This window comes from Cibotium barometz, chromosome 57 (assembly GCF_041138505.1).
Source record: "Cibotium barometz isolate CiBa-2024 chromosome 57, ASM4113850v1, whole genome shotgun sequence".
NCBI lineage: Eukaryota > Viridiplantae > Streptophyta > Polypodiopsida > Cyatheales > Cibotiaceae > Cibotium > Cibotium barometz.
The window spans coordinates 33,218,991-33,291,079 of record NC_141102.1 but is presented as its reverse complement, the minus strand read 5'-3'; the positions used below and the strand labels follow the sequence as shown (position 1 = coordinate 33,291,079).

At 41.9% G+C, this 72,089-nt stretch overlaps 2 protein-coding genes across 3 annotated transcripts; one reads left to right on the top strand and one right to left on the bottom strand.

The window, feature by feature from the left end:
• Positions 1-11,801: 11,801 nt before the first annotated feature.
• Positions 11,802-25,032, top strand: LOC147606668 (mediator of RNA polymerase II transcription subunit 10a-like). 2 transcript variants are annotated; one of them, XR_015264951.1, is made up of 6 exons: positions 11,802-12,133; positions 12,258-12,338; positions 13,222-13,324; positions 17,716-17,805; positions 24,328-24,466; positions 24,590-24,724. XR_015264951.1 is itself a non-coding variant. In XM_086791830.1 (6 exons), the coding sequence occupies exons 1-5, from the start codon at positions 11,868-11,870 to the stop codon at positions 24,397-24,399; spliced, it is 612 nt and encodes a 203-aa protein (XP_086647956.1). In that variant the 5' UTR covers positions 11,805-11,867; the 3' UTR covers positions 24,400-24,419; positions 24,590-25,032. The 2 variants fall into 2 exon arrangements, 1 of the variants encoding a protein (XP_086647956.1); XM_086791830.1 differs by having other exon boundaries at positions 11,805-12,133; positions 24,328-24,419; positions 24,590-25,032.
• A 4,361-nt stretch (positions 25,033-29,393) lies between these two features.
• Positions 29,394-31,522, bottom strand: LOC147606667 (7-deoxyloganetin glucosyltransferase-like). The gene is made up of 2 exons (XM_086791913.1): positions 30,740-31,522; positions 29,394-30,642 (listed from the first exon to the last, which is right to left on the bottom strand). The coding sequence occupies exons 1-2, from the start codon at positions 31,464-31,466 to the stop codon at positions 29,675-29,677; spliced, it is 1,695 nt and encodes a 564-aa protein (XP_086648039.1). The 5' UTR covers positions 31,467-31,522; the 3' UTR covers positions 29,394-29,674.
• Between the last annotated feature and the right edge of the window lie 40,567 nt (positions 31,523-72,089).

The window sequence follows — 72,089 nt, the reverse complement described above, 5'->3', positions numbered from 1 at the left end:
ATCTAAGGAGAATCGGGTGGAGGGAAATGATATATATATATATATATATATATATATATATATATATATATATATATATAAAAGAGAAATTTGGCCCTAGCGCTGAAGAGGAGGAGAAAAAAAAATCCCAAAGGCAATTTTGAAAAACAATTTCTCTGAACAATCCTCATCCGTCTATGATGGAATTCTTGAGGTTACAGTAGTTTAACAATTTGATTATGGCTCTCAATGCTCCCCTCCTTTTGCTGATTCAATCCGTATGAACAGATTATGAAGAGGATTAGTGTTGAGGAAGGTGGTTTTGTGGTTTTAGGAAACCCACTAATGGTTTTCCACCTAGTTTTATCCTTTGGGTAATAAATTGATGGAGATTGGTTATCCAATGGTTAAAATCAAGCCTTATTTTAACCATACATAAACATAAATCCATAAACCTAAACATAAATCCATAAACCTAAAAATAAATCCATAAACCTGTTCTTCTACCATTTAAATTAAAAAAATTTACCAAAATCACCTCTCTTTTTGTCTCTTTCACCTCTTTGTCCACAAGTTTTTGACCTCCTTCAAGAAGATTAAATTAAACCAAAGCTCTGATACCACACTGACACGATACCCTTTGATCTTTTTGAAGAAATAATTAAATACTCACAAAATACATCAATTATTAAAACAGAGACTTGAAATTAAATTAAAATCAAATAACATAACATATCAATAAACAAAGGAAATAAAATAACATCAAATAAAATAGCATCATCATCATCAAAAGATAAGATAGAGAGTACCACACAATGGAAACACATTGGGTGCAATCTCCCCCCCCCCCCGGGGCCCCATGCCATGTAACTCCACTTCCACGACATGAGTATTTAGAGAATTTTATTTCATAAAAATAGCCCAAGGAGCTAAGAATAGGTGAGCATACAAATTGGGCTTCCTTTTCCCACTTTTGGGGTATTGCTTTACACATTTTTAACCATATGAAGTCTCCTAAGGTTTATACATATAAAAAACCTTTGCCCAAATAAAATATGTTATGTTACATAAAATGACTATGTGTACGTTTACACCTATACATTAATCTCGTGCCCACTTGGATATTCCATTAAATTGAATCCTGTACAAATTAAATTAGACATATTTTTGTAAGATTATTAATTCATTAAAAAATATGAATAAATATATACTTGTAACACTCTCACTCTTCCATACATATATGCATAGAAAAGGAACATGTCCTAGAGTACACTCTCACTCTCTCTCTATCTCATAAGACAGGCAAGAGCTCTCATAACACAAAGGGGGATTATGTCTTTCCATTATGAGAAAATGCCTTATATACAATTGGCCCTTATTCACACTTGGCCCAATTCTTCTAAGTTTGTGGGATGTCACCATTTTAATATGGCTTCAACTTTCGCTGGATCCATATGAATGTCATCTTCCGAGATTATGTGGCCTAAGTATTGGATTTCTTTTACGAAGGATTCACATTTACTCTCTTTGGCATATAATGAATGCTTCCTAAGTAACTCAAATACTTACCGTGAGTGTTCAAGATGTTCTTTCTTGGTACAACTATAGATCAGGATATCGTCTAAGAAAACCACGAAATTTTTCCCTAAATAGGGTTTCAAGACACTATCCATGAGTGTCATGAATATGGCCAGAGCATTAGTCAAACCAAAGGGCATAACTAAAAACTCATAGTGGCCAAACTTAGTTCGAAAAGCATCTTCATGCTTCAGAAAATTTTGTGGTACTTTAGACTTCTTAGATTAGTCATTCTTTTGGTTAGGTCCCTTTCTTTTATTTTGACCTCGATGCTTGGAACCCTCAGACACAGTAGATGTCTGTTGTGCATTCTACGCACGCTTTTTCTTTCCGACAATGTCGTCGAAAAGCTGAGCAAACTTAATTGCTTCTTCTAAAGTTTTTAGCTCATTTTGTTTAACTTGATTCTTATAGTTCGAATCTAATCCATGAATTTTTTGAAAGTCATCCTCCATACCAATCAACTTGAGAATGATTTCTTTATAATTGGAGATATATTGAGTCAATGTGAGATTTCTCATCTCACAACCAATTATCCCATGCTTCCCAATTACGATCCATCTCATTCTCAGGAATAAATTCTTTCATGAATGCACTTTCAAATTCAGCCCATGTAGTAGGCCGATTTTCGGACTCCAAGCTCATCCACCACTTATATGCTTTACCTCCTAGAGTTAGCCCGCCTTCAAGCATGCGTATCTCTTCTGGAGTTTGACACAATCAATGCAAATCCTGCCACTTTTTTAAAAAAGTGTTAACCATATCCTTATTGCGTTCCTTCTCCTCTCCATTAAAAGTAGGAGGTTTCAGATCTTTTAGAATAGCAACAGCATCTCTAGAGTGAGATGTACCGACATTCATGTTGCTCCCTTTAGAAGGGAGCCATTGGGATCCCTTCCATTAAAGCACTTATGATGGTAGAAGCTTACATATTATGCTTTAACTCCTGAAGAAAGAGGAGTATCTTATCTTACTTGGCCTCAATGTCCAAAGTACGGGACTTTAGAGCCTTAAACTGTTTAGTGCTGATCAAATTATCATCAAGAAGGTCATCGTCGGTCATCGTGACATCAAGATCGGCCACTGCCTTTTCTGTGTCCGACAAACGACTAGGATCTCCACTTACAGACTCATTTTAGGATTATTAGATTCCATATGGACCCTCGAAATGCGATGCAAGAGAATAAAAACAAGCACCTACCTCAAGTCCAAGCTCTTGGAAATCAACCAGATTGTTAGCTTGAAGTGAAATTGTCGGTGCGAAATAAAATACTGATAGTTATCGGCGGTGAAGCACCTCTCAATCTTCGTAAAAAGACTCAAAATTCCACTTGAGTAATTCACCATGGGAGCAACCTCTTGGGTATAAAGGTTTAAACCTTTGTAAGGTATAAACCTTTGATTTATTTTATTTTTTCTATAAATCTCTGAAATTTGGTGAAGCTCTAGCGCTACCCTGCAGGCGGCATCTCTGAGGGGACGTTTTTTTGTCTTCCCAAAGCCAGCGATGAGTGATCGTTTGTTCAGCCGAAGGCCATGATGTGGTGTCCACCGGACTGTTGTGCCGGCTTGCTATGTACACTGCGTTGGTTAGTGTGCCAGCGTGTTGTGTACACTGTAGACAGGTGAACTTATATCACCAAGTAAGAGATGGACAGACATACAAACTCTCCTCCCCTCCACGTCTTCATGCCAGAGAGACAAACTGTCCTTCCCTCCATGTCTTCACACCTTCAACGCTTTCGAGCTTCTTCCTAGCCTTCAACGCTTTCGAGTTTCTCCCCCCCCCCCTATCTGCAGCGTTCAGTGCTTGAGGATGTTGCAGCGTTCAATGATTGAGGATGTCAGCTCTCATACCAATATGAAGGCACCCAGCAACTAGGCGACCATCTTTTCTAATCAAAGAGTGTTGAGAGCCCTTCGTTTCACCTCCCAAACCACAGCCAAAATAAACACACGACCATTATACAAGGACTCCACTCTTTTATTAGCTAGTAAGCTCTTCACATGTGCCCAACCACTCTCACTAGTGTCCGGCCACTCTTGAGTTCTATCGGTCATTTTAGCTCCCCTAAACCCCGCCCGTGACTTATCCAGATGATCGAGCTCTCTAGGTTCCAAATAATTTCATTGTCTTGACACCTATATCAAGAAGCTATTGGATGCCTTATCTTCTTATGTAACACTAAGATTGACATTCAGTATATGGTCTCAATATTGAGTAGACTTATGTATAGCCCAGGCACAAAGCATTGGTAGTCTGTCAAAGGGGTGTTTTGTTACCTACGGCGATAAATCATAGCTACATACATTTTTAACTCAGACTAGGGTGGATGTTATGACACACGAGTGGTTTTTGCTTTTGCCTTGGTGATTCATGTATATCATAGCCTAGAAGGAAGCAACTCACTATGGCCACTTCTAGCTATAAAACTGAGTACAGGGCAACGTTTATAGCTATAATTAAGTGTGTTTGGCTCAGACGCCTTATTGCTGATTTGGGTATAGGCGAGTCCTTAGCCACTATCATCTTTACAAACAGTCAGAGCGCTATGGCAAAGTTGCATGAGGAATCCAGCTTGCTTTTCATGCTTGCACAAAGCACATTGAGATGCATTATCATTATGTGAGGGAGAGATGCTCCGCAAGGGAAATCAGGTTGGCTTATGTGCCAACACAGGACAACATGACATATTTATTCACAAAGGCTCTCTCACAAGAGAAGTTTGAAGCTTTTCGCAAAGCTTTGAACTTACTTCCCTTTGGGGATTAGTTGGGGCTCTCTCCCATAGTCCAAAGAGCCTAGCACATCTCTGTACTTTTAGTGCCAGCTCACCTCTTATTCACATCATCACTCCCATGGGGGATTTATAGCCATATTTGGTAGTGATGTGTGTGAACACACTAGGACGAGCAGGAGGTTTTTCTCCCCATGCTACTATACACCCATCTTGGAGTATACTTATCATCTTTGTACAACGCACCTTCATTATTTATCTATTATCTCATTGCGTGCTCCCTTGAGCTTCTCCACTATGTGTGTGTGTATGTGTGTGTGTGTGCACGTGCACATTCTTACAACCCTGTTTCCAACCCAATTATCTATTATCTATTGCGTGCTCCCTTGAGCTTCTCCACTATGTGTGTGTGTGTGTGTGTGTGTGTGTGTGTGTGTGTGTGTGTGTGCACATTCTTACAACCCTGTTTCCAACCCAATAATCTATAAATACCAATGTGTGGGAGAAGACCACACACATTGGGGGGAAGATTTATTTTATCTCCATTAGTTTATGTTAAATATTTTGAGTAATAGGTTTTATTGATGTGTGTGTATTTTTAGTTTACGTAAATTTATCTTCCTCGTAAATAGATCCTCCCATGTCACTAACACAGAGAAGAGGGTCTTTAAATAGTCAAGTGAGCTGAATTGTCAAGGTCCTACTTGACTACCTACACCATGCAATGGCTTTTTTTTTGCTTGTAGAGGGTGGCATAGGCTAGCCCTAAAGGTGCCTTGCCTAGACACCCTTTTAAGGGTGCCCATGGACTAAATTTTGCTCCCTAGGCCATGCTCCCTTTTAACCACACTCCATTTTCCTTTTCTAACACATTGCTAGTACCTAAAATTGTAGACTTTCATGTATGTGGACATTAAATGACAAAATTGGACCAAAACTGGCTTTGACCATTCTCTGTGCGCCCAGACCCCTCTGCGACCCCCAAGTAGAGGCCTAGTAAGTAAGTGTCTACACAACAATTATCTGTCTTACAAGTGGGTTACAATTGACATATTTGGGAATTGCACATAGGACTTGAGACCCTAGACCTAGATGGTGCCTGGCGATATGTCCCTAGAAAACAACTCACAAAAAATGCATAATGCCCATCCCAAAACGAGTCCTAAGTTCTTGAGTTGCGAGAATGTCTATATCGCACCCTACATACCCCCACCTTAACTTGTTGACAAGGCTTACATTGCTTTCAGGCAAGCTGTCAACAATGTTGGATCTTTTTTGTAAATCCTCTCGTCAATCAACTCTTGGAGGGTCCTCACAATAGTAGGATTTGGATATTACCTTCTTGACTTTGTGGTGATAGGTGATGAAAGCCTTCTTCTCTTTTTCCAATTTGGTGGTGGTGTGGACAAAGTTATCTCGGATTTATGTCTAGTATTTGTTCTAGCTCGTCTTTGTGCTCTTTTCCTCATTTCATGCTATAGACTTTAATATACTCTAAGAAAACTTTTCAAGCTCATCAAGATCGATCATATCAAACATAGTATGCAATTATCTTTTTACATTATTAATGTCGACATCATTTCCTATGATAATGAGGTCATTCGCATGCAAGAGTATGATGACCAAGAATAAGAATATATATATATATATATATATATATATATATATATATATATATATATATATATATAGGTGATAATTGTAAGGTTTGGACGGGTGGTGGCAATGCAGTAGAGATAAACACATTGAAAGAGATAAAACATGTGTGTGTGTGTGTGTGTGTGTGTGTGTGTGAGAGAGAGAGAGAGAGAGAGAGAGAGAGAGAGCTCTTTGCATAAAAACAAAACTTAAAAAATGTTTCATATGTTTCTCGTCTTTTCTTTTTCTTATTCTCTCTTCACTTCTTGTCTTTGCCTCTTTCTCTTTCCTAACTTTTAGCCGTATCTTTTTTCTTGCTTTAAAAATAAATAAATTAAACCCCCCCCCTTCTTTTCCATTTTCATATTTTGTTTAAAAAACATTTCCCTCCTTTTTGCTTCAATTTGAGTCTGATATATCTATATCTCTCTTCCACTTATCTCTCTCTCTCTCTCTCTCTCTCTCTCTCTCTCTCTCTCTCTAAATGAATTCGAGGGAGGAAGAGCAAAAGAGATGGAGATGGAGAATAAGATAGAGAAGGAGAGAACCAAGAAAGCATACAATTCCATGCACACACCATAATCCACAAGCATGCAATCAACAAGAGAGAAGAGAGTGAGCATGCACAATGTTGCTATGAGAGCTTAAGAGCTTGCTCAAATGTCATATACAATTTGAGCTCAAGCTCAAATTATGATAATGGGATTGTGCCCTTTCTCATTAGTGAAAATGTCGTATATATCTGGCCTCATATTTACATGTGTCTGACCACCCATGATATGTCTAGGGGGCCCAAAAGCTAGTTAAGCTAATATCTAGGCTATGTGTGTGCAAATTCCATCGTAGCAATACATGTTGTAGGCTCAATTGGATCCCATAATCAATAATCATTACAATGATCATTAAGTGCATGGTGTGGTTACAGTAAATGGCGATATAGAAGTGGCAAGTCAAAAGTAATGTTAGCTATAACTCTTTTGCCTTGCATGTGGGAATGTGAATGTAAATGCAAGGGTCTATGCCAAGGGTTTGGTAGATAGCAAGCAACTCAAGCCCTTAATGTGAGGAAGTTAGGAGCTTCAACCTTGCCACTAGCAGTATCACTCTAGTGCTTCCTTGGAAGATTAAGGGAAAAAGAGGTAAGGACCTCTAACTCAACGCCTATGTGCATGCAAAGAGAGTGAGAGAGATGGAGTTGTAGAAGAAGAAGGAGAGTGAGAGAAGCAAGCAATCATATGCGACTTCATGCACAAGCATGAAATCAACAAAAGAGAGAAGAGGCCAAGCTATTACCACAAGAGTGTTGAGAGATGTAATCGTGGTGTTGTGTGTATGTGGGAAAGCACCCTAAAGGTGCAAGATATTGTGGCAAGATAAAAATGCCACATGTAATATTGTAGTGTGTGAGTGTTGACCAAAAGAGTGGAAAAGGAGTTGCCACATGGAGGATGATGTGTAAAGTGGGATAAGGCTAGAAAGCCAGTATCATTATATGGTTCATTGTTTGTGAATGCAATAGTGCAATAGAATTGAGTGTTGAGTGTGCAATCTCTCTCTCTCTCTCTCTCTCTCTCTCTCTCTCTCTCTCTTATGGAGTTCTTAGTGTGGTTTAATCCACCTTAATTATGTTGCTTAATCTATGTCTATCACCATGATCAATCCCATTTTAGGATTGTTAACATGGTATCAGAGCTTGGGTGGGCTCTTGGTCATGGGTGATTATTTATGTATAGATTTCTTGGTTATGTGTTCATTTGATTAAGCATTATTTTCAGTTTATTATGAAAAAAATTTTATGCACACTCATATTATCATTTATATTTGCATTTGTGAGGATTTGAGAGAGATTTTCATTAGAAGATGGAAACTAGAAGATGTGAAGATGGAAACTAGAAGCTGTGAATTGAAGATTGCATCAAGGGAGATGCAACAGAGCCACCATCATCAAGATTAAAGTGAAGATTTGCACCATGGGGGATGCAAAATTGACTTTTCATCGTCAAGGAGAGGCTGCCAAGGAGATTTATGAAGGTATTTTGGTGTTTTTACCTCTAATTTGGTGTTTGAGCATGGAAGAATGCTCGTATTTGAGAAGGGTTGCTATTTTGGGATGTGTGAATCCCTTGGTACCTTGCAACTTGGCAAGGATGTGAGGTGCATGCTTGTTCATGTGAAAACAAGCAATTGTGAGGGCTGGTTAGGGCCCAAGTGGAGCTGATTGTGCTCACTGATTTGCTCATGAAATATGAGCTGGTTGTGGGTGCTATTGGAGCATTCATTTTCTGGTTTTATGCACCTATGGTTTCATTTGAGAGACCATGTGAAAAAGAACCCTTTAAGTTTTGTATGCAAGAAAAAGCATGGAGAGTTGCAAGTTCATTTGGGAGCTTGCAAAGCCATGTTAATGGCCTGTTACAGATTTGAAGCTCAAAATGGAGCTCATCATAGCCATGTTAATGGGTGTTAAAACCTATGATAGAAGGTTTGAGGAGGCAAAGTAAACTGTAACCCCCCGCAAAGCAAAGAAAGAGTCCGCCCAACAGACCAAAAGCTTGGAGGAAAGACAAATGGAGATGTACTGAAGATGAGGGCCTTAGTGCCGATGATGAAAATGCAAAGGGTATAACTATAGTAGTTGAGCAACTCGCACGAAGCAACCTTCAGAGTTGATAATAGGTAGCGGCGGTAGAGAGAAAGAAATGAGCAACTAGCTGCAAAGCTCTCAATGAGCAGCACTACAAAAAAAGGTAAATGAAAGACAGGTGCAACTGGTAGTCTCCATTGCCAGCCAAGCAAGCAACGAAAAACAAAGCAAGCAAAGTGAGCTATGCGGCGAGAAATGATGGTATCAGGCGGGGCTGATGAAGACTACGAGGGATGGTAGAGTGAGAAGCGGAAACATTTGAAGAGAAACAGACCTGCTCACAGATATCGTGAGCAGCGGCGGCAGCAACATTGCAGGGACACTCAGAAAAGGGTGCTAAAGCAAACAACACAGCAACGTACATGGCAGTTTTTCTAACTGCAAGAAGATGGACTGGCTGGAGGAAGAGAAGAACGTAGCTCTTGACAAGTTCATGAAGCTCATAGCTCAAGCGCAGATTTACGATGACAAACTTGATATCACAATGCCAGGAAGAGGATGATCATGTGCATGGGTCCCAGCAGCTAGTTGTAAAGTTTGGTGAGCAACAGAAAAAAATTGGGAGTGTGGGTCAGTTTTGGTAGCAATGCATTCAATGCATGGCTGTGTGCAATAGGAGTGGCAGATTCAGCGTCTGTATAGGGCGTTGAAGAAAGACAAAGCTTTAAATTTTAAATCTTAAAGAGATGAAATATTCGTTTTTTCCCCCCTTAAAGTGTTCATTTGAACCCTTAATCAAGCATTCACACACAACCAAATTTTCAGAGTTTTTCAAGAAGATATTCATACACAACCAAATTTTCAGAGTTTTTCAAGAAGATATTCACACACTTGGGTTCACTACCCAGCTTCGACCAAAACGTGTTGTATTTTTTTGTTTCACCCATTGATATGAGGGTTGCCCTACCCGAGCTCACCGAGAAGCTTGAAATGGTTGTTGTAGTGTGTGTATGAGCGATGCATGGGTGAGGTGCATACGCATGGGTTGGTTCCCAGCCGAACTTCTATATTCAAATCGGACTTAGTGGTTCCACTGCTGTGAGCGAGTCGACTCAAAATTGGCTAATTGTCTAAGATGTTAGACACGCGCACACATGTTCATTTGATGGACACTCCAATGTATCATTAAGGGGGAGTGTTGAGAGGTAGCGGTTGTGCAATACTACATTGATATGGGTGAGTGAGAACACCTCGATTAATAGGGGGTGTTGAGAGATGTAATCGTGGTGTTGTGTGTATGTGGGAAAGCACCTTAAAGGTGCAAGATATTGTGGCAAGATAAGAATGCCACATGTAATATTGTATGGTGTGTGAGTGTTGACCAAAAGAGTGGAAAAGGAGTTGCCACATGGAGGATGATGTGTAAAGTGGGATAAGGCTAGAAAGCCTATATCATTGTATGGTTCATTGTGAATGCAATAGTGCAATAGAATTGAGTGTTGAGTGTGCAATCTCTCTCTCTCTCTTATGGAGTTCTTAGTGTGGTTTAATCCACCTTAATTATGTTGCTTAATCTATGTCTATCACCATGATAAATCCCATTTTAGGATTGTTAACAAAGAGCTCAAACTATTACCATCAAAGAGCCCAAACTATTACCATCAGAGAGAAGATGGAGAGGAAGAGAAGTAAACACCTTCATGCATACAACATAATCCACAAGCATGCAAACAACAAAAGAGAGAAGAGGGCAAGTTATTTACCACACGAGAGCTCAAGCTCAAATTATAATAATGGGGGATTGTATCCTTTGTCAAAGAAAAGAGCAAGCACACAAGCTATTAGCCACCAAGAACTTAGGATCTCAAGCTCAAATTATGATAACAACGAGATTATGTCCTTTCTCATTATTAAAAATGGCCTGCCTCGGATTTATAGGTGCCCTTTATCATTATTCAAAATATCTTATATACATGGTCTCAAATTTCAAAGTTATTGACCACCCATGATATATGTATAGGGCCCCAAAACCTAGTTAAGCTAATACTAAGCTATGTAGAATACAAATTCCATCGTAGTCAATAATACAGATGTCTTGGCTAGATTTTATAATCCCTAATCATTAAGCACATGGTTCGGTTACAAATGGTGGTATAGATATGGCGTGATTACATGTTGAAAGTAATGTTAACCAAATGTGGCTAATAGTCTAATTTCTTTTGTAAAGAAAAGTGCCTTGGAAAAATACACAATCTCAATAGAGAATCTTATGTTAGATCTAAAGGAAATGCTCAGGCTCTTGTGCCAACATGCATGGTCACTCTTTTCATGTTTGTGCACCAAGGGCCTGACATGGATACTCTTCCACACAGAAGCTTGGGACAAGGTTTACATGACTAAACACTATTAAAGTAACATCTCTATCTATACTAGACACTCTTCCACAAAAGCTTGGGACAAGGTTTACATGACTAGACAATACTAAAATAACATCCCAATCCATACTAGACAAATTCAATACAAAACCAATGGTGGAACCTACTCGCCTTCTTGAGCTGGAGTTCTCCTAGAAAGACTACCTAGCTGCGTGGCCAACCTTGGTTGTTGATATTGGGCGGCCTAGTCATAATGTTTTGTCTTGGTGGACCTCATTAGGCCACCCAATTCGCAACTACTATCACCATAAATAATTCCTCATCTATGCGGTTGTTTTAAAACTGAATTTTACATTGGAACTAAACCTATGTCTTACAAGTTTTATGTAACCCCCACAGGTAAAATGAAAGAAAGCATCATGCTCAAGAGGGGATGGATTGTTGTCCCATTGATTTCATAGTCAGTTGAAAGAACCGCAACTTTCAAGTTACGCCACATAATGGTTACCACATTGACGAAAGGCACCCCGGATCTTCCAAATTTAGGTCATTACCTTAGGTAACCCAAACACCCAACAGTCCTATACAGGTCTCTCTATATCTCTTGCAGGGTTTGTTGAAGAGAGCACTTGGAGATGGAGAAGGGAACCCACGCTTCTAGGAGAGGACACGTTCTTTTGCTGTATAGAGGGCTCTCTATATCTCTTGCAAGGTTTGTTGAAGAGAGTGCTTGGAGATGGAGAAAGGAACCCACGCTTCTAGGAGAGACCCAATCTTTTACCGCGCTCCAGTAGGGGAGCATCCACACTACTACTGGCAGTGTGGATAGAATAGTATAGGCATATAAATATAAAAATATAAACTCCTCCATCGAAATACTCACAAATTAGGCCGGGTAAAAAGAGCGAGACCTCAAGAGTGAGCATGTGTAAGATCCCTTAGCTCTTTTTCTCCCGCCCCGGTGAGAGCTTAAGCATGGACTCCCGGCCTCGCACACCAGCGAACGTCCCCCCTGCAGCACAAGCGGTCTCCGCCCCTCCTCCTCCCCCTCCTCCGCCTGCTTCCGCCATCGCCACAGAAGTAACAGCATTAGCAGCACCAGCGGCAGGAGCCACGCAGCAGCAGCAAGCTCTGGACGACATCTCCGCCTCTATACAGCGCTCCCTGGCGCTTCTGCACCAGCTCCACTGCTCCGTCTCCTCCTTCACTCTCCCCTCGCAACTCACGCTGCTTGAGCGCTTGTATGGTCACTCACTGCAACGCAGGGATTTCACTGCAAGTCAGGGGTTGGACCCAGTTTAGGGTTTTCACTGGATGCTAGGGTTTCCTGTCTGCTTTTCAGGGCTTGTTTTGTTATGAATGCAGAAACGGAGTGATGAAGGAGCTTTCTGTCATGCACTCAGCTGCAGAGGACTGCCATTTTCAGATCCCTATCGATGTAATCCGGTGAGCTTCAATTGATCTATTTCTTTGGTTTCTGAAAGGTTTGCAAACTGTTTCAGGGTGTAGTCTAGAATGGCAAACTGATGCAAAGTATGTGAATTAACGGATATACCTGGTGTTTATACTTGATTGGAAGATTTATGCGGATGTTTGGAAGATGTAAGTGGATGTGCATGGTGATTCACATTTGATTGGAAGATGTACGTTGATGTACTGGTGATTCTTACTTGATTGGAGGGTGTATGTGGATGTACTTGGTGACTTTTACTGGATTGGAGGATGTGGATGGATGTATGATGATATTTGGAAGATCTGTGTTGATGTTAATGGTGATTGGAAAATGTCTGTGGAATTTTGATGGTGATTGGAAGATGTGTATAGATGTGTGTGGATGTATGATGGTGCTTGGAAGCTGTGTGTAGATGTGTGTGGATGTTTGATGGTGATTTATATTTTGATTGGAAGACGTGTGTGGATGTATGATAATGATTCATACTTTGATTGGAAGACGTGTGTGGATGTATGATAATGATTCATACTTTGATTGGAAGACGTGTGTGGATGTATGCTGGTGATTCATACTTTGATTGGAAGACTTGTGTGGATGTATGAAGGTGATTCATACTTCGATTGGAAGATGTGTGTGGATGTACGATGGCGATTGATACTTAATTTGAAGATGTTTGTGGATGCACATGGTGATTCATAATTGCTTGAAAGATGTGCGTAGACTTATGATGGTGCTTGGGAGATGTGTGTGGATGTATGATGGTGATTCATACTTGTTTGGAAAATGTGTGTGGATGTGTGGTGGTGATTCGTTTATTTCCCTTAAAGAGGCATTCTTGACTTCACACAATCACTAGTTAAGTTTGTTGTAATGCAGTTTTATTGATGAAGGACAAAACCCTGATGAGTTCACCAAAGATCTTATCAATAACTGCATACAGCGGAATCAAGCAACGAAAGGGAAAGTGGATGCATTTAAAGTAAGATTTGTTTGGCAAGCACACAATCTTGTTTCATGTTTTGGCAGTCTATAACGTTTCTGGATTCCAGACAAATGTGGGCAAAATGGCTGCCTTGTCATACAAAGTGCATGTATTTATTGATACAAAGGGTCTTTACGGGTGAATCCCCCTCTCATCGAGCAAGCGGATAGGTGGGGGCTGGCCGGATGAGATTCCGCACCTGGGTGAGATCCCCCCCTCTGTTTGCAGGGGTTATGTTTTGTAAGACCCAAAGTCTTACAAGGAGCTCATTGATTGAAAACTCAATTTAGTTTTTTCCCTGCTTTCTGTCGTATTTTTATCAGATTTTGTGCAGTGAAAAAAGTCTGACACAGGTTGGTCACTTCAAACAGTCACTTGGTGTATTTATTAGCTTAGGTGAACAGCCACATGATCAGATAAAGGCTGCAGTGAAAAGCATGACAGGATTTTACAAAGCAGTGCCATGTAGTTTGCATAATGTTGTGGGGTTTATGTTTCAATTGAGTGCCGTATATTAAATGAGGGAAATTTCTTACTGTGTTGTTAGCTTTTTCGGTCGTCATCTACCCTCCTTTGGTGGCTGTTTCACTTGTCAACTATTTTCTTTCAGAGCTTCTCTGCCTTTACTTTCTTCCTTACCCAATTGTTTCCATGTGGTTATTTCCAGTTTTAGGCTTTATATCCTTTTGGGCCTCCTTAGGCTTCCTTTATCTCATTGTTTCAAGCCACAAGCACTGGGTTTCTGTAAATACAATACTTTTTTTTTGACCCATGAAGAAATGTGTGAGTGCTTGTAGACATTATTGATAACTTCTCCTCTAAAGGACCCACCTTCTCCTGAGTTGAATTTTCTTATGGCCCATGCTTCCATGTTAATGGTTTATGCTGGAAGCCAACCCGAGGAAGCAAGAAGAGACTGCAAAGTTTTCAAAGCAGAGCCGGTTTGAGGGAGGGATTTTTTTTTTGGTCAAGGGCCAAGGTGTTGGTATGATGTGTTTTGGCGGGCTGCGTAACATGTTGAGAGGTATATATATATATATTTTTTAAATATATATATTAGACTAGGTTGTGAGGATCCTTCATGTATGTATCTAAAGGGTAAAGCTGTAGGTGGAAAGTGTAGGATCTAATAGGAGTTGCCATAAAAGAGAAAGGAGAGGTTAATGAAGTGGAGTAATGGGATTTGACTTTGGTGTATACGTGCTGATGGTTGCCGTGTAATCCAACTGATTTTAGACGAAGATATACATGTAAAACTCAAGAAGCACTTTCTCCGCCCAGGAGACCAGGCTTCAGTGATTGTGTCTTCCCCTCCGCACACAGGAGGAGCTGTTGGACTCAAAGTTTGCAGACGACACAACAACCTGCCTTGCTGTAGATGTTGGGAATCTCCAGAGATTTGTGGAGGCGATAGAGATTTTCTGCCGTGCATCAAGAGCACAGATCAACTGGCACAAGTCGTGTGGTTTTTGGGTAGGCTTAGCACCCACCCGACTTGGTGACCAGTAGAGACTTTCCAGTGGATCTCGAGGGGCACTCCAACCCGATACCTCGGTTGCCAGGTTGGCATTGATATCTCTCCCGAGCAGTAGCGCGAGCAGTAGCTCGCTCTGCTTCTTCTGAGTATTTGGAAGAAGCTTCTATAATGGAGCTCGGCGAGGCTATCCCTAGCAGGCAGAGTGGTGGTGGCGAACCAGGTACTGCTTGCCATCATGTGGTACATCACCTTGTGCTGGGCCTTTTCTCGGGCTTGTATTGGCCAAGTACAACGTTTGATTCGGAACTTCTTGTGGGCCGGTAGTGATGGGAGGCCAGCTAGGGCCAAGGTGGCATGGAGAGTGATCATTTAGCCACGTAGTAGAGGGGGGCTCGGCCTCATTGATCCAGCTATACAGAGCCGTGCTCTGTTGGGCAAGTTGATTGTCAGAGGACTTCTACCTGGTGGTGAGCCTTGGAAGGATTTCCTCTTGGCCCGGATTTCAGTCCGCACTCCGAGCCTTCGTGGCCGCAGAGTACTAGATGGATCTTCACAGAGATGCGAGCCTGTGGTTTTAGTCCTGCCTTTGAGGACAAATTCGCAGCTAGTCTACTTTGTGCTTGGAATCATCTTAGGCCAGCCCTCAAATAGATTGTTCCAGTGGCCCCAAAGGAGCAGCTTTGATAGCCTTTGATCTGGAACCCCCTAATCCGTTTACCTAGTGGCCACATACTAGGGGCCCGACCACACATATCCTGGGGCGCCTTGAGCATGGGACTAGCAAGGTCTCTTGGAGATTGGGTTGCACACAGGTAGTTACCTCAGGAGGAGCAGGAGAGGCCCGACAGGGATCGGGGTAGAGACAGGCTCAACGTCGACATTGACTCAGCTATTCCTCCGGAGTGACTGACTCCTATCCCCGACCTGCCCCCCCAGTGTGGCTAGGCGTGTTTACTAGACACGATATCCTCGTGGCGGTCCATGGAGCAGATGAGGATAGTGGTCTGCTCATTTTTCTATTGGATTACATGGCAGATTAGAGAGATCAAAGCACCCCTTGGAGGATTTCAGAGGCTGCACCTTGCAGAGGGTCAGGGTGATTGGTTTTTAGGCACGGGCATGGCGCATAGATCTAGCACCGGCCAAGGTGGCCAAGGAGAGTTTTTGGCGGTTGTGGATTTGGTATGCCGACCTCTCACGCAGTTGCAGTGGGACCCTTGAGAGTGGACTTGGCATGATCCCATAGATAGGGTGGTCCCACAGATAGGGTGGAGACTCTGGATGCTTCTTTCTTTGCGTATAGAGTGCGGCTCGGTCGTAGGATCCAGATGCCGGAGATAGATGGCACACCGGCAGCGGTAGTAGTCTTAGGGCCTATCACAGCGCTTCCTTTCAGATTTCTGGTAGAGGCTTTGGGACAGCCTTCGATCGAGGAAGATCACTCTCTTCCTTTGGCCGACGGCACACAGGAGTCTCGCGGTGGGTACTTGGCTGGCAGTCGGAGGTCGTTCAACAGCTTGCCCGAGGTGTGGCCACCCCTAGGAGTCTCAGCGACATTGCCTTTGCGATTGCCCGAAGGCTCAGCAGGTTTGGCAGTGGATTCTCTGCATCTTTGCTATGGACAGGGCATCGACCCGGATCATCACTTGGGGTAGCCACCGAGGTTAGAGTGGTCAAGACTTACGAGGAGGATGGGGGAGGCCTTGCCCTTCAGGTCTCTCACCATCGTATTGCAGTAGTACCAGTCACAGGCCACCTGCAGGTGTTTGATGACTAGGCTCATGCCAACGATGGGAGATTTGCAGTAGCATAGCAGCTTGACACATCTGGCGTGCTAGATGTAACGAGCCATTGAGGGTACCCACACTCGGCCGACTAAGACCATCAGGAGCATATGGCTTGACATCATTCACACCCTCCATGGTGAGTGGGGGAAGCTGCAGGGAGGTTCCGACCGCATGCGGAAGCGGCAGGAAGCCTTTTTAAGACTTTGGAGGCCTGGCCCTTTCCTCACAGATAGAGGCGGTGACCCCATTTGGCATTACAAACCACTTGTGTGGTTGTTTGCCCCCCTCCCCCTATATGAGATAGCCTTCTCCTCATACAGCGGCTAGCTGGAGGAGAAGCATCTCTTCCCCTTATGATCACTTGTTTTCCCGCCCTTATATGAGGCGAGTTTGTATTTAGCCCTTTGTGGTTGGTTTTTTTTCTTTAACTAATTGAAGGATCTTTTTCCTGGGAAAAAAACAACTCAAGTAGCACTTGGATTGCTACAAAGTTGCCTTTGCGCAATGGTTAACTACCCTTGCCAAACCCTTATCCTAATAGTCACAATGACCCTGTTCCTGCTATATGATGCCTCACACGGGTTCTTTATGTCTACAATGTACCTTTTCTCAGGTAGTCGTGGTTCATGCATCTGAGGACTGACGTATGTGATAAGTGAGGCATTCAAGGCTCAAGTGCTTGCTGCCCGCCTTCAGCTCTGCCATCTGCCTTTTTTGTGCTTAGATACATGACTTCAGTTGTGGACAACCAATTGGGAGCTGGGCCCTACTGGCCTTCCAATGGCGTGTCTTTGTAAAGGTTATAATAAGAAGCACTTGAGCTTGGAGATAGAATGAGTAGATAAGAGCCCCACAAGCTTTCGATGTTTGTGAAAGTGATGTATACTTCAGCAAGTTTTTTGTGTGCAGAGCTTGTATTTGAAGAGTTGTTTGTTCAATTTCACCTACTTACGTCAGCTATTTGCCATGTTTAGATCGTTGCATCAAGCCTAGCTTCAGTTTAGAAGTGTATATCTGTTCAGAGCCCATCTGCATGCAAATCCGTATGCCAGCCACATTTATTGCAAGAAACAAGGGCTTGTGTAAAATAATGACTTCAATGATCTGTTGGTTTTCACATGCAGGCGCTTAGGAAACATCTATTGGAGGAAATTGAAGATGCTTATCCAGAAGAAACTGAGGCCTATCGAGCACTACGAACGGCATCAGCTTTGGTAAGTATGCTTTGTTCTGGAGGAACGGTTTGCCATTTCATGCACGAGGGTGATAGATGGACATGTGTTACGCTATATTTGTTGATTGTTTCCTTCCTGCCTTGCATGGGAAAACAATCCATCTTCATTTCATTCACTTGGAAACCATGGTTTACTAGGGGACCTTAACCTGTATCACAAGCTTCAATGACTGTAACTAATCAGTTTAAGTGTTTTGAAAGGTTTGTGTTTTCCTGGACCCCCATCAGATGTGTGCACATTACAAATTTGTCTTTCAGTAGAGCTTCAGTGGAGTTATTTGTTTCCTTCTCGGTGTAGTTGAAATTGATGGTGTTGGTTTGTGTGATATCCCAAGGGTTTGCATCTAATCATAGTAGAACCCTTGATATGAAGACTTAGCTTTGCAAGTAATGCATTAAACCAAGTCGCATCATATTATTTGCACTGTTGCCGCAATGGTCATATGCCTAGGCTAGTATAATGGACTACATGCTCAATACAAGAAGTAATTTATTAAATTGACAAGAGATGCACAATGAGCCGGCTCCTCCCTCAAATAAAGTATATTGATGCCCAAAACTTAAGGAAGTGTATACACACTCACTTATAAATTTCCATTTATGATATGCAATGCAGTATTGGTATGGACAATTCTCGTTTATGAGACTATACCAAAATAGATGTGCTCTAGGTAAGTACACAAGGTACTAGGTCCAATGGAACACCAATTCTCTTGGCATTTTCGAGCATGTAGACACATGCACAAGTCCCAGCGGAAAGCCAAGTCCACGGTATCACATGAGTAGAATCAATCCCCGACGTATGCGATTGCCATGTACGCCAGTCTAATGTATATACATAATGAGAAAGCAGAGGTGGACTAATTAGGTTTCCAAATGGTGATAGTTCACACATAAGAACCACTTTATTTAAGGCCTAGTTCTCACACTTATACAAAACTCCTTTTACATTGATTTTCCCAACAAACCTCCCTCCCTCAATGAAAAGGCGGCATGAGCCAAAGATAGAACAATCTCCAAAAATAGCCTCGAACAGGATCTTGCTTTTACACCAAGCCATGAGTGAGAATGAGACCACAAATAGAGCCCTCCGATAGTTGGAATTTCATAGAAGAGTGGCGAGGGACGGAGAGGTTGAAGTGGATAACTGACTTGCTCCACCACAAGGAAGGGAAATGAGATGGAGTAACACAAGAAGTGTGTGCATAGGCTAAACAAACTGGATAAGCCTGAGATCCCAATTGAATCACAAGAGTCTGAGAAGCCTAACCTCAAAAGCACAATAGTACAAAACAATGATCTCCAGCTAGATTTTCGAGACCAGTGTATAAGAATGGCAAATTATTGATGGAGATTGGATATAGGTCAGATAGGGGTACCCTTGATGGAGATAGACTATATCTATGGAAATGACCTTAGAGACCTTGAGGATGCCATGGATGATACCACTTGTCTCTCATGTGTGGATTCATTATTAGTATTCAGTGATTATGATGATACCACTCGTCTCTCATGTGTGGATTCATTATTAGTATTCAGTGATGATTATGACGATCATGTTTCTACTTAACTTCATCATACACATGTAGATGATCTTGCACATGAGGATATATAACTTGGTATGGATCATGCCTATACACATATTGATGTAGTGGATCAAGCCTTGGATTGCTAGAGAGGTGCTACATGGGGCGATGACATTGATTCACATTTGATCTTGCATGATACTGACCTTGAGTTATGTCCATTTGGCTTCTATGATTGTCGTCATGATTCTATGTTCTTTAAAGCTGGGACATTTCTCTTCGGATGTATTCGATGCCACTTGGGATGTATGGTATTTGATTATGTGGCATGTCATTCGGATACACATGCGGTACATTTTGGTTTGGGCCTACATGATGATTCATTTGTGCGAGTATCATTTGGCATTTCGGCCCTGAGTTATGGCTTCATTTGGTGGGTATCTTTGATGTTGCCGGATTTTGAAAGAAAGAGCATCACAGGTTGTAGGCCCAAAGCACAAACTGTAGAAGTCTGGAAACAGTTGATTATTGTTGAAAATGAGCACGAGGGAAGCCCGTAGATGCTTACAAGCATAAGAGACTGTTGCTACAGCCAATGACCTCCAAGAGATATGCAAGAATGAGATGAAAAGTATCGGAAGGGTGAGAACCCTTATATATCTCTCTAGAGTGTTGGTCGGCCAGCTGTAGCAGGTCGACAGTTGTCCAGTAGCATAAAATGCCTAAAAATGGTAAAAAATGCCTAAATAATATCTGCTAAATATGCCAATGCAGGGTCTTATAAAATGACGAGTACGAGCATGAAAAGGTGATGTAGATCCTTTGGAGATGATATATTCGAACAGCTCCTCTTCAGCGCCAGAGGGGCGGTCCAATACCAGCATGTTGAAGGAGCACATGCAGAGCACGTGGAGCAGGAGCACCATCGCGCAGGAGGCCGTCGTCCTTGGGGGACAACCCCAGGTGGTAGAGGACACCGGATGAGGACGATGGCAGGGCACTCACGAGAGCATGATGCTCTAGCTCGTGGCTCGGTGGAGACGGCCAAGATTGTGAGCCTCGCTCACGGCTGTCATGGTTGCGTGGCGGGTATGCCTGCACGCCCTTCATGTTTTATGGTTTGGTTTTATAGGTTTGCCTTACGGGGAGATCCTGGAGGCTTGACAGTGGTATCAGAGCCAACCCTAACGCAAGAAGCTGAAAGGTATGCTTGGGTATGCATCACATCTGACAAGAGACCCGGGTATGCTTCTCATCGTTCTCTTCCTATGAATCGTTGCTTTTGCTATCAAGTCGTTGCTCTATGTTGCATGAGATTGTGGTTGGCGCAGGGAAAAAGCATGTCTAGTCGTGTGAGAGAGGAGAGAAGCAATCGCGGTGGTTTATGTGTAGAGTGAGCCCTCTTTTGAAGAGTCTCATGCTTGACCATGCTGGCTATCCTAAGGGGCAGTTTTTTTTTTAATTGAAAAAAAAAGACTAACACCTACCTTCCCGAAGCCGATGGCACACGTGGGGGTCCCTTACCTGGTCCCCTGGGCGATGGACGTGGGAAGGGCTGTCGACAGCACTTGTGAAGGTCAACCAGGGCTGTCGGCGGTTGTAGGGACTGTTGGGACTCGATGGGGCTTTTGGCAGCCCACATGGGGATTGTACCTTGCTGATGGGCACCCCTTTGGGGTGAGGAAGCCCAAGTTTTTGGCTGTTTCCCATGCAGCCACGCATGACGTGTGTGCGCACACATGCAAATGCAGGGCAGTCTAGTGAGCTGCACATGCCACAGCCATCCGTGTTACCCGAGGTCTACCACACACAACCAGAGGTTGTGGACAGCCACATGTAGGTTGTCCGGACAGAGGTGTACGATTGTCAGCGGGCTGCCCTACAGCAGCAAGTGATGGCGACATGTTTTTCTACGATCTCTCTTCATAATCTTTTCTCTCCAAGATGTCTAGGTTGTGTACGGGACTTTGTGGTGTACTTGCGAGGTTCGGATGCACGTGCTTCGTTCTCTCTCAGTTTTGGACCAGCGTGTTATGAGGTATGTGTTTGTTTTCACATGCAAGGAACATGCAAGATAGGGTTTTAACAATAAAAGCACAGTGTTGTACTGCATTATGCAAGTACACATGTTTGTTCTAGAGTACACATGGGAGTTTTTACACCAAGAACTTCACGGTCACACACACACACAAGAGTTAGTCATGGGCTTGTACCATGCAAGAAATAAACCTAGTACCCTATAGATATTAGAATGACCATTGTTTTCATCGTTGGGCTTTGATAGGCAAGACTTATTTGCATATGCAGGATTGAGGAATAGTTGACTACACATTGACATTGTGACTACATGGACCCAATATGTACCTTTTCAATCTTACAGTCCTTATGGTTTTGATGGTTCTCTAGTTTTATGTCCATAGTAGGAGTGTACAGATATTCACGCTATTCCAAGTGTACCCGCTTATTCTTATACCAAGACTATTGAATCATGGTTATTCAAGAATTTGCGCTATGCGCATAAGTGTCTAGAAGCAAGTTTTGGTTTCCAAGATTTTCTGGGTTTAGACAAATGCTCTGACTGGGACGCTGGTCAAGGTTGTTTTCTTTGTGTACACAGATGTTGTCTAATCCTTGGACCGAGTTATGATCATTAGTCTCATTTAGAGTTCATCCTTTCGAGAACTTGTTTTAGTTTGTGGCACATGGTCAGCCATTGGCATTTATTGTTTCTGATAGATCGCGACAGATCCACAAACTGGTGTTTTGTAGTAATCGTAGCACGGGTATGGGGTGTATCATGGTGGTATGGGACGCCATGATCCATCGCATGTTACGAGGCTACGCCATATTGTCAAGACTTCATTCGAACTATGCACCTACAAACACAAGGCTATCTCAACATTTTTGAGGGATAGATACTTTACTTTTGATACAGACAATTATGATAGATACTAGCTTGCGTCATAACCAGGTCTGTTGGAACAGTTGTTCCTTTCATGTCCACTCATAGACTTTTCGAGGTCTGTTCGGGAAGTTAGAATTCCGAGGTGACGAAGTACAGATTGATGATCTTCTCTTGTTTGCGAAGAGACTGCTGTTGTGTTCCACTTGGTTCAGGCTTCAGTAGTAGGTTTTGGGTTTTCCCAGTTTTGTGGTTTTTTTTCCAGACCAAATTTATAGAGGACATCAAGATGAAAGCATGGTAGTCAAATGGAAGATACTTCTGGTTTCAGGTTAACTCTTTAGGACAGTGGTTGCTTACCTCTGGTATTGGTAGCATTGTCAGCTTTGAGTTACTTAGATGATCCATTTGCTCCGGATTCGGCTTTTGTGACTAGGAATTGACGCTCATGTCATGTTACTTGAGCAGGTCGATCTCTTAGTCGGATTGTCCTTGAGACTATTGGTTTCGACCAATAGAGGGTGTTTCTCTCCATTCTGTTGAGGAGCGTAAGGAACTGTGGTCTGTCGGTGAATGCCCTTCGACGCAAGGAAGTTATCAAACGGTACAAACTCGCCACCATTATCAGTGAAACTGTGTCCCTAGACTGATTTTCCACCATCATGATCCAAGTCGTGAAACTAGCAAAAGCATCTGACTTGTGAGCCAAAAAACATACCCAGACTTTGTGAGTGAAATCATCCACAAGAAGAAGAAAATATCAAGCCCCTCCAAGAGACTCAACCTCCATGGGTCCAGCAAGATCTGCATGTATAAACTCTAGTCTTCAGGTTGCTCTATGAGTGGCCTCCTTATGTGTGAAAGAGACCTGAGCTGAGGTAGTCCGCTGACAACCTGCTGAGAATGGAACTTCTGTAACGCAGCAATGGGAACATGACCGAAGCGTGAATGCCACAGTGAAGTATCTGCCTCAGAAACCAAAGCCATCAAGGGGGGAGAAAAGCTGATGAATATGTGAGTCAGTGCGAGGGATTTGGGAAGAAAAGTTGGTGATCTTGCAGAGACCCCCACAGCCTTTAATGAGGACATGTCTTTGGGGTCCCTTCCCAAGCAACTAGCTGAGGGCCTCATTCACTTAATCTCAAAAGAAGGGGGCCATCATCTGGAGTTGCATCAGTGGTGGCCCATCACCCTGCTTGGCATCGCCTGCAGAGCCATTTGAAATCAGGAGTCCAGTTTCGTCTGTACATCTTTGGCAAGGGAGGGCTAGCAAGGCCTGCTCTAGCTCGTCACCCAAGAAGAAGGGCTCGTGAAAGTCTCGCATTGGAACGACGGCCTGTACATGCGCTAGTCTTGATCAGCTGTAAGGAGCTCTGTGGCTAAGACTCGGACTTTAAGGGGGTCCAACCCACCTTCCCATCTGCACTGCAAAGGCCGCGGATGCCAGCTCTGTGGTGAAAGTGGCCCAAGGCCAAGAAGAAAATCTTCTGTCACTTTGTCCAATACCTGAATCCAAAAAGAAGCATGCGCATATGTTACTGGTACTCCACGCCCTGCACCTATAGGGCCTCTAGTAAAGTGCAGGCTGCCTCCACCTGGGCACCAATTTGAGGGTTGTCTGGGATCTGCTCCTGAAGATAACTGAAGCTAGGCTAAGCCGTGGTGGAGACTCTTCTCCTGCTCTTGGAATGCCTGAAACCGGGGCCTACATGAAGCAGCTAACCTCCTGTGAAGAGCCTTGTCTAGAGCTGCAGTGGCAGGCGGAGGAGAATCCCAGATCTTCCCAAGACTTTGCTTTTGGTGATCTCAGGATCCTGGATAAGGCTCCTAGCTGTCTGGTGGCAGTCTTACTGGCATGGGTCTCCTAGGTGCAAGAGAATTGGGGAATGGTCAGAGATGGTGGTGCCGGATAGGATGCCAACAGAAGCAGTATACATGCCACTTGTCACTTGTTTAAAACATTGCTTTTTATGTGAAATCTGCGTTAAGTGTCAAGTCTTCGTGAGAGAGAGAGAGAGAGAGAGAGAGAGAGAGAGAGAGAGGGTTTACTCCCCAACTTTTTCCTGATGGACAGGAAGCGCGCAGAATGTCTCAAGCACCAGGCCTCTTAGCTAATGGCGATGTAAAAGTTAAAACTGAGCACTAGAAGCTATCCTAGGTTTACAGGTATGGATCTTTATGGACCACATGCTCCCATCGTTGTTGTGATTGAGGTCAGCATCCACTTTCTTTTATGTGTGATCCTTAATGTTATATCATGCTGCTTGCTGTCGATGATTACACTTCTGTTGGAGCTTTTGAGTAAGAAGTTAACAAGCTTTTGTAAATCTGCACAGAATCGGAAGTACCCAAGCGTGCTGCCATGTAACAGGAGGGGGCAACACCCGTACAGTTTTTTTCTGTTTTCATGAAAAGTAGGACCATAAATATCCAACGTGCACCCTCAATGAACCGAAGCAAGGCTACAAGAGTTCAATGTGGTAAACTAGAAACATTTACTTGCTTGCGTGTCAGGGGGGCACATATGAGGAGGCCTGTTTTATGTATAGCCAGGTACCTTTTCTTCTATTCTAACGCGAAGTTGAAGAGCACGATCAAGTATTGACTTCATGTCATATACGATATCTTGATTATTTAACTAAAGAGATAAGGTGACTTGGTAAGTTGCCTTAACAAAGCACTAAAGCTGAAAGGTGAATGTTTTAACTTCTCTTTTGGTTTGTTGTAGTTCAGAAATATACAGAGACTTCTGATAAGCACATGAAAAGAGGTGCACTGTGAAGTTGATGGCTTTTAGGGGTTTTGGTTTTAGTGTTTTTTTTTTTTGGGGGGGGGGGGGGTGGTAATGCACCTGTGTGTTGAGGGGGCATTTCAAGCTTCATTATTGGTAAATAAGAGTCCTTTTTTCTCCAGATTTCTGTCCATTTGCTTTGCTTTGTAGTGAGCATCACCTTGGTGGCTATGAATTTCCGTATGAATATTGGAAAAGGTGCAAACTTTGACTTTTTAAAAGAGTGGACCCTGATTTTTTATTTTTTATTTTTTGGGTATCATGTCATTTTATTGCAATACGTATTGAAGCTAAAGATTTTAAGAGTTAGGGTCAGGAGAGTTTTTTGTGGCATAAACAAGCAAGTTAGCTAAATTTCTGTATTGTTTCTGTAAAGTTCACTTTTAAGGAGTGGATTATCTCATTTTATTGCAATAAAAGCAGAGAAGAGGTTTAAGGTTAGGTTAAGTAAGATTTTCATGGTAGGTACAAGCAAGTTACCCCACACACACACACACACACATGTATGTATATTTATTCACATACAAACAATCAAAAGTTTCTATAAAGTTTGAATACAATGAACAAATGAGATAGAAATGACTAGAAGAATGACAGGTTGGGACCAATGCACTATCTTCATAATATTGGCATTCACATTCAACTAAATAGCCAAGCAATCGTATGCATCACATGTCCTCTCAACAAGCACGGTGATGTTACAATGCATCCTTGTTCTATTGTTGTTGAATACAAATTGGATGCACACAAGCAGTAGAGGCATTACCCCACTAAGGAGAGAAAATGCATCATACAATATTTTGAAATCTACATAGCTCCAACAAGATAGAATGTATCTCTCTCAAGTATCGCACACTGGAAGACCTGCACTTCTTAAATGATGCTTGCCCAATGTCCAAGTGTGAACGACCCTCCACAAATTGAGCATACAGCTTAGATTGACTAACCTTAAGAAAGCATGCATTGCGCTCAATGAAAACACCCTTTATTATTGTCTTCCACAAGGCCGCCTTGAATATCGATGATGATGTACATTGCTCTTTTCAAAATTTCTCTACTCAAAACTTGGTATTGACTAGTGAACGCCCAAAAAGCTTCACAATCATTGGTATCCAAACTCTCATTGCACCCTTTCACAAGGTGCATGGTGATATGCAAAGGATGTGAGATGTGCCTCTAGTTTGAGCTCTATTTACAATGGCAACTATGTCATTACGTATTTTCAAGGCATCTCTAGTGTTTCTCTTCTTGATTGAGGCATATGCTTATAAGCACCTTGTTACTCGCAAGCCTCTCACTATATGCCCCTAAATGGGCAAGCACAATACACAAATTAATCAAGCTGTTTATGAACCTCATGGATAGGGGGATTCCTAATAACATGGACTTGGACGTTGATGATGTGGCATGTTTGATGATGTTGAATGTGTATAATGTGGGCATGAAGGAGATGACATGCCATGACCTCAAAAATGACATGGCATTATGAGCAGCATCATTGTTTACATAGCATGTGGAGTTGACATGATCATGTGGCAAGTGGGCCTTTTTGACGCTCCACGATAGTGATGTGGCTAGACACATGGAGTGCCATGTGGCAAAGGTGGTCCATCCATAATGTGGCTTGTTAGGGCTTGTACTATATACCAAGCCATATAAATACTAACCCTATGTAGGGTTGATATTAGGTCTAGAAGGAGATTTAAATGCCCAAAAAATATTGGAAACTGCTAAGAAGCTGAAGGATGTGCAAGAGGTGGAAATGGTTCCATCCACAACATTGGAATGATAAGTGGCAATGAGATAAAAGGTCTTTCTTGCTTAAAGGACAAGAAGAAAAGTGATGCTTTCTAGAGCTTGATAAATGAATGAATCCTCACATCATGGTGTTCAAGAGCATAATCTATTTGGTCCAAAATGTTAAGAGGAAGAGTAGGTTTAAGAAATGTTAGATTTTTTGTCGGGGAGTGTTGAGTGGGTTTAGTGGAGTAATAATGTCTCTAGTAAAAGCTTGTTACCATCATACCAATGGTAACATCATGGTGTTCAAGGGCATAATCTATTTGGTCCAAAATGTTAAGAGGAAGAGTAGGTTTAAGAAATGCTAGATTTTTTGTCGGGGAGTGTTGAGTGGGTTTAGTGGAGTAATAATGTCTATAGTAAAAGCTTGTTACCATCATACGAGGTGACATCATGGTGTTCAAGAGCATAATCTATTTGGTCCAAAATGTTAAGAGGAAGAGTAGGTTTAAGAAATGCTAGATTTTTTGTCGGGGAGTGTTGAGGGGGTTTAGTGGAGTAATAATGTCTATAGTAAAAGCTTGTTACCATCATACCAATGGTAGGATCCTAGCGTTAGAAACTTGAATAGAGCAAACTATTTTTTTCCATCTCTGAGTAAAAAGTCGTTTATTTGTGTTAAAAACTATATATATATATATATATATATATATATATATATATATATATATATATATATGTGTGTGTGTGTGTGTGTGTGTGTGTGTGTGTGTGTGTGTGTTAAATGATCATCACTCGTCTTTTACATATATTCAGCTATGCAAAGTAGCTCTGACAACAATCCCCACAGGCGTTTGGAAAAAAAGCAACATTTAATTGTTATGAGATAGTTAATTACTCAACCTTACGTCCCAATACCTTGATGATTGAAATACAAGGCGCCTTCTTCAAAAGGGGGCTATCATTAAATTGGTCCCGAAACAGGTAGCTTGTGACTCATTCTCCCACACTGGAGACTTGTAACTTTGTTGATAGTGGTGTACAAGATTCTTGCCAAGGTGGATTGGAGGGAGGCTAGTACCAGTCATTCAAGGTGTGCTATCCAAAAGACAAAATAGGATCATTAATGAGAGATCAATATATGACAACATATATTATGCTCTAATAGGAAAGGAAATGGCAATAACCTCTAAACAAAAATGCATTCTAATGCAACTAGACTTAGAGAAGGCCTATGAAAGGATTCCTTTTGGCCTTCTTTAAGAGGTGCCTTGTATTTTAATCATCAAGGTGTTGGGATTTGAGGTTGAGTAATTGTCATAATAGTTAAATGTTTCCCAAACACATGTGGGGATTCCTGTAAGAGCTGCTTCACAACTGAATATATGTAAAAGACGACCGATGTTCATTCAGCATAAGCATAAGCATATATATATATATATATATATATATATATATATATATATCCCAAAAGAAAAAGGAGGAGTTTTTAACGTAGATAAATAACTTTTTAATTGAGATGGAAAAAAATGGCCCTTCCCTTAACCAATTTTTTTCATAAATGTATCTCAATGAATACTATAAACCCAGTAAAATTTCGCAACTTCTCAAGACTAAACTAATTACTAGATTTAATTTACTTTATCCATTTCAACTCTCTACTAGATTGATATAAAGCTCTAATGAAGACCTAGAAAGATCTAATTGTTAAAACTAAAACCGAACATTAGCACCACATTTCCCATCAATATCTTTTCACTTAGCATCTTAAGAATTATTAATTAACATTATAATTGCTTAAATATAAGGTGTATAAGCTCTATGATATGTCTATAAGGTGGCTTGCATCTCTACAAAATGGAAAGGGTAGAAAGTTTTCAATAACATAGTTCCTTTTAAGGCCAAATTCGAGACATAAGCTCTATGGTATGTCTATAAAGTGGCTTGCATCTCTACAAAATGGAAAGTGAGAAAGTTTTCAATAACATAGTTTTTTTAAAGACCAAATTCGAGACATGCCTTGTACATTGAATTTGTGCAACAAAAAAAGAGGTCTTAATTATCTTCAATTTAGACCAAATTATATTTTGAGGTGCCAAAGAAGCAATTCCACATTTCATTAAAAGTATATAGAATGAAATTCAATAAGCTACTAGGTAAGATTAGCCATTCAATGCACAACATTACATGTTTTTTCCCTATAGAAGTTCGGGCAATGGTTTTGGGTAGCATAAAGACACCAAAGAGATAGAGGAAATTGTTAACAAGACAATCCCGCATAAATTTGAGGTTATATGTGTTAGACTTAAGATAATCTTAAGTCCATTGAGCTTAATTAAGGGAATATAACAAGATGATTAGCTCAATTATCAATGCATAGGTTTACCAAGAGATTCATATACCTAGTGATTACTAGAAGGTTTCATTGAGAGTGCACAATTAATTTTGATAGTCTCTTCTTCACGCTCATCTTTCTTGCTATTTACCTTTCAAGAAAATGTTAGTGAGACTTTTCAAGCTCATGTAACTTGAGGAGTTGATCTCTACCACTGTTGTGAAAGCCAATAATAGGCAAGGGATCACATAACCAAGAGGTAATATGCAGAGTATTAGCAAGACCTTACTACAATTGTATTGATATATATAGAGAGAAGATCCAATACATAGAGATGATACCATCTTTGAGAGAGGATCCAATATCTTCACTGAATATCTTGAGGTTCTTTGAGGTGCTAAGGTATTGCCAATTGACATGCAAGAACAATGAGACTAGGTTAGGTACTTACTAAAGCTTCATTTTTCAAATCTTTTTTTCAAGGGACTTGTCAAATTGGGTGGTGATCGGTGCTCACCACCATACATTGATTTAAATAAAAACTAATGTAAAGCATTACACATCATGGCTCTTCTGAATTTTCACCTTGCCTAAGTGTTGACTTGTCTCTTTGGCATGCTTTTGAAGGAGATGGTGCACTATGCTTTCTAAGTTCACCCTAGAGCGACCTTCATGTGACATTGCCTCTCTAGTAGCTTGGCTTAGTTTTTGCACTTTGTAGCGAGCATGGTGACCCTCCTCACTTATCATCAACACTCTCACAAGCCTTGCAACTTCCTCCTTAATGCAATTTGTCTCATCAACATTGATCTCCCACCCCACCTTCCATTGCTCAACCATCATCTTGCAGTTCATCTTTTGCTCCGATTGCACCGGCCACCCGAGCATAGGCACTCCCATGTGAACACTCTCCAAAATGGAGTTCCACCCACAATGTGTGAGGAATCCTCCAACCGCTTCATGGGCTAAAACTTTGATTTGGGGCACCCATGGAACCACTAATCCTTTGGGTGAAAGCCTTTCTATGAGCCCATTAGGGGACTTTCCTTCAACAAAATCTTCACGGAATGCCCAAAGAAAAGGGATCCCACTTTCCTCTAGTCCCATTGCAATTTGCTCAATCTTCACAGGTGGGAGGTAAGCCAAGCTTCCAAAAGCAACATATAAAACAGAGGATGGGGCTTGGGCATTCAACCATTTCATGCATTGATCCTCATCCTTAGTTGATAAACTCAATGCTGCCATTGGCTTGTTTACCTCACTCTCAACAAAGGAGGCTAGCAATGGGCCTACTGGTAGAATTGGGGTGTCCTTGGAAATTGCATCAATCACTTGCCCCTCTAATTCTTCCAAAGTGTTGCAAAGGATCCAATCAGCATGCCGGCAGAGCTCCATTTGCCTCATAATGAACTGCAACAAAGGATGATTAAGGTCCGGGATTTGGAAGAGAGGAGGTAGGTCAGTGAGACAGTATATGGGGGGGAGACCAGGCAGGCAATCGATTGGATCCTTGCGAGCATTAGCTGAAAAGGAGAGCAAAATTTAACAATCTACATGAGTTTTTGAAGAAAAAAACAACCAAATATTAGAAAAGGGTGTTTGATTCAGTAAAGACTGTACCATGATAGGGCATGAATCCTCTCTCGAAGAGCAAGGGGATGTAGCCGAAGGCTGGCCAACTGGAGAGGCAGCTGGTCCAGAGGGCAATTCTAGGGATGCGGAGACGTTGAGCTGTATGTTGAGTCCAGGAGAGGATAGCATCGGAAATGATGCAGGTGGGCGATGGCAGCTTATCATCCTTATTGTTGGAAAAGATGCAGGCGGGCGATGGCAGCTTATCATCGTTATTGTTGGAAATGATGCAGGTGGGCGATGGCAGCTTATCATCGTTATTGTTAATCTGTTGATGATCACCACATGCACACGCTTCATGGTTTCTAATGGTGAGCTTGTCCATCAGCGCATTGAAACTGTCCACCAGCTCAGAGCACTCCGAGGCCAGCAGCTGCTCGACTGCATGCGAGACGTCGCGCACCTCATCGCTCAGACCGTCGGGGATCCCCATATAGGTCACGTGCCGATCAGAACCTGCATCTTCGCCGCGCGGGTTACTATCGTCGCTCCTGCTGCTGCTGCTGCTGCATCTGCTGCATGGGCGCTTGCCGCCGCACGTGACCTGTCGATCGCAGGTACTGCAGGTATTCAAGCGCTGCAGGTTGTGGTGCGTGTGGACGACGGTAACCGCAAAGCCCTCGGAGGCCAGGAAGCTCGCGAGCTGCATCATGGGCACTATGTGGCCTTGCATGGGAAAAGGAAAGCATACCACATGAGGCCTTCGGCTCCTCATGATCTCTGCGTGGGCGTGTGTGTGTGTGTGTGTGTGTGTGTGTATCACACGACTGTTGATTCACTCTACGAAATAGCTACGCTCGATCCTGCGTCCAAGCAGCCGGCCTCCTACTCATCAATTTGGCATTAAAAAAAATAAAATTAAAGGAAGAAGAAACGGTCATCATCTTGAAAAACAAAATAAGCCGGCTTGATACCAACAAAAAAAATATCTGTCATTTTGCACCCAAATTGTACGCGTGCATATGTATTCAGTCAAATTTTATGTCCGCATATTCTCCCAAATTTCCTGTGTCTTTATATTATCTTCTACATAAGCAAATTTTATGTGTGCATGGGGTTCTTTTCCCATCCTTGGGTGTTCGGCCGTTGGATATATGAATGTGAAGTTCTCCCATTTCATTCAATGAGTGCACTTCTCCTGCATGCAAATTTGATGTGCATATTCATCCAAATTTGATGTATCATGGGCATTAGTCAATACCTTAAAGTACCTTAGTGTGAGGAACTTAGGAATTGTTACCCTCCTTGTGCATACCAGCAGAGCGAACTCCATGCCCCATTACCCTCCTTCCCTCTCACTACCCACCTCCTCCGTATGTCACCCTCAAGACCCTCCTCCTTGTCTTCATCTTCACCTTTGCCTCCGCCCTGCCTCCAGCCCCCTCCACTTGCTCCACTTTGTCTCTCCCCTAGTTCTTTGCCATGGGTGGATGGGACACCATCGATTGCATAAATCAAGAAGACATAAAGAGTGGCTAGCCGTGTGCGGAGAGTGCAACATTATGTAGTTTTGGTTTTATCGCTAAAACAAGAAGACATAAAGAGCATATGATGAGAGTGGTTGAAGCTCATGATGCAATTTGGTTTTATGGCTAAAACAAGAAGACATAAAGAGCATATGATGAGAGTGGTTGAAGTTAATGATGCAACTTCCAAGATCAAATGGAAGTCCAAGCCAAGTGAAATCCAAGACAATGGCTCTCCATCTCCCTAGGTCAAGTGGAAAGTGTAAAGAACCAATGTCGATGATGAAGCTAGCTATGCCTCCACTAGGATCAAAAGAAAATCCAAAGTATGCAAACTCCAAGACAATGGGTCTGTGGCGATCTCGATTAAATAGAGAAGATAAAGAACCACCATCAACGATGAAGCTAGCCACTTATCCTCCAAGATCAAAGGGATGTGCATGGTACACATCTCGGACCTCTGAAGTTGATGTAGAAGTAGCTTGTGGGTCGGAATGAAAGCTCGAATACAAGGGAAATCTATCAGGCCCATCCTCACAACAACCACAGTGTGAATTTAACGCTGAAGAGATCCACATGATGAACTCGGAACTCTCGTTGGTCGGAATGTCAAAATGTCTTGGCACAAAAGGACCATTGTGTAGGCCAAGACTAGGATGTGCCATAGGTGCATCTGAATGTCAAACCACATAACCATCCACCATACTTATAGTAGCATGGAATGCACCCAAAGAGAAATGTCCTAGCTCTAAAGAACATAGGATCATGTTGACATCGTGGAGACCAAATGAACACAACCCGAGGTCGACATCATGAAAGATCAAATGTGAACGAATACCCTCGTCCCATGTAGTGCCACTCGAAAATTGACGACATGATCCACTGCATCTATGTGTGTATAAACATGATCCCAACTATGCAACATACCCTCTACTAGGTCAATCTCTCCAATAACTGGATCTAGCAAAAATCGTAAGTCAAATGAGAAACTCTCTTAGACTAGATCTATATGCATCAACCTGCCTCTACAACGAGGCCTCACCTCAATAACATCCACACTACTCTTATACACAATGTGTGATTGCTCTAATATGTGTACTACATCCACACGAATGCTACCAGGTTGGCTATGAGAACTAGTAGTAGTGGTACTAATTGAATCCTGAATGTCCCCACATGTGAAAGTCCTATAAGAATAACTTGTCCTATCTAGCACAAGGAACTTCGGCATATCCCTATAAGTATCTTGAGAACCCACATGTGAGGTATCACTAAACTCGTGTGCTATACTAGATATATCACTAGTCGAATGCACACCATCCTCTAATATGCTCTCACAATCAACTAATGTATCCTCACGATCCGTAGGAAGGAAGGAAGGCATAAAAGTGTCGATGCTCGACGTGCTCTCACTGCCATCTCTTCCCTCGAGATCATGCTGCCCACATGGTCCAACTCACACACATCGCTATCATCATCATCATGTGCATATGTGGCAACAGCATCGTGTGCATGTGTATCACTATGATCGTATGCATGTGTAGTACCACTATGATCATGTGTATCTGTATATCATCATGTGCACGTGTATCAATATCATCATAAGTGTGTGTCTGTGCGGTACATCATCGTGTATGTGTATGAGATACATTATCATAAGTATATGGGTGTGATACATCATCATCATCTGAATCTTTGTCGGTGTAGTCCACGTTCTCGGGGACATAATCATAATGGCTCAAGAGTGTAGGACACTCACGTAGGACGCCAAAGAAAGAATCATCCCACACGTGAATAGTACCGAACCATCTGTGTGAAGTCAAGCAATGACACAATAAAATCCCCATGTGCAAACCATTTAGACCATCTGCTAGAAACATCCACCTCATTAAACAAATGTCTTGATGACTAGGCATCAACCCCTCGAGCTCAAAAAACCACCCATGGCATGAATAGGCTGCCTCATCATAACATGAAGTCGATGAATGAGGATCTGAAGGCCTAGACCTCAAAGTGCTAAAAGTATGTGTGAACATGACAACAGAAATATGATCTGTGACGTGACACAAAAGTAGCTCGCAATAACGAGCAAAAAGCCATGAAGATGATGCATGAGCATTCCTCCTAAGATCAGGATCTGAAACGGTAACATAGTGACATTGTCGATGACGATGATGGTTGTAGAGTGTCGATCAAATAAGGGGTAAAAATAGTAGGAAAAACCCATAACTGTGTGTAAACAATCTCAACCCAAATGTGTGAATAATTCTCAAAGCACAAAAATGTGAAAACACACTCACAAAGCACTAAGCATGTGTACAATCTCCAAATAAAGTGCCAATACACGTAAAAAATGTCAACTAAAACTTTACACAAGCCCCTCAATCACACAAAATGTAATCACGGAATCATAATGACACTCAAGCATGTGAATGTCCCCAAAATGTACACGTGTGAAACACGATACATGAACAAACCCAAAAAGGAATCTCTCACAACACACAAGGTATGTGAGCAAAGCCCGTGTAACCATTTTACACCAGCTAATCAATATGCCCATGCCCCAAATCTATGCTCAAGCCATGGTCCATGTGCCTAGGCCCATACCCATACATGTGCATGTGCATATATAATTGCTTCATTACAAACCAAAGTAGGTCAATGGTCCAATGCATGAAGTGGCAAGTGAATGTGTGTGAAAACCAAAAAATTGAAAGGCTAAGAGATGAAGATGCGGTTGTGGGGAATGTTGAGTATGAAAAGGGGCAAAAGGAGCGAAGAAAACCCTAAGTCTTAATGCCCACTTTTAACTCAAACTTCATCTATTCTTCTCCCTTCTGCTCACATTGGTGATGGTGGTTGATTTTTTTTTTGGGGTCTTTTTTCTAACGGCTGAGGGCTAAGAGCTAAGCTCAAGAGACTGAGGGTTCTCTTTTTTCTGTTTTTTTTGCACGCTGCGCTTCTCCTTTCCTTTTTGTCTTCTCGCCTGAAGCACTGAGCCTGTGCTGCCAGTCACGCTGTCATAATAGAGGCAAAAGCCACCCAGAGAGTGTCCCCGGAGAGCGGCTGGGAATGATCTCCACATGGTCATGCTGCCAAACTTCCCACGCAGCTGTAGGTAGTTCCGAGATCGATTCTAACGGCCTTGCCCAGATAGGATGGGAGCCTGCACAGCATAACCATAGGCTATAGCCTCGTAGCGTGGCCTTCGACTGTGCTGCAACTATGTTCTTGCTTGCCGAGTGCGTTGAGCTAAGCCAATAGTTCGTGGCCGATGCGCCTATGATGTGAAATGTCTGTGAGAGAGAGAGAGGGGAGTATGAACGTCGAGAGAGAGAGAGAGAACGTCGGTAGAATGCAACACTAGGGCATTTACTACCAACGGTGGGACTTGAACTCGGGTGGATCATGGCCTTTATGAGACTTGAGAGAGAGATAGAGAGAGAGAGAGATTGATTTGTTATGTTTTCTTTTTTGTAAAATTCACCCTTGTGCTGAACTTCTAGACAGGTTCAATATGTGTGTGCTTGCCTAGCTCCCAAGGCTGGTTGCTGCGCACAACGCTTGCCTGACTACTTGTTTTGCTTGTGAACAAGCCTCGTCAGTAAGCCAAATCGTTGTTTTGCTTGTGATGGAGTGCCTGAAGTTGAAGTTTCTAGATAGTTGGGTGTCTGGGCAAAGACTCTCCATGGAATGGAAAGCTACTGTGTGAAGGCATTCGCATAAGCATTATTGTGTGCAGGCACAAAAACATTGGAAGTTATCCCTTACACACTGGCAGAGATTGTTGGGTTTGACACCTAAGGAAATTAATGGTTGTATGAGTGGAGTTTGTTTCATGCACAGAGTCCATGTGGTGTTTATAGATGGCCATATAAGGCTAACATCACCCAAAGTACTTGTGCACCAAGGCCTCCAAGGAAACTTGAATATGAAGATCAATTCAAGGGGTTGCAATCAACATGTAGATACTCCAACTCTTTTGCTGCATCTACAGAAATCTTTTTTTCCATATGAGGGTTCCAAGCAAGAAGGCGCTGATTGTGATACGCTCAACATACCCTCCGTGTGCCCGTGAAGCTAGAGCTTAAAAGCTTAAGGTTGTACATATCTTATGTCAAACTTTGTAATATTTCTTACAATTTCAACAATTATCTCTTAAAGAAACATAATTCTCGCAAGAAATGATTAAGATTAGGAAAGTTTCAATAAAAAATCACTCATTGCTAAAGTTTGCACCAAGATTTTTAATTTCTGCGCATTGTCTTTGCATTTCTTTATAAATATGCAACAAGAAACTTATAAAAAGTACCCTACATATAGCAACTTTGCATAGATTTACTACACAATTGTAAACTTTACCACTCTGCACAACATATTCTACAACAGAATTGCACTCTACACTATAATAAGCTCAATATACATCAGAACTGTAAATTACATTAAAATCTGTATAGAATTTTCATTCTGCACTAATTCTTGATAAGAAGTGCACCAAAATCTGCATAGTAACCTTCAATATCCTTCCAAAACTACCAAGATTTCCCAGAAATTAAGCAAATGTAGAAGAAAACTAAGGTTTATGAATAGATTTGATGAAAAGAAGTAGTAATCAAGGAGATTTGATGAAAAGAAGTAGTAATCAAAGAACAGTCCAAGAAAAGCACTTTGAAAATCTTAATAAAAAAATAAAAAAATCAAGATTCTCTCAAATCTGTGCAAGAATTAGGATTTTTAAAATTTATGATTAGCATATATTTAAAAATTATTATCATTAATTCCATTGCTAATCCATTCAAAATAGAATAAAATTATTATCATTAATCCCATTGCTAATCCACTTAAAATATATATTTAAAAATTATTATCATTAATCTCATTGTTAATCCACTCAAAAAAAATTTAAAAAATTTAAAAACTATATAAAAGCACTAATCTAAAAATAGATTAAATACTAATCACTTCCTAATCAAAACGTCAAGATCTAAGCCAAGAGCTTTGATATCAATGCAAGAAAGGAAGTGACCAAGCTAAAGATATTGGGATGGTAGGCATGTGTACTACATCTACACCAATGCTGCCATGCTAGCTATGAGAACTAGTAGTAGTGGTATGGATCGAATCTTGAATGTCCCCACATGTGAAAATCCTAGAAGAATAACATGTCCTATCTAGCACAAGGAACTCAAGCCTATCCCTATAAGTATCTCAAGAAGCCACATGTGAAGTATCACTAAACTCGTGTGCTATACTAGATATATCACTAGTCGAATGCACATCATCCTCTAATATGCTCTCACAATCAACTAATGTATCCTCACGATCCGTAGGAAAGAAGGCATAAAATTGTCAATGCTCGATGTGCTCTCCTTGCCATCTCTGCCCTCAAGATCCAACTCACACATCACTATCATCATCATGTACATATGTGGCAACAACATCATGTGCATGTGTATCACTATGATCGTATGCATGTGTACCACTATGATCATGTGTATGTGTATCATCATGTCCATGTGTACCAAAATCATCATAAGTGTGTGTGTGCCGTACATCATCATGTGTATGTGTATGAGATACATTATCATAAGTATGTGGGTGTGATACATCATAATCATCTGAATCCGTGTCGGTTTAGTCCACGTCCTCGTGGACATAATCATAATGGCTCAAGAGTCCACGTCCTCGTGGACATAATCATAATGGCTCAAGAGTGTAGGACACTCATGTAGGATGCCAAAGAAAGAATCATCCCACGTGAATAGTACTGAACCATTTGTGTGAAGTCAAGCAATGACACGATAAAATCCCCATGTGCGAACCATCTATACCATCTGCTAGAAACATCCACCTCATCAAACAAATGTCTTGATGACTAGGCATCAACCCCTCAAGCTCAAAAAACCACCCATGGCATGAATAGGCTGCCTCATCATAACATGAAGTCCATGAATCAGGATGTGAAGGCCTAGATCTCAAAGTGCCAAAAGTATGTGTGAATGTGACAAAAGAAATGTGATTTGTGAACAAAAGTAGCTTGCAATAACAAGCAAAAAGCCATGAAGATAAAGCATGAGCCTCCCTCCTAAGATCAGGATCTAAAATGGTAACTTAGTGATGTCATGAGTGACGATGATGGGGTGTAGAGTGTTGATCAAATGAGGGGTAAAAATAGTAGGTAAAACCCATAACTTTGTGTAAACAATCTCAACAAAGTACCCCCAAATGTGTGAATATTTCTCAAAACACAAAAATGTGAAAACACGCTCACAAAACATTAAGCGTGTGTACAATTCCCAAATAAAGTGCCAATACCCATAAAAAATGCCAACTAAAACTTTACACAAACCCCTCAATCACACAAAATATAATCAAGGAATCATAATCACACTCAAGCATGTGAACGTCCCCAAAATGCATGTACACATGTGAAACACGATACATGAACAAACCCAACAAGGAATCTCTCACAACACACAAGGTGTGTGAGCAAAACCCGTGTAACCATTTCACACCAGCTAATCAATATGCCCATGCCCCAAATCTATGCTCAAGGGATCCCTGGTCCATGTGCCTAGGCCCATACCCATACATGTGCAAGAAATGATCAAGATTACAAAAGTTTCAATTAAAAATCACTCACTCCTAAAGTTTGCACCAAGATTTTTAATTTATGCACTATTTTTGCATTTCTTTATAAATATGCAACAAAAAACTTGTAAAAAGTACCCTACATAGCAACTTTGCATAGATATGCTACACAACTGTAAACTTCACCACTCTGCACAACATATTCTACAATAGAATTGCGCTCTGCACTATAATAAGCTCAATATACATCAGAACTGTAAATTGCACTAAAACCTATATAGAATTTTCAATCTGCACTAATTCTTGATAAGAAATGCACCAAAATCTGCAGAGTAACCTTCAATATCCTCCCAAAACTGCCAAGATTTCTCAGAAACTAGGCAAATGTAAAAGAAAACTAAGGTTTATGAATAGATTTGATGAAAAGAAGTAGTAATCAAGGAGATTTAGCAAGAAAAGTCCAAGAAATGCACTTTGAAAATGGTTGAAAATCTTAATTAAAAAATAAAAAAAAATCAAGAAATCAAGATTCTCTCAAATCTGTGCAAGAATTAGGATTTTTAAAATTTGTGATTAGCATATATTTAAAAAATTATTATCATTAAATCCCATTGCTAATCCACTCAAAACAAAATATAATTATTATCGTTAATCCTCATTAAAAAGAGAATAAAAATTATTACATTAATCCCATTGCTATTTCAAAACATATATTTAAAATTTATTATCATTAATCCCATTGCTAATCCACTCAAAACATAATTTTAAAAATTTAAAAGCTATATAAAAGCACTAATTTAAAAATAGATTAAGCACTAATCATTTTCTACTCAAAACATCAAGATCTAAGCCAAGAGCTCCGATATCAATGCAAGAAAGGAAGCGACCAAGCTAAGATATTGGGATGGTAGGCATGGGCATAAGTCACCATCGTAAGGCAATAGAGTTAAGATGGTCATGAAAGCTTGGGCATAAGCTCCAAAAAGACAATATGTGATAAAAATAACATCTTTATGATGGAGATATCTAGAAGCAGGTTGGCTTTTACATACGGCCGAATTTAGCGAAACGGCCCGCGCTGCTAAGTTGTAGACCAAGCCTATTCCCGTACTTTTAAGTACCAACTTGTCTTTATTGTGGCAAAACATTAAAGAGTTACAAAAGTTGCAGGCGTGTACCTGCATATAGGGAGCCAGGATAGGCTAAGACAAGCAAACGTCTACATGGACTATCAGTTTCTCTTATTGTTTTCCATATATGGTTTAATTATTTCATGACTATGTATGTGAGAGAGGGAGAGATATTAAACATGGTTTGTAAGAATTGCAGGTTCCTTGGATGAAGCTCTCTTTTCTTTCCATCTTCTCTTTTCTCCTCTGATGAGAAGATGTATTGATTGTATCAAATTACTTCATACCTTAATAAATCATCGAAATGTACTCATATGTGAGACCGCGAGTCTCAAATATGGGGGGCAGATTGGACTGTATTAAAGCAATTGTAAAATTTGTTGAAAGCTTGTACTTGGAGGAAAGGTCATGTAATAGTGGTGTCATAGCTACATGCCAAATACAAGATCTTTTCACATGCTTGGGGAAAGAAAATAAAAGGTGTGGGTCATGGACTTACCTATCAATATTTGGACTACAGTGCTTCTTCTATTTTGCAGAAACATATTGACGCGGTTACAATTTTTAAATTCCCCTTCTTTTATGTACTCTTTTAACTACACACTAGATGACAGTTTTTTCTTGGGAAGAAGGCACTGATCTAGCATGTTTGATCACCCTATGGGGTCATTGGGGACACCCATGGCTTAGAGAAAAATAGACTTGAGTATGAGTTAGTACTCATGATTGCTGTCGAGTGTTAATAGGTTGTGAGTTGCTAATTGTGTGATGGTGGACAATTGGTATAGTTGTAGAGAGTGTGAGCATGTGTTGCTCATTAGCCAGGCTGAACATGGCATGAATATAAGACAATGGATCAAGATGGTTGATATTTCAACAAAAATATCAGGCTTTTGGTATGACGAGTATGTTTCTTACCAACTCTCTTTTTTTTTAAAATATTTAACAACATGCATACCTTGTTGATGGTTTTGGTAGGACTTTCTAACCACATTTTATTGGTAATGTATAATCCTGTCATTTTTCAATGTACCATGTGCACAACCCTACTGGTTTGTTGGACTTTTCTTTTGTTAAATTTCAAGACCAGGTTTGCAAGCTACGCAACTGATAAAAATAGCATCTTTATGAGAGAGATCTCCAAAACTAGGTCACCTTTTTGCATTTGCATATAGCTGAATTTAACGAAATAGCTCATGTCGTTAAGTTGTAGACCAAGCCTATTCCCATAATTTTAAGTACCATCTTGACTATATTTTCGTGAAAAACCAGAGTTACAGCGACGGTTACAAGTTGTAGGCTTGTACTTGCATACAAGGAGCCATGTGACAGGGTGAGACATGAAAATGTCTACAGGGAGTATCAGTTTCTCTTATTGTTTTTCAGATATGGTTTAATTATTTCATGAGTATGTGTGTGTGAGATAGATATTAAACACGGTTTGTAAGAATTACAGGTTTCTTGGATGAAGCTCTCTTTTCTTTCTATCTTCGCTTTCCTCCTCTGATGAGAAGATGTATTGATTGTATCAAATAACTTCATACCTTAATAAGTCATCGAAATACTCATATGTGAGACTACGGGTCTCACATATGGGGGTAGATTGGATCCAATTCTTTTGTCTTGTGTTAATAAATATTTTTCGTTCAATTCTTCTTCTAAGGTTGATGTATTAGTTAATTTATTTAACTTTAGCAATTGTAAAATTTGTTGAAAGCTTGTACTTGGAGGAAAGGTCCTGTAATATCATCAGAGAGGTCTTCTCGTGAACCTTAGATGTCGATGCTTCATCATCATGTGTATCTTTTACCTCCCTTATGATTGGGTCTCTACAGGCTTCATTCCCTTGTCCTTGGGTTTAGGCCTTAACTTCTTCAGTTTGATTTCCCTTGGGTTTAGGAGCTTATGGGTCATAGTTTGGTTTCTATTTTAATAAATTCTCCTCCACCTATTATAAAGAGTCGTCTTTTGTAAGCATTTTGGCTTTTTTCTCACACCTTCGCTTGTAAATATATGAACACATTGAAAGGTACCATGTACAACCGTCCATTCTACATGCTTAAGAAGTGTGAGGTGGCTTAAGATATATCGTGTTAAGTGTGAGGTGGCTTGAGCAAGACCCAAGCTAGCTCTTATTGGTAAGTTTATAAACATGTGATTAATTTCACATCATTTACGTAGGGTCTATAAGGTATCAACAGCTATAAGTGTTAACACTAGTTTGGTAGCTCAACAAGATAAATATGTCTTTTCAGGGGTTTGCTAAAAAATTCATATCTTGTGAATGGGAGTGATATTTTAACATTTCTCTTCTAAGGCATGTCTTCATGAATGTGGCAAACCTTAAAATTTAAATAAAATAATAAAAATAACCTTAAATATAATTGATAAATAATCATAAATAGAGGTATATCCAACACTATAATCCTAGGTTACATGTTGTGAACTTACAAAGCAAGTTCCTACATGCAATTAAAAATGATCTCAGCTCATTATAAATTTCTCCTAAACCTTACATTATTTATTATTATATAAAATGAATGTTCCACTTAAAGCCTTATGAGATGTTTAAAAATGCGTGAAGTAGTCTCTTATTCTATAGTAATGAATATGGTTAAAAATTTATTAACTTTTTTCTAAAACAAAGTGCCTAAAACGACAAGTTAGCTCTCATAAAATGCACCACCAACAAAGCATAACGTTGTACAGAATATGTGTGCAAGATTTGGTCCTAGTCTGTGATTATTTGATTAGCTATAAAAATCCTCAAAGTTTTTTTTAAGATAGCTAAATATCTTAGAAATTTCATTAAGACCTAAATTTTAGAGTTCTAATTAAGTTTTTAGCCTAAGATGGATTGTATTACACCATATATATGTTTGTAAAGCAATGCACATCCAAAAACTTTGGAAATCAATGAGAAATTGGCTAATTAAAGTCTTTGATCCAAATATAGTCCAAAGAGCTCTGCATTATGACTGTCATTGGGCCTATGAATTCTTATGGATTTGAAAAGCCTAGAGGTAACCAATGTGATCCCCAAAAATCCCAATTTTCCTTCACTATAAACATAATGATATGAAAAAAAAACCTTTGATTTTTTTGTCCTATTACCAAACTAGTGTTAATGGAGATGGAGATGCCATAAGGTTTCTAGAAGTGTTTGGTCAGGTATTACAATTGAAAAAATTGTTATGGCCTACTGCACCTCCCAAGAGAACTCCACACATTCATAATCGAAAGAAGAAATAGACAACAACCATCGTAGGGTACTTACCAATGCTTCGAGCTCACGTCCCTTGAGGCTCTCCAAGCTCGCTTTTGGAAGCTCCAATCCTCCAATCTCCACCTCCACTTTGTCACCGCGGAGTTGTTCACACCACAATGCAAGGCAATCATCCTCCCACTCTCCCACTCTCCCCCCACACACAATGCAAGGCAATCATCCTCCCACTCTCCCCCCACACACAAGCATGGATGAGGCACATGCACTAGAGTACACACACTCTCTCACTCTCATACATAAGACAAGACAAGATCTCTCATAGCACAAAGGGGGATTGTGTCTTTCCATTATTATGAGAAATTGTACTATATACATTTGGCCCCTATTCACACTTGAGTGCCCACAACTTACTAACTAAATCCTTGGCTGGAAAATATCTCATGATGTACAACCTTCATAGTGCCTTTACCTAACACTTATTAATGTTCTCAAATGGAGAAGCATCTTTGTTAATCCAAAATGGGATTAACAAAAATCTACTACCTTCTGTGGTTCACATTAAGAGAAGCATTTCAATATGATGATTGAGCTTCTTCTTTGGTTTGTTTTCACCCCTTGGTTTGTTTCTTTTATGGTCAAAGAAAAATCCAGTCCACATTAAGAGAAGCATTGCAATGATGATCGAGCTTCTTCTTTAACAGTCTTGGTTTGTTTCTTTTATGTTCATGGAAACTTGATTTACCAATGGGCTCTCTTGGATTTGAGGTGCTGAGAGATCCAGCCCATTGATTAAGGGTCATGTGTGATGCAGATATCGTCACAAGTTAGGGTGTAACTAGCCCATTGGGATGATCTTTGGGTGCTTGTTGCATGTAGCTAGACACACTGTGAGAGGTATTGCAACCCAAAGTTTTGAAATGCTTATAGCATAAAGGCTTTTATCAATTCTCTCAAGCAAGATGGTATATAATTCTTTGTTTAACATTTTAGAGATCAATGTTATTCCTTGATGTTACTAGTTTAAAGGAGGAAGATTCCAAAATTATCCTCCGACAGGTTGTCCTTTAAATGAATCGCTTCTTTGCAACATTAATCCAAAGTATATGGATTTGAGACCATGACCAAATTGTGCCAGTATTTTTCCTCAATCTCAAGAGGAAACAAGTCTTTAGTTGTGCATCATTGAGTTTCTCCCAAACCTCACATCGTGAGTTCAGGGTTTTCATGTGTAAGATGTAATCTTCTATGGTTTACTTATGTTTCCTTAGTTTTTGCTCTATTGTGTAGTGTTCTCTTATTGCATGTTACCTAGGACCTTGCCTGGAGAATTTGTAGATAAAGGCTTCCTACAATGTTCTGAAGTTCCACCTTAATCTCACGCCTTAAAGTGATGAACAGTTGGATTTGCCTATTAATCATAGATTAACAAAAGTTAACATTTTAACTCTAATCCACACCTAATGAAGCTCAAAGCTTATGTTTTTGGAGTGGATTCCACTCCTAATCATAATAAGTGAGCTATTTCTGTTGGAATTAGGGTTGCAAGAAAGCACACAAAGCTTAGAGAAGAAGAAGCAAGAATGCACACAACACAAAAAGTATTAGATTGTGTCAATGTACAAAGATCAGTTAGCCCTAGAATAATGGGCGTATATACAAGCCGAGGGAAAAAACCTCCTAAAGAGGGAAAAGGTGCCCCAGTGGTCCTAAGTGTGTTCACACGCAGCATCACTGCCTATATATATGGCAACAAATCCCCCCTGCTGGGGGAGTGATGGTGTGAACGAGAGCTGGCACTCATGTATAGGAAAGTGCCATACCCGAAGTAGATCAGTCCACAAAGGGGAGCAAGCCCAAAGCTTTGCGGAAAGCTTCGAACTTCTCACGAGGAAGTGTCTTTGTGAAACGATCGGCGAGGTTGTCCTGTGTTGGCACATAGGCCAAGCTGATCTCTCCTGCTTCTGAGAGTCTCTCCCTGACATAGTGATAATGCACCTCAATGTGCTTTGTGCGAGCATGAAAAACTAGGTTTCTCGCAAACTACCAATGCACTCTGACTGTCAGTGTAGAGTGGTGGCAGACTCCTGTCTAACACCCAAGTGAGCCATAAGCCGTCTGAGCCACACACACTCAACCGTAGCTGTGAAAGCTGCCATGTACTAAGCTTCACAACTAGAAGTGGCCATAGTAGGTTGCTTCTTGCTCAACCAAGATATGCATGAGTTACCGAGCATGAAACAACCACTTGTGGACACTCTTGTGTCATAGCAACCAGCCCAATCTGAGTTCGAAAAAGCATGTAAATCTGGTGGCAATGATCCTCCCTTGGGATAAAACAACCCAAGATGTATGGTGCCACTCAAGTAGCAAAAGATGCGTTTAACTGCCTTCCAATGATGCTGAGACCCTGGGCTATGCATAAACCTGCTCACCTGTGAGACTGCAAACTGAATGTCCGGCCTCGTAATGCATACATAAATGAGGCAACCAAGAGCTGTCTGATAGAGTGTGACATCAAAGTGATCTCTAGCATCATGAAGACTCAACTTCAAACCTGTCTCCATTGGAGTAGCAATAGGCTTGCAGTCTTCAAGGCCAAATCTCTGCAACAATGTCTCAATATACTTTGACACAAAGCAATACCTCCATCACATTGCTTAAATTGTATCCCCAAATAATGATGCAAATGCCCCAAATCTGACATCTCAAAAGAGGCATTCAAACCAGCCTTAAAATCAGCAATATAACTCTCATTTGGTCCTGTGAGCAGCATGTCATCGACATAGAGAGCAATGATTAGATGTACATCATCCACACATTTAACATACAAAGTACTTTTTGTTGGACTATTCTGAAAACCATGTGCAGTCAAATATGCATGTATCTTTTCATACCAAGCTCGTGGAGCTTGCTTTAAACCATACAAAGCCTTTTTCAACCTGCACACTTTGTTTTCTTGCCCTCTTTTTGAACAAAACCATGAGGCTGCAATACATACACCTCCTCATGCAAATCTCCATTCAAGAACACAGTCTTTATGTCCAACTGATGTACATTCCAACCATTATGAGCTGCCAATGCACAAATGCTACGAATGGTAGTCATACGACAAGTGGGAGCAAAGGTCTCATCAAAATCAATGCCCTTTTCTTGAGCATAACCCTTTGCAACAAGTCTAGCCTTATAGCGATCAACACTGCCATCTGGCTTTCGTTTCAACTTAAAAACCCACTTACATCCAATGACCTTTTTACCAATAGGTAAATCACACAAAGACCATGTACCATTCTTCATTATAGCATCATATTCACTTTGCATTGTAGCCAACCAATTTTCTGATTTTTGTGTCTCATCAAATGAAAGAGGTTCTTCCTCTTCACACATACTAGACACAGCCAAAGCATAACAATCCCCGATGCATAAGAGGCATGCTGAAAACCTGAACGAGTACGACTAGACATAGGTGCATCAATTTTACTATCACACAAGGTTTGCACCAGCCATTTAGGCATACCTCTAGCCTGCTCATTTTTAGCCCTATCCTCATGAATTACATCCTGTAAATCTGTATCAGAAATAGGCTGATCTATGATGTCATTTGAAATCTGCATAGGCTGAATATTTACCTCATTAGGACTTACATTTGAATTCCCACCTGTAAACAGAGGCAACAACGTATCAAATACATCCCGTGAGCTCACACTTGTCTCTTTGGTACATGATAACAAAGGCTGCACAGCACCTTCCATAAAAACATCTCGACTAATCAAGATACGCTTTGACTGCGGATGATACAATATGTAACCCTTGCTCTCAGCACTGTAACCAACAAAAATGCATTTGACAGCCTTATCATCCAATTTTCTACGTTGTTGCACAGGCACTAAAGCATAGGCCAAGCAACCAAAGACACGTAAGTGACCAATAGAAGGCTTCCTGCCATGCCAAGCTTTGTAATAGACTGCAAGGCCTTAGTGGGACACCTGTTGAGTACATATGCAGCATACATGATAGCCTCAAGCCAAAACGCATGTGGCAAAGCTTGCTCTTGACCATACATCGTGCCATCTCCATAAGTGACCTGTTTTTTCTCTCAGCAACACCATTTTGTTGAGGGGTATACGGCACTGTACATTGGTGTTTTATCCCACGACTAGCCAGAAATGCATCAAACTCTTTAGACATGTACTCCCCCCCCCCCCTCGATCAGAACGGAGGGTGCCCACAGTACAATTGGATACATTTTCAACCATAAGCAAAAACTGGTTGAAGCACAAAAACACTTCGGACTTTGCCTTCAGTGGATATACCCATGCATGCCTTGAGTAATCATCAATGAAAGTCACGAAGTACGTGTTTACCAAATGACAGAGTTTGCATAGGTCCACATACATCACTATGTACAAGTTGCAATTTGCGAGTGGCCCGCACAGAACCATCCTTCGGGAATGCAAAACGCTGCATTTTGCCCAAAATACAGCCTTCACAAACATGTTTCAATGGTGCCTCAAGAGGGCGTAATGAAGCAACCATATCAAATTTTTGCAAACGCAGCAAACTAGCAAAGTTCAGATGACCAAAACGAGCATGCCATAGTTTTGCATCTGAAACTGCCTTTTCATCACAGAAACTGCATTTGCTGAATCTTCCACACACTTGTCATAAGAATTGAGCCTATACAGTCCACGAAACAAGGTGCCAGATGCAATAATCGTATCACCAAAAGTCAAATCATGAACTGTATATCTGTCATCCACACATCATTGCTGTTATCAGCCATGGCCACTGACTGAAACTGATACAAAAGCTACTTGTAATGGAGCAAAGACTGAACAGAAAACAACTCATGTCATGTAGCAAGGTCCACAATAGAATATGTATGCCTATTTTGCAGAAAACTGCACTATCGAAATTTCTGCACAAAATGACGAAAACACATGTACAGAACTTGCAATGCAAAAACGGAGCCCAAAACGACCTCAGATGCGATTTCTGAGAACGCACGACCCTACGGGCTTATCTGCAGAGTATAGGGGCCTGCAAGCGCTCATGAAAGCTCACCTCAATCGGAGAACGTGAGTCGGAGGGTGCTAGCGACGCAGCCCTAGGAGTCGATGCCTGCTCTGATACCAATTGTTGGAATTAGGGTTGCAAGAAAGCATACAAAGCTTGGAGAAGAAGAAGCAAGAATGCACACAACACAAAATGTATTAGATTGTGTCAGTGTACAAAGATCAGTTAGCCCTAGAATAATGGGCGTATATACAAGCCGGGAAAAAAAACCTCCTAAAGAGGCAAAAAGTACCCCGGCGGTCCTAAGTGTGTTCACACACATCACTGCCTATATATATGGCAACAATTTCTTAGATCAATATAACAAAAAGCAAAGGTTTTTAGGCTTCAAAATCATGCAAATCACTAATGAAACCAAGGTTTTTCCTTCTAAGTACATCCAAAGCATAGTTTTCGAAGTGTGACCTCCTAATTAATACCAGGCTATGGGTGATCCCAATAGCTTAGAATGGATGGATAAATGGAGCTAAACCTAGGCTAGTCCTCGATGACAGTGCCAAATATGTTCAAGTCAAGTTCTTACTTTTAGCCTTACTAGATCAAGTGTCATTGGTGTCGTTCGATCTTGTCTTCAAACTATATATACAACTCCCGGATGTGGGTGTGCTAGCTCATCCATTGTGTCCTCACTCCACTGTCACACTGAATGCTCCATGGCTATGAGGGTGAAGGAAGAGCTCTTTATACCTCAATTGAGGTAAGAAAAGAATGGCATTCATGGTGGTTCTCTCACAAAAAATAGGTGAAGGAAGAGCTCTTTATACCTCAATTGAGGTAAGAAAAGAATGGCATTCATGGTGGTTCTCTCTCACAAAAAATAAAGCTAATGAGAGAGGGAGCAACCTATAAGCAAACATATTCAGCAATCCATCTAGCATATAACAATCAAAATAGCATACAAGCAAAAAAGAGTAGAGAAGACAAGAGCTCACAAGTATTCTATTGCAAGGGAATGAATGTCTATTTCTTAGTGTCAAAATTGACTTATATAATATAAATGACAAGTTTTTACACTAGGGTGGCCAAAACTTAAAAATGGTATGACACTATTACTAGTCTTAAGCAACTATGTACACAGAGTTCTTAGACTTCCCTTATTTGATATTAAGATTATGATAAGGTTGCTTTTATATGCTCTAGTGCCATCTTTCAAAAAAAGGTAGGTGGTGCTCATTCGAACGGTTAAGATGACAAAAGAACCTTACGGTAGGATGGGTAGGCAAAACCATGTTAAACCAGCAAAGTGGTTAAGGGGGGGCATACACAAATATGCAACTAAAAATTACGACGGTGGCCTTTGAGATGGAACTCCTTGTGTAGAAGGTGGTAGCCTATTACTAATGGATTATTTTGAATGAACTCTACCATATGTTGACCTGCTTCAAGGTTCAAATTCCAATTTATTAACCTAGTGCAAATGGTCCAAATTCCAATTTTCAAATTATTCCACTGTGTGGTGTGCACAATGAAATCTTATAAGATTATGAGATTTAATACATTAATTAATAATGAATTAATACCACCAGCTAGGCTTCCAGCGACGTTACAAACTTAAACATTGATTGATAGAATCCACTCGATTGTAATTTATCTCGATTGTAATTTATCTCGAATTGAAAGAAGTTAATAATATATTAATTATTATACCTTGCACTGCTGCGCAACATATAATTGGTGGGTTATGGCACTTCTAAGTTTTTATTACCATGAGGCTCAAAATTTTATTCACATGAGACTCATTCACATATAATTGGTGGACTGTGGTGCTTTTATTGCAACCATGTCCTAGACTTCAAAATTTTCAAAATTGAAGGCTTAGGTGCTATCTTGGCCTTCATTTGAAGCCCACTAATAAGGAAATTTTACTTTTATCTCCTTTATTTGCAAGCTTCTTTTTAGTGTAGCCTTCATCTGAAGGCTAAAATGGCTTTGATGCCCATTGCAACCTTCAGGTTTCAGGCCTGGTGCTTTTGAATTTTATTACTCTCAAGTCTCATTCACACGAGACTCAAGAGAGCAATGTAGTGTGGTAGCCTAGTAGGTGTAACGTTCATCAACTTAGTTGCTTCTAAAAGCATGGTTTCTTTCCCAAAATAGGAACCATAGATGGAAAAGAAGACCCAATAAAAAAGAAACCTAGTCTATTTTATACAAATATAATACTACTTTTCATTTCTCTTTTTATAATCTCATCATCATGTTGCTCCCGATCCTCGTTGACGAATGATTCTTGATGTAGGTGACTCAAAAAAGGACATCTAACTTGCATGTTTCTATCCTTGAATAAAGTTTGAGTACTTCTCAATGTTGAAATATACAAGTGAATGGGTGTGTGCGGGAACAAGCCCTTAGCAAGAGGCTGTAAAAGAGAGTCTGTAATTGAGTGGGTAGTAGCAGTGAAAAGGTGAGAGGAATGTACTAGGAGAGAATAAAGGGTAGCATGAGAAGATCTAGGATGTGTGGAGATATTCTGGGAAAAGTGAAAAGGTGGAGAGAATCAAGGATGAGGTGTCCCCCCAGATGTAGGGGAGGTGGCACAAATCAAGAAACATATCAGTGGAGCAGATCATGGACAAACTTGTATAAATTGAGGCATTGACCTAATGAGTATTTGCTAGTTTTTGAGTATCCATGTCTACATTAAGCTATTAGTTACTTGCTCACTAATCTCGTCTTAATCATTGTCTAATCACTTGCTAATTATATTGATTCTTGCATTTGATCCACCATAGCTCATCACATTGCTACAAATCCAACATGGTATCAGAGCCAAGCTTAGGATCCATCCAATTTTTGAGCCTATTTATCTTGCTAATCATCCTATTAATCATAATTAGGAGATAATCTCATTTTTAGTCTATTTTCAACATCTTTCTGCACCCCCAAGTGGTGGAGGGGCTTGATCTCCCTCTAGGCTTAACATTAGGCAACAAGCTACTAGCCACACATAGCTAACCCTCCCACGCATCATCTCATCTACTCATCTCTTCAAATCACCGTCAGGAGCAATAGAAATTCGCGAAATCGCGACCACCTTTTTCTCTGAGTAAATCTGTAAAATTGTCTTCACTACTTAAAATTGGGAGAAAAGGAGCTAGCGCAAGGGGTTTTTTGGATGATCTAAACATGCTGGTGATGTCAGATTTGTGAAATTTCTCAAGGAGAAGTGGCATCAAGCTCTGCATTAAATCTGCAAGTGACTTTGGTAAAACAAAGATTAAGCATTCAATGTTTAGTCACATCTTTTGTTTCTTGGCTTGATCCTCTACTAGACTAACTGCTATTGATGCCTTTGAAAGGAGTTGAGCTCATTTGAACTCTAAGGCCCTAGATCTGGCCTCCCCGCACACTCTGTTTTTTGCACACAAAATAGGAGATTATTTTACTAATCAGTGATTAATCAATACTAATCACTATATTTTGGTACAATTGAGAGTTTAAATTTACTATTGGGTATCTGATACAGATCCCTATTCAGATTGCAATTCGGAGATGGTTGATACTCCAACCATTCAATATAGGTCTGTTACCCTTGGCTTTATGTAATTTTTGGTGAATTTATGCTAATAAATCTGTTGTAATCATCATTTAACACCAGATTTGAGTTGCAAAAGGGTAGACACTACCCTTGAATCTTGAACTGGATTAAGAGGTAAGACCCCCTGCACATCATCGTGAGCACGGCACAAGAAATAGCTAAATTTAATGGGGAGCAGTTTCATACATGGCAAACAAAGACCATGTATTTGCTCATGAGGAGAAATCTGTGGTGGGGGCTAGTTGAGGGAAGAGATGAATGCCTAGAGGAGATTGGGGAGAATGAGTGGAAGAGCAGGAATGAGAAAGCATTAGGACTCATTGCACTCAGTTTAAATAATGAAATCATTCACCACATCACAGGGATACAACGAGCAAAAGATGCATGGAATGAAAATAAATTATTTGGCACTCAAGCAAAAAATTCAAAGATAAATCTGCTAATGCAATTCTACAAACTTGACATGAAGGAAAGTGAACCTCTAACCACACACTTGAACAAATACAAAAGCATTAAGCAACAACTGGCAACCATTGGTAAGAAGGTAGAGGATGATGAGGCAAGAGTGTGGACAAAGGAGAATATGAAAACATTGTGGCAAACTTAAAGAATGTACCTAAATTGAAGCTGCATGAGATAGAAGGAGCTCTACTAGAGCAAGAAACCAAGGTCAAAGAGAAGAAAGGGTTGGACCCTACAACTGGAGAGGAGAGAGCATTCTACACCCGAGGAGGATTATCCTCACGAGGACGAGAATGAGGAAGAGGCATTGGAGGAGGAAGGACCTTCACTTGCCACAACTGTGGGAAGCCAGGACATATAGCTAGAGACTGCTACAGCAAACCCAATGAAGAAGGATCAACATCGGCAAACTTCATGGAGACTCCTAAGGAAGAGGAGTCGGGACATCTTTTCTGAGAGAGAAAGAGAGAAACCCCACAACCCAATAATGTAACCTGCCCCAACAAAGTAAAACCACCTCTGAGCCACCGATGATGTAGGCCATGTGGTAGATGTATGTGTGAGCACTTTAGTCAAGGTCACGGGCACTTGTAGTAGCCTTGGTGGATACATAGAGAGACAGTGTCAAGGACTATGAATTAGGGACTTGAGGCACTGGTCGTGGGCTACCAAGTAAGAGGGAAACTTGGTATAGGGTCTAGGTATGCTAGAGTTATTCACTTGAGGAGAGGTGTTGAAATGAGGGGAGGTGTTGAAATATACAAGTGAATGGGTGTGTGTGGAAACAAGCCCTTAGCAAGAGACTGTAAAAGAGAGTCTCTAATTGAGTGAGTAGTAGTGAAAAGGTGAGAGGAATCTACTAGGAGAGAAAAAGGATAGCACGAGAAGATCTAGGATGTGTGGAGATATTCTGGAAAAAGTGAAGAGGTGGAAAGAATTAAGGATGAGGTGTCCCCCCAGATGTAGGGGAGGTGGCACAATTCAAGGAACAAATCAGTATTTGTTGGTTTTTGAGTATCCATGCCTACATTAAGCTATTAGTTAATTGCTCACTAATCTCATCTTAATTATCATCTAATCACTTGCTTATTAAGTTGATTCTTTCATTTGATCCACCATAGCTCCACATTGCTGCAAATCTAACACTCAAGTCAATCAATTTTTAAGTTTATTTGTTGACAATTGCAAATACATGTCCCAATGTCTTTTTTTTTCTCTCCTCATAAAGTACTTATCATGTCCCAAAGTCTTTTTTTTATATTTATTTTCATAAATTTCTTTATAGACTTATTATGTAACTTTTAGATAGATTTTCAATATTGTGTTGTGTCAATTACATATTTAGCTTATAAGTATGTATGTTTGGACTAGGTGGTGGTTAAATTTTTGATAGGGCTCCTAAAAAGAAGATGCAAAACACAATTGGCACAATGTTTGGATGGGATATGCCCTCTAGAAATATCCAAGAAAGTGTAGTTATTGAAATTATAGCCAACGAAAGAGACTTCTATTTGAATGAGGAAAGTAATGAAGATTTAGAGTTGAATGTCGGTTAATCTAGTATCAGGTGAAGGTAGTAGTTCTCAAAAAGAGGGTTCAAGAATATGTATATAAGTGATTATTGGTTGTTATAACAACCCGCCGTATATATTTATGGGTATTAACTACAAGCACGGACCAATTGATAGGCACGTTTATCAAAACCCACAACAATGGCAAGGTGTTATTCGAGGGACTCCATTATTAAACCAACTTAAAAGGACCATCATAGAAATTAAATTAAATCAAACTTTTGCATCAAAACATGAGTGAGAAGTAACCCCATGTGTGGGAGAGGAGTAATGCCATGTGTGCGAGAGGAGTAACCCCATGTGTGAATAAAAATAAAACATGCCATTAAACCTATTGCATATTTTGGCAATCCCAAAAGCAACGATGCTAAGACTCCACGAGAGCTCGCGTTGATACTCTTAACAAGTTAGCGTTACCACAATGGTCATCATGTATAAAAGAAGAGGATAACGCACCAAGTGTTGTTCTACGAGGAGAAAAATTGGGCATTGACAAACTCTTGTTTTAAAAAATTCTCACTTAGTGGCAATCACATGGCAACAAACTGTTGTTGGACTCATATATACATTGTGAACTTCTATCTTACACCATGGCCAATCATATTGCATTTGATGAGTACCCCTTCCTTACAAACTAACGGAGAATTTATTCATGAAGTAATGAGACCACCTTGGCAAAAAGCTTCCATTCAAAAACTCATCAAATATGCACAATTTGATGGCCTCTCATTTCAAACCACCTTCTTTACAAATAATCAACTCCCACTCTAGAAAGCATCCACTACAAACAAGAAGCTAACTTCACTATGTTGAGAAAAAGCATGCATGAAGTTTTGTTAAAATAAGCACAACCATCAACCAAGTCTTCAAGATCAATTAGCAATGTGTAACCTAGTAACTTGATAGGCATGAAGACAAACCACCCATAAGGAAACATGGAATCACGAGGACATGCTTTTAGACACCACTAAACATAGTCTATAGATCCCAAAATCCAGCTCTATAAAGTTTCTAAAGCACCTCACGCCGCCTCAACTTTTCAAATTTTCACTAACTTCCAACAATTGTCCTAACTTTGAAACTTAATGGTCCGACCTTCTGATTCTGTTTCACAAACACTAATATGTCATTCTCCCCCAAAATTGTGAATCTCTCACAAACCTTTGGCTATGCCACAATTATGGTGCACCTAAAAACCAATCTGGTTGGATGGAGAGGACTATTCCAAAACAATCCATCATAAGTGCCTACACTTCGGAGGGCACGCCAATGTTATCAATTTCACCCCCTTAATTTGAAACAGAACAACCTAAATTACCAAATATTAATTTAGATCTTGGCTGAAGAAAAGCAAAATCATTCAACTGCAATATAGTTGTACAGTTTTACATTAATTTTTTCTTAATTCTAGAATACAATTTCCATCACAATGTAGTTTGAATAATACTATAAATGTGCATCTCTAAATTTGAAATGGAAGCACTTGAGAGTTTGCTGAAATGGGAGGGAGGTAATATGAGAGTAGGATAAGTTACCCCAACTTGTCCCCTTTCAAAAAGCCTTGCAAAGGGTCCCTTTAAAACAATGATTAACATGATGGGGTATTTGTTCTAAAGACAGTTGTGTTTGCCTTGTGAATCTGCCTAATAAAACATACAATTCATGCATGAATGCTTCCCATACCCATTGATAAAACATAAGCAGAGACTTCACAAAGTAACATTCGACTTATGGAGCATTGCTTGGCACTAAGAAAGACTTCACATGATAATGCGTTCAAGAGAGAAAAGCAAAGCAATTGAAGTGCAACCAAAAACCGCTCATTATGCCAGCGACTGAATTAATTATGAGCCAGATGCAACATTGATCGATAGATTCTATGTAGCATCACTGAGTCATCTAACAATGCTCTGTAATTAGACTGCTGTGTACCTTTCTTGTGCTGAAAACCATACCACGAGGCATCTTGAAAAAACTAAGAAGGGATTTAAACCTTGAATTCGTCTGTCCATCTGAAGTCATACAGGCTACACAAAAAACTCAATTCAATTTGAAGTAGTACTCTTACTGCCCCCACCTCCCGCCAAGTTGATAATGAGGTTTGCATGGTGCACAAAGACCATCACCGCTTTTTCCTTTTGCATAGCATGGACAGGTGAAAGTTGATGGAGTTCGATTGTTTGCCTTTATTCGCCTGGTATTCCAACAAGTAAATCAAATTTTAGCAAACTGATAAACTGGCAATGAGGCACCAACCAAATGCAAGTGTAAGACACCATGCCACAGATGCCCCTGAGAGCACAAACAGACCACACGTGCACAAAGGCAGTTTGGAGCTGCACAGACAGTTAGAAGAGAAGTATCCAGTGAGGAATGGAGAGAATGATCCTTGATCTCTATGGAGGTTAGAGACAATGTCCAACTGCATGCTAGTAAGAAAGTACACAATTAACCACCACAAATGATGCCAAATAAAAACAGATCACACGACACCACGTCGAGGCCAAAGATGAGCCATCCCACCCCCACCCTCCCCCTTTTTCCCTCCCTTAATATCTTATTACCAAAGGAGAGTTTGTTGAGTACAAGCTTTGTGGGTGTCCGCGGCAAACCTAGCCAGAGCACTGAGATATCTAAAACCTAGCCAGAGCACTGAGATATCTAAAACCAACAATGTGATAAATACAAGATACAACTTAGATCGTTGTTGTGAATGCCAATTTTCTCCCCTTGCTAATGACCTCCAAGTAACAGACTCAACTCTTTAGACACAATGGAGCAAATCCCAGCCATGCACCCTAGTTTCCCACAATGCAGTCCTAGGCATGTCCCCTCAGCTTGGGTGACCTACCCTTAGCCAAGACAGCCTGGTTCTCCACAGAAAGCTTTCAAAGCCTTCAAACAAGCTCTATTGTTGAATTATGGCCTAGGGTTAGCTGCCTGCAAACAAGCTATGCTGGCTTGTACTGAAACATGGCTATGGCATTGGAACAAAGAGAGAAAGAGTTATATTAACGTCTACGGAAGACCCCAAGGGCCTATGAGACCAAAAGTAATACAATTGGTACCATGGATATACTGAGCCGTGGAAAACTGAAAGAAAAAGTAAAATGAAAACATCTGACAATACATGTGATCAGCAAATGATCCTGTGTAGAGAAATGAAATGAAATGAAATGAAATGTTATATTAACGTCTTCAAAAGGCCATAATGACCTATGAGACCAAAAGTTACATCATGGTGGATCTGATACAATGTCTGGATTAAAAAACCCAGAAAATGAAAAATAAAGATGATACTACTGGCACCTAGAAAATGAAACTGGAACTGGAATATAGTGAGGGGAGGGTACGCTATGGAGGTGAGTGGAATATAGTGAGGGGATACAATATCATGTGGGACGGAGGGGTACACTATGGAGGTGCCTCCATCTCATAATATGTGCCGCATCGGACACTGGCGGATCTCCTCAATATCCTCTGTGGTCAACACCCTGACTGGGTGTCCGGCATGCCTCGCAAGAATAATCCGAATCTGCCGCTGCAACCTCCGTCTATGCTGGGATGCCCTCCTCCGTAGTCGTGGGCGTTTGAACCACCCAAGCTCAGTCGCACGATCAATCAGTGTACCCTTGGTGTGGGCGGTATCCATGTCCTGCTGCTGCTGTGGTCCATCTGGCGCAGTGATGGCTGGACTAAAGAAATCTGTAATGTGCCTCTGAGTCTGGCTCTCTGTGCGCCTAAGCAGGCTATCTCTATGTCTCCGTAGCTCCAGCAAGAACAATCCCAAACACCTCTGGTCCTGGTACCCCATGACTCTGGAAAGTGGTCCAAAACCCTCTCTGAATAAACAGTGGAAACGACCACGTATCTCATAGTATGCAGTACAATGGCATATATAATGCAGCTCTGTCTCTGGCTCCCCATGGCATACTCGGCATATCCTGGCCTCAGCTGGTATACCTCTATATCGGCCAATCTCAATCTCAAGCTGGTGTGAGGATGTGCGAATCTGACCAATAGCGCATCGTACTGCATGAGACAAGTGTACATCCATGTAACTGGGTCTGATCACAAAACCATCTGCTGTGAGCTGAAGAAAATGCTCTCTGTAGAAAGCCATCTTCGTGCCCAGCTCCTCAGTCGGCTGTATCCATGTCCTCCTAATGTCCAGCTGAACTAAATCCTGACGGATGAGTCTGGTAATCTCTGTCCGTGTGAGAGTGAGAGAGGGTGCCTCCAGAGAATACTGGAAGGGAGGCAATCTGTCCATGCTAAAACCATGTGCCTGGAACCAAGATGTCATCTGTCCATACCAACAAGCCGTGTCTCCCTGTAAAGCTAACTGTCGGGAGGACTCCAGGGCGAGGCGTGCATATGTGTCTCGGGGGAGATCCCACAAGCCATGTATGTAGGAGACTGATCTCATAAGAGCCTCAATCACCAGAGGGGCAGCCGCCAGCTCTGCTCGAATAATCTCATGAGGTACCACGTCCTTGGCTCTAATAATCCTAGCAATCATAGATACCAAAGGCCTCTCCATACCTCTCCACCCGCCTGCGCTGTGATGGCCCACTGAAGGTCCCCATATCTGCACTCCATAAAGCATAGCTGATGTCACTAGAGTGTCAAAAAGCCAAAGTTTCGTTCGAGGTTCCTGAAACTGAACCTGCGAACACATCCTCTCCAAACCACCCAGGGCTGCATGTGCTCTAGTCAATCTAGTCTCTGCTGCTCTCCTCATCGAAAACACTGGCCCACTGAATACTACCCCAAGATATGTATATGCATCTGTATACTCCACAATCTCTTGCCCATATGTAAATGTGGAAGCTGATCGCCTAACCCACTGTGGCGTGGTGTTAAACACCATAACCTTGGTTTTGCCAAGGTTGACAGACAATCCACTATCATGTGCAAACTCATGTAAAGCATCCAGATGACGCTGCATACCCTCAGGGGAGTCAGAGATCAACACAATATCATCAGCATATAACAATAGTGGGATCCATGTACCTGCTAGCTGGGCTCCTCTGTCCCCCAATCTCTCAATGTAGTCAGAAGCCTCATCCACATACATACCAAACAGTGAAGGAGATAACGGGAAACCTTGCTTCACTCCTATAGTGGAGTGAACCAAAGTAGAGACCCCCTCTGGGGTGCGTACCTGTCCTGCAACTGATCTATATAAAGCCATAATCCCCCATATGAGCTCTGTGGGTACCCCCATCTCCTGTAATCGCCTCATCAATCTGGCTATGGGCACTGTATCAAATGCTTTGCGGAAGTCCACAAAGCTACAATAAATCCGTCGCCCATGCGACCTGCCCTCCTCAATAATGGCCCGTAGAGTCAAGATGTGGTCAAGAGTAGAGAAACCTCTCCTGAACCCTGCCTGTCCCTCTGCTCGAATGCCAACTCTCTCTGCCCATCTACTCAACTGCTGCTCAAGAATGGATGCATACAATCGTGCTAGTGTGTGACCAATCATAATAGTGCGATAATTACCTGGCTCCATAGGGTCCCCTGACTTGAAGATAGGCACGATGGTGGACCTACTCCAAGTCTCGGGTAAGCCTTCGCACATAGCACGATTAAACATCACTGCTAGAAGCTCTGCCAGCATGTCTCTCGCATGAATAAAGTGCTCAGCGACCAATCCATCATGATCATATGCTCTCCCAGTCTTCATCCTATCAATGGCCTTCCTTACCATCTCTGCGGTAAAGAAAGTACATGTCTGTGGGCATGGTCCTGGCGGGTCAGGAAAAGGTGTCTGTCCAGGAACTGTATATAGAGATGCTGCATAACTACCCCAGACCTCTGTAGAAGTGATGGCCAAAGCAGGGGAGGACTCATGAAACAGACGCCAAGCCTCCCTCGAATCCTGGCTCAAGAACAGCTGGTATAATTCCTGCTCTAGCTGAGCAAGGAAGGCCCGCTTCTTCCTTCGCACAAGGCGTCGGAAGGCAATACGTGACTGTCGGTGAGTAGTGACTCCCAAAGCAACCTCCCGCTGCAGTCGGGCTCTGGTCTCTCTGCACTCCTCATCATACCAACTGTTCTGGGGCATACATCTAGAACGTTGTCTCTGTCCAGGCTGAGTATGTGGATATGCCTCTCTCGCTGCATCATGTAAAGTCTCTGTCAGTATATGGGTCAACTCCTCCGAAGGTCTCCCTGGCTCCTCTGTGTACAGACGTCTATAAATCCCATCTGTGTAGACAGCATCAGTCTCTGAGGTAAAAGTATATCGAGTGTGATCTGCCCCTCGTGTCCTCTGAGCTGTGGTAAAGTGAAAAGAGATAGTCAATGTCAACAATGCATGATCCACTACTACCCCAATGGGCCGAGATCCAACTGTGAAGTCCTCAATGCATGAAACAAAGCTGGGCATAGCCATAACATAATCCACTGTGCTAGCACCATGTCTATGTGGAAAGCAAGTAAATCCAGCTGCTGACGGAAACCTCTGCAAGCCATTAAGTATGGCCAACCCATGTGCAGTCCCCATATCTACCAAATATCTCCCATACTCTGTGCACTCCACATCCTGTGAGCGTCTGTCTAATCCCATATCCAAGAGTGTCCAGCTCTCTCAGCATCTCCTCCGAGGTATCATAAAAGGCTGTCTGGCGGTTGCCCGTCCGGGCATTAAAGTCCCCTAACAGGATGATGTCTCCATCCCTAGAGAACTCCCATATGTCATCATCTAGCACAGAGAAAGGAGACTGCCCTCTAGGTGCTGCATATGTCGATGTACTAGGAGCAAAATAGCATATGGCAATATACAGGAATCTGCCTGTGTCGGCCCTCAGTCTCACCCACATATATCTGGCCTGATCATCTCTCCGAACGATGTGTAGAAGCGGTTGCAGCTCCTCCCTGAAAAGAACTGCCACCCCTCCTGATCCTCTACTACTGTGTACCGATCTCGTCCCTACTCTGCAAGCTGTCTCCCATCTGTATCTTGTCACCTGTGGCATCATCTGACCAGGGGCCTGGTGAGTCTCCGAGTAGAAGACTATATCTCTATCTCTAAAGCTGTCCTCAAAGGCACCTACATCAAGTCTGAGGGATCCATTGCAGTTCCAGGCTGCCAGCTTTAATTTGGTCCCATAGGTCTCGCACCGTCATGTAGAGCGTCGCTCCACGATGACCACCCTCCCTTCTCTATAAAATGCTGTCTTTCCCTTTTCTCTTGCCGCTCTAATCTCTGGCATAACTTCCTTCATATGTGCAAGCTGTGAAAGAGTAAGATCATCACCAAGAAAAATGCCTGTATTCTTTAAAGTGGGTCGTCTCTTCAAGAACTCCTTCTTTGCCTCAATAGAGAGAGAGAGAGAGAGAGAGAGAGAGAGAGAGAGAGGGAAAGACTGCACAAATTAAGAGAGATTTGCACGACTCAAATGATGCGACTTGTGTTACTTCTTCACTCAAGTACAATACCTTTATAGGCTTAGAGCCTCTCCTGCATGACATCACTGCTTAGGTTATAATATCTAGATATTTAGGGCACTACTCTAAGAGTGGGATTACACACACATACATGCGTTGCCCTTTTAGTATTTTACAGGCTGTTCACACACAGTTATCCTTTTGTACTTGGTTAAGGCTTGTTCTCCAACACTCCCCCTCAAACGTTATCCTAGTACACACTTCATTTGGAGTAGAGTACAATCTATGCCTATGACATAGTTTCACTAGAGTTTGTGCCAAGTTATGCCCTTGGAGTAGAGTACAATGGTAGTCAAGCCACATTCTGTGCAGCAGACCTTTAAAAGGTCCATAAGTCTTCATACTTTGCAAAGTTTGCATCTTCTTTGTAGGCGTCTTCTTCTTCTTGTGTGACATTAGCCCTTGCTTTCTTATGAAAGCAATTGTTCTCATTGTGGTTGGTTTTTCCACAATATTTGCAAGGCTTGTTGGCATGGCCGTCCTTCAATGAAAGACCATAAACCCTCCCTCATGAGACTAAATTTTAGTTGAATCTACCAAATATAGAAACTTTCCCCATTGAATTTGTCAATAGCAAATACACTAGCAAGCCGTAGAGGCCCTTACGTGGATGATTGGGACTCAATGTTGTGTACTGTGCGCTCCATTCTCTTTCCAATTGAGTGGATGATTGGGACCGAGTACTATGTATTGTGTACTCTCCCTATTCTCTTCTCTCTTCAATTCTCTTCCCAATTCAGCAAGTTAATGCACTATCAAGAGAAAATTGACCAAGGTTGAAGTTTTCTAGGTGGAGGTATGGTCGAATTGGCCTCATGGAAACCTATATATTGTTGTCCAAACATGGGGAACTCTGTTCTTGTTTATTGGTGTTATGTACCTAATGTTAATCCTTGGGATTGGTGGCTTGCTCCGGCCAAGGTTAGGGGAGCCCTAGGATTAGGGAACGCATGCTAGTATGGGTGGCTAAGGTGGATTATTAGTAAAACCATAGTTACTGGCTATTTCTCACTAGTAAGGTCTCCATGGACCAAGCCCAAGGATCATCTCATTTAGAACCAAAACCTTAATGAGGTTTTATAGACCCGAAATCATACGCATCGCATGGTCGCGATAGACTGTGGCTAACGACTCACCACCCAATTGTAGAGTCCTCTGGACTCATCCCCGAGCTGAGATGTGATTGCCACAAGCCTACTCGATATCGATGGCCCCAACCTAGCGTCCCATGCCACTAGGTCAAACTGTCACCATTTGGTTCCTTCACCACTGTTTCACACACGGAGCCGAACCAAGGTGTGAACGGGGATTTTCCACAAAAGAAAGCTGGAGCATTTGCAGGCAAAGTCTGGCCTAAAAGATGGCTATGCAGCATGAGCACCATGGGATTTTTATCAATAAAGTGACTTATAATGTTTATAAGTCGGTGTTTTCACACATCATTAATGAAGGACTAGACATATTATTATTTTGGGCTTGTATATGTGGACACAAGGAGGTGCCTAGGGAAAACTTGGGCTACAAGCTGGGAAAAGCACAAAGGTTGATATTTTGCGCTGAAAACTTGGACATCAAGCCAAGAAAAGCATAAAGTTGATATTTTTAGCAAGGAAGGCCACTTTTGGCAAAAAGGAAAAGCAAGAGCTCTATTCTAGAGCTGGCCGACTCTATTAAAGCAAGGTAGGAGGGCTGTTTTCAGCGGACCGACTTCTCCAAGGCTGGTCACCTTCTTTCAAAGCTCCTACAGAGCTGGTCGACTTCTTCCGTAGCTCCTAGGGGCTGGTCAACATCTTCCATAGCTTCTACATGGCTGGTTGACATCCTCCATAGCTCCTACATGGCTGGTCGACTTCTTCCAGAGCAGCCACATGGCTGGTCGCTTTCTCCCAGAGCCTGACAAGGCTGGTCGACTCTCTTTTGGGGCTGTTTTGGATAAATTTGCGACAGTTTTGAGAGCTCTACTGGGGCTGATTTGAAGCTCAATTTTGGGCTGTTTTGGCGCTGAGTTCGGGGCTGTTTTTGGCTCCGTACCAGGCTGATTTCATGGACTGATTATGAGCTGAATTCATGGGACCATTTTGAGACAGTTTTCGGATGGCTTTTGGTGTTGTGTTTTTATCTTGGCACTAGATGGATATCTGGGCAAGAGATTTGATGATGCTGTGTGGAAAATCCGGTGTTGTATGCACCCGCACCTTGGTTTATTGTAAAAGCTTCTCTCAATAAAGAAGTTCCTATGGGGGGCCAGCCATTTCGTTTCAGTGTGGTGTTTTTATATTGTATATGGTTCTTCCGTTGTGTCTTCATGGTTTGTTTGGTATTTGAAGTGTTGGTCTATTACTCTTCTAAGCACCCCTACTTGTGACACAAACCACCCACCTTGCAGCTCCATGGCCATGAGGTCTTGCACGCCCCTGATAGCCCTCCTATCTATCATGTGGATACCTCAATCACTCATAAGTGCCCCCAAGGTTACAGAAGACGTTCCCTCTGCTTTGAGGGGTGTGTTGCAGTCATCTTGAGAAGCCACCATTGAGCTCAAAGGTTTATGTACCTCAATACTTATCTACGGATTAGGGACCTAATCCAATGGGGTTAGGAGGCCTTGATTAGGGATTAGCAGGCATATACTTTGCTAGGGTTTATGGATTGATAAACCAGGAAAAATGGTTGTTTATAGTAGCAAGTCAGCTATTTATAGCACAGTTATCACCATACAAGTGAGAGCTTGTATTATTATGAGACGCATGTGTGGAGATGCACCATTGAAGGTCTAGCTTGGACCAAGAAAGCAAACATGCTCATGCCATGCACATGGCGAGTACATAGGTAGGCATGTCGAAGGCCCATGGGTAAGCTTTGGTGGTATGGGACGCCAGAGTTAAACACAAGCCTATGAGATTGTGCAAGAAGCCCTAGCCTTGGCTCGAGGGCGATCAAGTGGATGCCGATCGCAGTTGGGAGGTGAGCTAACATGCTACCTCATGATTTGGTTTTCAGCTATGTTTAGGACACATTTCGGGAAGGACTTCATAGTTGGTATCAAAGCAACCCTAAGGCAGAGATTGCATATCTAGGCATCATAGATGCCAAGATTCCTCTCATCGTTTTCTCTCTCTCTCAAAAACGAATTGCTGTGCTGAAGTTGTACAAGAATTTGTTGGCGTCAAGGTTGCGTGGTTACAATGTGTAAGAGAGAAGCAAAGAGCTGGTGGTTTTATGTGTTTTTCCTCAAAGGACTTGTCACATGCATAGCATGTGAACATGCTTAATCCCAAGCTTTTGCTATGATTAGAAGCCATTTTAGGTATTGACCAGCTTTTTTATGGGATTTTTCGTGTTTTGCTATCCAAGGACCTTGTCGATAGCAGTTGGGGTAGGGGGAGTCTCTATGTGCTTGGTCTGGGCATGGAAGACCGGGTTCCAAGTAATAGCGATACGGCTCTGGTTATCGCACTGGATGACCGTGGGGTCCTTCTGTGGAAACCCAATCTTGCCAAGCAACCTCTGCAGCCACACAACCTCACAAGCAGCACCACAAGCAGCCCAGTACTCTGCCTCTCTAGATGACAAGGCAATAGTTGGATATCTCTTGCTGCTCCATGAAATAGCTCCTGAGCCAAGGGTAAAACTATAGCCTGATGTAGATCTCCTCATGTCTAGATCTCCTTCCCAATCTGAGTCACTCCAACCTTGGAGTTGAACTCGGTCCTTCATTTCACCTCCAGTGTCATAGAAGAGTCCAAGATCCTTCATACCCTGCAGATACCGCAAGTTCCGCAATCCTACGCCCCAGTAAGACTACAATGGCCTTTGCATTAACGAGCTCAACAGCCCCACATGGAAGCTCAAGTCCAATCCGGTGTTCAGCAACCAGATCAATGAACCAACCAGCTTCCGGTACAAAGAGGCATCAACACAAAGAGGCATCAACTGGCTCACAAGGATCATTAATTGTAAGCTTTGTGTTCGGGTCCATCAGTGACATGATAGGCTTGCAGTTCTCCATCCCAAAGGCCTCAAGCAACTCATGGGCATACCGCTGCTAAGAGACAAAGAACCCTCTTTGGGTATGCCAGATCTCCAATCCCAAGAAGAAGTGGAGTAAGCCTAACTCCGTGATCTCAAACTCCTTTGACAAGGCAGCCTTTGTCACTACAATGTGCTACACATGACCACCAATGAGAATGAGGTCATCCACATAAAGGATGATCAATGAAACCGATCCCGTCAAGTGGGAATAGACTCCGTTGGACACCCACACGCATAATAGCACAACTTAATTATCACAATTTGAATGGACAACTTCATAACAACTGAAAGTTAAAATGAAATGAAATGTTGATAGATGGACACCAGCACTGGGACCGGAACGGGTCGACCCCCCCCCCCTCAATATAGGATATATTATTGGGAGTATTTAACAAATACAATGCTCCATGGGTTCAATGAACCAGATGATGTCCATGTACAACTGAGATGAATACAGTACCAAACAAGAAACTCGAAGTAGACGTTCGAAGGAGAGCGACCCACTTGAGTGGTCAAGTCTCTACGGTCCTGTGCCTTCACTGGAATCCGCGGAGAGCGCTCCACTGGTGTTCCACGACCACGCACAAACAGGCGCTCCCATACTAACGCCTAGCTCACCTGATCTCGGCACAGCTTGGACTACCCGGCACCGAACAGGTGTTAGCGGTAGAGAGAATCCATTATCAAATTTACAACAAAATCCTTTACTTAAATCTGAATCCACTTACTTGTAGCTTGTTAATGGAAGACAAAAACCCGAGGCGTTTGTGTGCAGCTACTTGAGAGGGACACCAGGACGCAGCAGCCTGTCGAGGAGGATGAGGAGCAACGGCGTGTGGAGAAGGTGTAGCCACTTGAAGAGTGGAGAGGAAACCTGGCTGCAGCCGCCTGCAAGGTAGAGGGAGCAGCCCACCAGCGTGTAGCCACCTGAGGAAGGCGAAGAGATGCAATCGCCTGCAAGTGGAGCAAGAGCTGCTTGTGGAGAAGGCGCAGCCGCCAGCTGAAGAGGAGCCGCTTGGCTGCAGAGCACAGCCGCCTGTAAAGGAGATGGAGGTGGCGCAGCCTCCTGGACAGAGGGAGCAACCGCTATGGAGAGGAGACAACCTCCTGGCTACGGAGCACAGCCGCCTGTAAAGGAGGTACAGTCGCCTGTATGGGAGGATGAGGAGGCGCAGCCTGCCTAGAGAAGGCACAGCCGCCTGCTGCAGGGTAGAGGGCAGCCTGTTGGAGAGCAAGCGCAGCCACCTGCAGAAGGCAGAGCCGCTTGCAAGGAAGGAGGAGCAGTCACTGATGGAAGGGAGACAGCTGCCTGTTGGAGAACATGCGCAGCCATCTGCTTGTGGAGGTGGAGGTAGCGCAGCTTGAGGAGGAGGAGGCGCACAATCGTCTGAGGGTGAGCAGAAGGGTGGTCGCCTCTTTGTAGGTGTTGGAGAGAAAGTACCCGACCATAGCTGGCCAGCTCCCCACGCTTGCATGGGGGCGGCCAGCTTCAAGGTGTGGTGTGGGTAGGTGGCCATGCACCCACCCCCACACACATAAAGGGTTAAGTGTGGGGGTTTCCCTCCCCACCTTGGCCCATAGGTGGGTGCCCACTTTTAAATGAATGTGAACTTACAACCTTATAAAATTAAAGGTTAGAAAGGAAAGCTATTAAACCAACAAGTGCAATACACTTACCACCTGTTCACATGCAACAAAACTCGTCAGAAGACAGAGCAAACTTCACGACTCACTAGCAGGCGTCCCCGCTCAATAAGTGGCACGTCAAGCAAGCAAACACAAGAATACAAGTCATGCGAAAACAGTTTCAAACATGCAAAACATGAATGCATGTGCAAATAGTATCATGGACATATCTCCCGTTCATGGAACAAGTACAAAACATCTGTCGGCACAAAAATGGCACGACAGAAAACATAAATCCTGGTCTTCCTATGGAGTGACAGTCCCATAGGTAAGACAGATCCAGGCACGAGCCTCCCTATGGAGTGATAGTCCCATAGGCAAGACACGGCACAAATACCGGCTCTTTCATGGCATGACAATCCCATGGATAGAACACAGTCCAGGTCATACATGGGTGGCACCAGTCTGGCTCCCGTCCATACGACACCATCCTGCTAACACACGGGTGGCACCAGTCTGGCTCCCGTCCATGTTAAGCAAAAATATTGGCCCCTTCACATGAGACACCGGCCTGGCCTCAAGTGAATGAGACACAAACCTGGAGATGGACCAAATGGTCAGCCAATTGGTGACATCCCCCCGGGCTTCTAAAGAGTTGTACTCAACTGAAAAGCCTCAAGATATGCCTGCAAGAACTGTGGGTAGTCAATAAAATAATCCTCATTTACCCACTTTGCATCAATGGGCAAATAATTCTTGAACTTCACAAGGTATCTCTTGAAAAGCTTTCTTGCAGGTAGCTTTCGCTCCTTGTGAAAGACAATCTGTTCTGGCTGAAGGATCTCCTCAAGCTCATCAATCTCTGGCAGATCTTCTGTGACAGGCTCGTCAGGATCTGGCCCCACATATTTTCGAAAAAGACACACATGAAATGCGTTGTGAATCTTCCAATGACTAGGTAAAGCAAGCCTGTATGACACTTCATTGATCTTTTGAATCACCTTGAAGGGTCCATAATAGCGAGGAGAAAGCTTAGGATATGATCCTTCTCGTCCTGGCCTCTTCCGAAGCCTAGCCTTCTCAAATTTCAGCAAAACCCAATCACCTTCTTTGACTTGCATGTCCCTTCTATGCTTGTCAGCAGTCATTTTATGCTTATCTTGTGACCTTGCAATGGTTGTCCGTACCTAAGCAAAGGCTACATCCAAGTCACGAACATATTCATCAGCTGCAAAAATCTCATCCTTTGTACGAAGGATGAGTGGCAATACCACTCTACCATAAATAATCTCAAACAGAGCCTTTCCCGTGGAGGCATGGATCGTATTATTGTAGGCAAACTCAACAAGTGGAAGATACTTCTCCCATGCAGTCTTTTGATCTATCACATAACACTTCAACAGATCCAACACGGCTGAATTTGCAGCTTCACTTTGGCCATCCGTTTGGGGATGATAAGTTGATGACAACTCAAGTTTAGTACCCATGTTATCAAATAAAGCCCTCCAAAAGAGGCTCGTAGTCCTGGGATCTCTATCCGGATTTAGGCATACCATGATGTTTGAAAATGTTAGCAAGAAAAAGCTTTACCATATGATCAACTTTAATGGTTTTCTTGACGGGCAAGAAATGAGCTTGCTTGCTAAACCTGTCCACAATGGTCCAGATAGCATCATTCCCATGCTGGGATCTAGGCAAATCCATGATAAAATCCATCGTTATACTTTTCCAAGGTTGCAAGGGAATAGGCAATGGCTGGATCAAACCTGGAGGTTTTTGCCTGTCAAATTTCACCTTTTGGCAAGTAATACATGCACGTACATAAGCCTCAATGTTTTTACGCATGCTTGGCCAAAAGAAATCTCTCTCAATCATGCGTGTAGTGGGCATGATACTTCTATGACCAGCATAAGGTGGAGCGTGACATTCCTCCATAACCTTTGGACGCAAATCCTTCACCACACATAGGCAATTATCCTTCATAAGATAACCCTCATTGATAACATAAGAGGCATGTGAGTGACCAGCCATCAAATCAGTCCATATATGGCAAAAATCAACATCCAAATGATACAAATTACGCATAGCAGATAAGTCCCTATGAGAGGCCACTGAGACTGCAGCCACATAAGGCCTCCTGGATAATGCATCTACCACCACATTTTTCTTTCCCGGAGTATTCACAATCTGAAAATGAAACATGGAAAGAAAGTTTGCCATTCTCATCTGCTTCTCTGAGAGTTTTGTTTGAGATAGAAAATATCTCAAGCTTTGATGATCTGTCTTGACTACAAATTCAACCCCAAGAAGATAATGTTTCCATATCTTTAAAGCATGAATCACAGCCAAGAGCTCTTTCTCATAGATATCCATATGAAGCTCAGCATCATGCAAACGACGGCTCTCGTATGCAACTGCATGCCCTTCTTGATTTAGGACAGCCCCTATACAATCGCCACAAGCATCACATTCTACTACAAATGATCTTTGCAAATCAGGAACAATAAATACGGTGGGTCCACATATGATAGCATGCTTGAGTTGCAAGAAAGCATCCTGTTCTTTTGAAGTCCATTTGAAAGTGGTTTTCTTCTTTGTGAGATCATGTAGAGGGGTGACTATCATAGCAAAATGCCTTATGAAACGCCTATAATATGAACATAATCCCAGAAAACTACGTACTTGATCTACGTTTTACAATTCTGGCCAATTCCGAATGGTTTCTATCTTTGCAGGATCCATTGTTACTCCATCTTTGGATACAATGTGACCCAAATAATGTATCTCTGAAAGGAAGAACTCACTTTGCTTGGCATTAATGAAAAGTTTATGCTTCCGCAACTCTTCGAACACTGTGACCAAATGAGTTCTGTGTTCCTGCTCATTCTTGGAGAAAACCAAGATGTCATCAAAGAATACACCTGTGAATTTGCGATGGGGTCGGAATATCCTATCCATCATACGATTAAACGTGGCAGGAGCATTGGTGAGACCAAAAGGCATTACCAAAAATTCATATAATCCAAAAGCTGTCCTGAATGCAGTTTTATGGACATCTTGTGGCACCACTCATATTTGGTGATAACCACTCTTCAAATCAAGACGGCTAAAACAAGCCGAACCATCAAGCTTATCCAAAATGTCATCAATATGCGGAATCGGAAATCTGTTCTTGATGGTAAGCTTATTTAAAGCTCTATAGTCCACACACATGTGGAATGATCCGTCTTTCTTTTGAACAAGAAGCACACGAGAGCAATAAGGTGAGAACTAGGCTGAACCAAACCTTTTTCTAAAAGCTCATTTACCTGCTTCATGATCTGTTCTTATTGTGCGGCACTCACTCAGTATGCGGATTTGTTAGGTGGAGAACTACCTGGCACAAGATCTATGCGATGATCTTCGGGCCTTTGGGGAGGTAATTCACCTGGCAATGCATTAGCAAAACAGTCGTTGAATGCATGAAGAAAATTCAGCCTATCATAAGTCATAGCATCCACATTTTGATGACTTGGTACAATGCTATCACAAACAAAAACCAAGTACGCAGAAAGACTCTTTTTCATTGCTTTATTAATTTGAATGTGAGATACAAGTGGGATGGAATCCCCTTCTTTTGCCATCATCAATGAAATGCATGCGGCCTTTATGCGTAAAAGAAATCATGTTGGTCTTGTACTCTTTGAGGGGCTCAAGCCTATGATGCCATGGCTTGCCCAACAATACATCACATCCATTTAGTGGTGCAACTAAGAAATGTTCATTATCAAGGTAGCCCTGGATATGTATGCGCAACTTCCCTATCAGTGGGGTAACCTGCACCTCTTTACCAACAAAGGCAGCTTCGGCTTCAATCTGAGGTCCCATGTTCTCAACCTCAATACCCAAGGCAGCTGCCGTTTGTACAGAGATCAAATTATTGGTTGCACAGTCATCAAACATGAATAAGGCGGGCTGATCCATGATTTGATCCCAAGCTTTGCATACCATCCGCTCTTTTGCATCATGTTTTGTGTTTCCCTGCACATCGGGAACTCATGCCCTCCATGAGCACTAGCATACATATACCTGTCAGGCTTTGTGCCCTGTGGAGAAGATGCATGATGAGAGGTGACTGTCACCTCTTCCCTATTTCAGCTCTCCATCTTCCCCCTCTTTGATGTCACCTTTGCGGAGGAGGTAGGAAAGTACCAACTCCCTTGGCTTCTTGCCCACTTCCCGTGCCATGGACTCAAAAGTCACATCTACCATTGCATCGGCTTTCCTTGCTTCAATGGCACTTTGCACATGGGAATCTTCATGCAAAAATTTCAGCTCTTGCTCTTGTGCCTGCAAAAGCTTTCTCATATGCTTCATTTCAGCCCTCATTGCATCAGGTTCTTCTTCTTGCATGATTGTCTTTCCTCGAGACAGTTGTCCCTTTGAATCACTATCATTTACCCTTTCATGGGGCTTGTGCCTTTCTTGTAGGGCATCAGAACCACGCGAGGCACTTGATGGGCCCCTTGAATTAGGCACTTCCGGAGGGTGGCCTTGGATGTCCATTGTGTTAAGTGTGCTAGAAGCAGGGTGTCCAATACACAGGTTCGTTTCCCCACTAAGAAGAGGGAAATAACCGTGCTCTGATACCAATGAAACCGATCCCGTCAAGTGGGAATAGACTCCGTTGGACACCCACACGCGTAATAGAACAACTTAATTATCACAATTTGAATGGACAACTTAATAACAACTGAAAGTTAAAATGGAATGAAATGTTGATAGATGGACACCAGCACTGGGGCCGGAAGGGGTCGACCCCCCCCTCAATATAGGATATATTATTGGGAGTATTTAACAAATACAATGCTCCATGGGTTCAATGAAACAGATGATGTCCATGCACAACTCAGATGAATATAGTACCAAACAAGAAACTCGAAGTAGACGTTCGAAGGAGAGCGACCCACTTGAGTGGTTAAGTCTCTACGGTCCTGTGCCTTCACTGGAATCCGCGGAGAGCGCCCCACTGGTGTTCTAGGACCACGCACAAACAGGCACTCCCGTACTAACGCCTAACTCTCCTGATCTCAGCACCCATGGACCAGGGTTCTCCAAAAGCTTGGACTACCCGGCGTTTGTGTGCAGCTACTTGAGAGGGACACCAGGACGCAGCAGCCTGTCGA

Excerpts from the sequence above, each read along its gene's own strand:
- LOC147606667 (XM_086791913.1), bottom strand. The coding sequence starts at position 31,466 with ATGAGGAGCCGAAGGCCTCATGTGGTATGCTTTCCTTTTCCCATGCAA. Across the intron at positions 30,643-30,739 it reads AGGATTCATGCCCTATCATG|CTAATGCTCGCAAGGATCCA; the intron begins GTACAGTCTTTA and ends TCTCCTTTTCAG.
- LOC147606668 (XM_086791830.1), top strand. The coding sequence starts at position 11,868 with ATGGACTCCCGGCCTCGCACACCAGCGAACGTCCCCCCTGCAGCACAA. Across the intron at positions 12,134-12,257 it reads CTCACGCTGCTTGAGCGCTT|AAACGGAGTGATGAAGGAGC; the intron begins GTATGGTCACTC and ends TTATGAATGCAG. Across the intron at positions 12,339-13,221 it reads ATCCCTATCGATGTAATCCG|TTTTATTGATGAAGGACAAA; the intron begins GTGAGCTTCAAT and ends GTTGTAATGCAG.